This window comes from Cebus imitator, unplaced genomic scaffold (genome assembly GCF_001604975.1).
Source record: "Cebus imitator isolate Cc_AM_T3 unplaced genomic scaffold, Cebus_imitator-1.0 Scaffold124, whole genome shotgun sequence".
NCBI lineage: Eukaryota > Metazoa > Chordata > Mammalia > Primates > Cebidae > Cebus > Cebus imitator.
Window position 1 is genome coordinate 7,159,244 of NW_016107439.1, and position 72,089 is coordinate 7,231,332.

The window sequence follows — 72,089 nt, forward strand, 5'->3', positions numbered from 1 at the left end:
TTCTTTTCTTTTTCTTGTTATAACTTTTTGCTCATTTCTACAGAGACTTGCTTTGTGAGCTTTTCAAAGTTCATTAAAAAAGGTCTTGTCCAAGCCCACACACATAGACATAGAAATATGGTATACTAACATGAACTTATTTCTGAGAAGCTTTAAAAAATCAGAGAACTCTGTAAGAAAATGTGTATATAAGTGATTGATTATTTGTACATAGCCTAAGGAACATGGGATTTCTGACAACAGGAAGATAAATGAGCTCAATTTCCGTCTTTTATAGGAGTACCTCTTTGCTAACGAAGATACAGCTGATAGAGGACAACCCTCTAATCAGTGACAGACAGACAGGCTGGATAAAGAAGTTAAACCTTGCAGGGCACTTTTTCCTTCCATTTCTGGGCAAGCAAGCATTATGTGGCAAGAAAAAAACATTCACAAATGAAGGAATTTAAAAGGAAATTGATCTGGGATCAAAACATGGCATTTGTGTTTAATTATATGGCTTTGCACAATTCAGCTAAACACTTGGATCAAATAGCCTCAATTTATTTAACTGTAACATTTAGATAATATTCTCTTACAGGATTTATTTAAGGATTAGAGATTGCCAACAATGTGGTTATCATGTAGTGTTTACTCAAAACATGACAGTTATTAAATTAACTATTATAATTACTATGAAGATCAGAAACAGACTAATTTTACAAAATCATAACTTCCAAAACCCTTACACCCAAAGGAAATCATCCTTTTTCATGGTGTACATAATTAGTGGCAATTGTGAAAATGCATGGGAAACAGGTAAGTTCCACTTGTGACAAAGGCATGGTACATTAATTAGGCTTTTGTGATTATTTTCTCAACAGTGAAAAGAGTAATAGAAGTCAGGCAGAATCAATATGTTCAGAGCTCTCTGAGAGGAATAACTTTTTTTTCTAGACACTTTTGACAGAGGGATTTTAAATCTTAGAAAAATAGCACGTTTTAGAATTGCTCTTAGATTTTTCTAAGGTGGACTGTATATATAGAAAGACCTAGAAAATCTTTCCAAGAAAAAAAATAGTAACCATAAACCTGAAGAGATGTTTGGCCTTATGTGCTTTTTACTTCAAGTCAGTCTTAAAGGAAAAACTGGTGATGGAGAGACAGAAATGCTTGACTGAATCTCATCTTTCTCTGATTTCAGTTTATTTAAGTGAAGCTGATAAATCATGCAATGAGAAAATGGCACCATTCTATCAATTTAAAACCAGAATTCCTTATGTATAGAAAGGATAAAATTTCTCTTAGAGGAAACACAGATGGTGAATCCTAAATTCTTCTTACCAATCTTTGTGAACCTGCGCATAGAGATTCATGTTTCCTCATATTTTTATGTTCTGAAGATCTAACATGTGCTAGATTTGTCTCAAGTCCCTGTTACCCTTAAGGATCCATTATGATTTTCTCAATTTTAGACATACAAATCTGAGGCAAAATTTTCCTCAAATTTCAGAGTTACAGACAATAAAGCACAACTTATTTCATGCCTCAGTGATTTTGATTAGATGAACTTCTTAGTGTCCAGCCTTCTATGAATTTCTATTTCTCTCTGCCTGCTGTATCTGATAAGGACACATGCATGAGTTCATGTCCTTTGTAGGGACATGAAAGAAGCTAGAAACCATCATTCTCAGCAAACAAACACAGTAACAGAACCAAACACCACATGCCCTCACTCATAAGTGAGAGTTGAACAGTGAGAACACCAAGAGAGGACTGAGCATCAGATCAGTACAAATAAAACCCTGAAAACTAAAGGCAACATTGAGAAAAAAAAAATGCATCCATTTTCTTCAGTGAGGAACCATTGTGATATAGGTTTGTCCTGAGCTAAACCTAAAAGGTAGCAAATTTCTTATTTGTAATTAGCACAAATTACAGTCTGTAGGAGTTTGGGTACATTTCTAGAAAGAACCCTGCCTAGGCATTTTAGATATGAAGTCAGCTATCCTAGGTTGTAGGTATACCTTTAAATCTTCTGGGGCCCATCCCTGTGTAAGAGGAATCATGCAATCTTACCTTCATGGAAACAAGCTAAGCACTATCGTACCTTGATATCTCTTTCAAGCCCGAGATTAAGATGAGACATGTTTATGAAGAATTATGACAGTTACAATTTTATATCACACTGCAAAGTAAATATGAAAATGAGGAAACCACAAATCCTCTTAAATCTCAGACATAACAGTAGACAAATAACACACATACACACACACACACACACACACACACATCTCTACATACAATTAAGTTTGCTTTAACAACTGATGAGTTCTATTTATATAAATACAGCATTTTCAGAATTTTCTAATCTGGATTTTTAAAAATACTAGTTATGGTTGCTATAGAGATGTACAACATTGATCATCTCTCATGGAAAACTCACGTGCTGTGGCAAAAATTACACTTAGCTGATAGCATAGAGTTCCTATCACTTAGGATCACCTCAGGTTTTAAGCTGTGGTCACATTCTTCTTGGGAAGCACCCAACTAATTAATGAGCATAGTGGGGTCACTAGGATGAGGCAATTTTTCTCAATATTCTCAAGAACTTTTCTAACAGGGAATTTTTATTCCAGAACTTCCCATGCTTTGGTGAAGACTCATGTTTCATTGCAGTCTGACACTGTCTCAGCTCTATCTTGTTATTTCCCTGCTTACACGTATTATATCCCAAATAAAACTCTTGTATGGCTAACTGTACCTCAGCATGTACTGCCCACATTACCTGATTGATGTTGGATAAGACATTAATACAATTGTTGAATAAATAGGTATATGGACAAATTAATTGATTTCACACGATATTCACAAATGCACATTATCACTGTAGAAGTTTGGCTGCAGTTGAATTTGTTTAACATTGTTTTAATCTGCATTCCTAGACTTATTTAAGAGTATGATACTTTCCCCAAAGTTCCCCTTTAAGTATCTTTACTGATTTTGGTGTTCTGAAGATTTTGATGTATTTGATTTAATACCGTTTACAAAAAAGGTTTTATGTTGGAAAAACTAAAAGCTCTCTTCAGTCCTTCTTCAAGCCATGTCTCACACTCCAAAACTTTGTTTCTTCGAAAAGAGTTAATCAATTGGCAATATTTAATAACAACTAGTTGGCTCTCTTACTAGAAACTAAGGTCACTACAAAATTGAAAGACAGGGTAATGAATCATCTTTTCTCTTTCATCTTCTAAGCATGCTCTAGCTGGAACTTACTCTTCTGTTCAACTATGTGGCTTCCTAGGGTCAAAAAAATAATTGGGATTGAGGTTTATATTTTCAGGAGGTTTAATTGTCCTTCTTTCTAGGACTTAAGGTGAAGCTCCCCATATTAGAGTTTTTTCTACTGGAAATGGCAGTGGAGGTGGTATTAGGACATACTCATTTACCAATAATGCTAATTTGCTTTGGTTCGATTTTGCCACTTGTGGTCTATTTCAGAAAATTTTGTGCTAAGAAGAATATCAGATACTGGCCATCTGATCATCATAGAATTACACTTTTGCATTCCAGTACTTGGCCTGGTATGTCTTAATGGTTAGCAGTACTCTGGATATTATTTTAGAGACACGCTTGTTTTTCAACTAAATTTTTAGATCACTCATATTTATTCATAAGGGGCATATTGACCCAGAACAGTAATAAGGGATGTACTGTGACAAACTCAGCATATTTTACTAAGGGAAATTTGAAACTCCGTGATATTTTCCAAGGTATGTACCATGGATTTGGTAAATAGGTCCTGAAAATGAATACTAAAACCAGATGTCTCATTAAAAATTCTCTTAGTGCATCAGTATCTGGATTGGTATCTCAAATATCTCACATTAGGGAAATCCTTATATTAGCTTCAGAGATAAAAGAAAATACTTCAGTGATCCCACGAATTCCCTATCATGAGAATACATCAGTTAAAAATGTTTTTGGTTCTCTGTGTATTTGTGCATATCTAACCCAATTTGCCTACTGGAGGCACCACATGAATACGTACTGAGTTTTCTTTACAGGGAATTGGGAGGTCCTAACATAACACTTATAGGTGTTCTAAGGTACGTTTTAAGGCAATATTTACATATTCATTAAGTTTCTGAAATGTGGTAGCAAGTATAGAACATAAGTTAGAACATCTGAATTATTTCCTAACTCTATCTCTTATTTCCTATGAGAACTTGACCTAGTGCTTAGTTAGCAGAACCAAGGCCCTTGGCTTTTAGAAGGTCCCTGAAGTCTTTTCATGTGACACTGTCCATAGGAAGTTTATATAATGGCAGCTTCTCTAAAGCTGAAGTTCGAAAGCTCAGTACCTCCACTTGTAAAAATGGAAATAACAATGACATTTTTTTCAGCATAGGATTGATAAGAACAGCCAGATTGGAAAAGGTATGTAATTACTTTGGGTATTAAAAAATATTATAAAAATGAAAATAAAAAACCTCAGGATAAACCTTAGACAAAGTTTACAAAGAAAATAAATTTTTCAAGAATGAGTGTATGTCTTTTGCAGGGACATGGATGAAACTGGAAACCATCATTCTCAGTATACTAACACAGGAACAGAAAAACAAACACCACATGTTCTCACGCATAAATGGTAGTAGAACAATGGAAACACATGGACACAGGGAGGGGAATATCACACACTGGGGCCTGTTGGGGGTGAGTGGTAAGGGGAGGGAAAGCAGTAGGACAAATACCTAATACATGTGGAGCTTAAAACCTAGATGATGGATTGATGGGTGCAGCAATCCACCATGGGAGATGTATATTTATGTAACAAACCTGTATGTTACAGAACTTAAAGTATAATAAATGAATGAAAAATAAATTTTTCTTTTGGTTCTCAGATTTTACTGTAAACAACCTAAATACTCCCTAGTAGAGCATAGTCTCTCTAATTGTAGACCTGGTGTAGTAAATACTATTCTAAAATGATCTTTGCCTCTTGGCACAGATCATGTGATCATTTTAGAATAGTATTTACCAGACCACGTCTACAAGTAGACCTGGTGTGATAAATCTTGCTTCTAGTCAATGGGATATAACCAAGGAAATTGGATGTACCTCCTTTGATTATGTTACATTATATGAAAAGTATGATATCATTTGCTTGGTCAGCTCATGTGATATAAAATTCCTTCTTATGAGACTGGAGTAAGAGACTATCTGAGGGATCTGAGGGGTCTTGAAGAAGCAAGCTGCCATTATGTGAACTGCGTATGGAGAGTGTCACATAAAAAGACTGCAGGGTCCCTCTAAAAGACAAGGTCCTCAGTTCTGCATCACAATTAACTCAGCCAACTCTGGAACTAGAACTCTGCCAACAAGCACATGGTCTTGAAACAGAATCCAGAGACTTTGATGAAACCACAGACTCAGTTGACATCTTAATTGCAGCCTGTGGAACCCTAAGCAGAGGATCCAGCTAAACCATGTTCAGACCACCTGACCCATGAAAATGTGAGATAAATAACGTGTGTTCTTTTAAACCATAAAGTTTGTAATAATTTGTTTTGTAGTCATAGAAAACTAACATACCACATTACTGGTCTTTTCTTTCACATCAAGCTAAACTATCTGGCCTTCCAAAACTAATCTGATTCATGAATTAACATTGTGTTGATAATTCAACATTCTATTATTTTTAGATAATATGCATGAATGCTAAAACACACACACACACACACACACACACACATATATATATATACAATAACTATAAATTTCTTAACTTGATGGTTTTCAAAAGGGTTTACTCAGTGTCTTAGAGAAGTTTCATGGAGGTGATTTAGGGTTACAGATGAGTAAACTGATGGAAGAGCATATAAAAACAGTTCCAGGTCCTGACCCCAGGTTCTCTGCTACAAACACAGCAATTCCTTTAGGTGTACAAGCTAAAACTCGGTATTAAAAAGGGATTGTCTAGTTATAAAACATTAGGGAATAATTTTCTTAAACCAAAGCATTAAGGATAATGTGGAGTTTAAGAGAGTACAAAGGTTCATCATCATAATCCCTATCCCAAGAATATGCAGACAGTCAGCAAAGAAAGAAGGGAAAAGAAGAAAGATGGAAGCAAGAAAGGGAGGGAGAAAAGAGAGTGTGAGGCAGAGAGAAAGAGGGGGAAGGTAGGAAAGAGAAAAGGAGAAAATGAAGGAAAGATGGAGAAAATACAATTAAATAATCTATAGAAAAAGGATCTAACAGATACTTAAAAAATGTTAACTTTTAAAATATTTTATTTTGCACATTTTTTCAATTTCATTTAAAGAATAATCTAGAGAAACAATAATATCTACCATTTCATCAGGCAAATCACAACATTATTTACACTGTTTCACTTTAAAGTTATTAATATCTAACCAAAATGATAATGATCAGTGACTAAAATATGAGATAAAATATTTTTCCCTTCATATATAAAGAAACCAATGATACGTGAGTGAGTTACATAACTCGTGATTCTTTAATGACGACTCTCTGTCTGACTTATTTATGTATGCTAGGACCATATGCCTTCACCACTGAACACAGAACTCACTAAAAGATATATTCAAAGGGTTGCCTATTTTCTTCCTAAGTTTTGGACTGAAATGGAAATGCATTAGAAAGCGAAAGCAATTCAAGAGCTTCACTTGTGCTCACTGAACTGAAACACTTAGACAGCAAGTAGATTTCAAGTGGCAAAATGAAATTCAAGTTCCCATGAACACAGCACTAACTTCTACCATAACAGTAGTGTACCTGTGTAAGGCAGCTCAAGAAATGGGTTATAAAGTTCCTACTCCAATCACAATGAAGTTTTTATAACATTTTATATTAGTTATAAGGCTTGAAATAGCAAAACACTGAAATTTGTCAATGCCTTTTATCTCCAGCATGTCTATTTTGGATAGAATACAAACATACACACCAACTTTTATTTAATATACTTGCCAGCATCTTCAAACTTTCCCTTTGACATTCTTGCTGTTAGAAAGCCAGGAACTTCAGTAAGTTCTGAACTTACAGAAATCTATTTTTTGGTTTTCAGTCAAATATGAGAATATTTAAAACTGTACATGAGACTTTAGGCTCCTGAAAATTTATAGTGAGTTTTTTTTTTCCTTACAGGTTGTCAATTTCCAGATTTCAATGCCCACCTTTCATGCTTTTTCCTAACTAAAGTTTTAAACTAAGTCATGGGGTGATGATTTCTGCCAGTGCTCACCACTACCCATTTAAGGTATCATTCAATTGGATCGTGTACATCAGTTGATGAGCACAAATGATGTTATAGGAAATGTGGTAGTTAGGGAGAATGACAATGGACTAAATACTAGTCCGGTTTAACTAGGGAAATAAACTATCTAGGTCACTGATAATGTTCATGATTCATTTTGAACATAGAAAAATATTACATGCTCAATTATTTTTGTTCTAGAAAATCTGCAAGTTAAGAGAATTTCTATGTAATATAACAGTAAAGGGAAATCAGTAACTAACTAAAATAATAGGTTGATATGCAAAATCAGATATAATTGTGGTCATCATTAGAACATACTACTCAATCTGGTCTTCAAGAGAAGCTTCTAGAAAGAATGTACCAGCGGACAGTCTGTAGCTGCTACACATAGAGATTTACTTTGGAGCCTGTGCTGCATCCCTTTGATTCTTTGGGGTGTTTCAGCCAATAATTGAGCATGGTTAGTGTACTAGTGTGTGGCTATTTCTGCCATATGCTGAATCTTTCTACAAGGCAATCTTTGCTAGAGGACTCCCTGTTGCCCTGAATAATTTCTCATGGCTGCTGATCTCTTTTAGTTATTTTGTCAGCAGAAACTGTGTCTAGATGACATATATGATTATAATATTGAATTTAAGGTACAGATGCAAAGCAGGGTTCTTCTATGATTTCATGAAATAAAACACAAATAGCAGCAGAGTTGGTGTTTTGGGCAGAGAATCGGTGGTTATTTTTATTTTTATCTGTTTTGCTTTTAAATTAAATTAAATTTTTGTTTTTATTATTTTTTCCCCATTTACCAGAAGTCCCAGTATCTCCTTAGTTTCAGGTATTAATCATCTCAGCAAAGCTGGAGAGGAGTTAAGGAGGCATTAGAAATTAGAGTGGCAAATGCCCAATGGTACAATTAGAAAGCGATATGGAATGTTCTTTTAAACACTGCCAGTTCCTTGTGTATGCTTATGGAAGACTCTGAAATTAACAGTCCTTTACGACACAACAATGATAGCTTGCCCTTCTTGAAAGCTTATATGGATGAATGAGTGTTTTCAACTTTTGTGGTTTTAAATACATAGGACTTTCTTCAGAACTGATATAATTGTCACTTCTTTTGTGTTTAAGGTTGCTTTTCAGTTAAAATCAAAAGTAACATTTATATTTGAACAGTCATTACTTTCTATAGTTCTGTTAAACATCATCTCAAAGAATATTGTACAGATGGCATCTGTTGCATGAATACTAAGCAAAATTGTATTGATTTCGCTTGCACTTTGCCTACTAGAATTTGCATCATAAATATCATAAATGTAGAGCTTAGATATCACACAATGCAAAGAGATTTGTGAACACACTGATGCTCTCACTCCACCAAATGACAGACTCAACAGCTTAATTTACATTGCTTCAGGTCTAGAGAACTGGCTTTTGTTGTTCTGAGAATATGAATCATTTTCTCTCCCATATTTATAGAATTGAAATTGGTATCTTAGATTTGAGTGTGAAATTATGGTAATATGAGGTTAAATGATTATTTGTTAACATGCTAGGATTTTAAGAACATCTGTTTGTCTATTGCATGTAAGCACAGGTGTCTAGTTAAAAATTACAGATTTTCAAGTCACAGGGCACAGCTTAACCCACTATTGTGACCATATGACTCACCCCAGAACTGTGTCAACATGGAGACAGCTTACCCACAAAGATGAGCTCAGTGATATGATAAATTCTCGATAGTTTTATTTCAGATTATTGGTTGGATAATAGTCAAAACTTCACATTACATCGTATTTATATCAATATATATTTTGTATTGAAAAATAGTAGTAATACTTGAGAATAGATATTCCTGCATCTATACAGCTTAAATATCAGGATTAAGAATGGAGACCATTTTCATCAACACGACTATATTATTTGTTTGAGAAAACTCTTTCTGGGGGACAAGACTATAGACCAGTAAATAACTTTACTGAATGCTTTAGGAATTTAGTGAATATTAATTTATATGAATAATAGACTACATCAGCCTCCTTTTCAGGACAATGGATCGCTCAACTGGGCAAGCCACCTGCTTATCAAACTGTTTTCTTGTCAACGTTCAAATTTTGCCTCCTTGTATCCACCAATCCTATGCGGTCACCAATCTGACAAATCTCAGCTAAAGCTCCACAAGGAAGAACCCACCATAAATCACTGGACCTCAGACACCAACACCTTCTAGCTATCTGCCCCAAATATCCCTTTCTGAGCTATTACTAAGACTCTGTCAAGCTGGTACCCTTCTCTATGCAGTAGGAAAAAAGTTCAACTTTGCCTGATCAATAGGTAACTCTGGTGCACTTAGGGATGTTGTCCAACGTATCACTTTTATGTTTTGATAATTCTAAAGCATTTACAAAATGCTTACATTTTTGCATTCTTTTTAAATCCTACATTTGTTAATCCTGTGAACCATACATTCATATTTACATTTTAGAGGCAAGAAAACTGAGGCATACAGGAGCATAGGGCTTGTCCAAGGTCACATAGTAAGTGGTAAAGATGTACCTTGGCTTATCCAAGTTCACATAGTAAAGATGCACCTTGATCCTAGATTTTCTAAGCAAGTCTGTTTCTTACATTTATGTGTTTTGTGTGTGGCCATCTGCATAGACTGCAGGTCCTACAGCAATATAAAAATGCAGATCTCCGTTCAAAAAGCAAAAAATATGTTCTTAAAGCTATAAAAATATAAAATTTTTAGTTTAAAAATATTATATTACTCATAAATGTAATAGAGTAAAAGTGGCACATGTAGAGCAAATAAATTATAAATTAAAGATATTATTTTTGATGTCATAATTTTATACAATACCATGAAGAACAATACTTACTAATATGCTATCTTGAATGATCTTAAGATTTGTATGGATTACTTTTCTGAAAATTTGTTTGTCCATCAAAATTTATATTTTTGGCAACTTATTTTTAACAGATAAATTGAAAACAACATTGATTACTCTTGGTAAATTATTAATGTAAGTCATAAACATGTTTTATAATCTTTTAATTCTGAAGTGATCTTTCTGTGGATGCAAATACTACTGGAATTGGTGAGTTTTTTTTAGGTTGTGACAATATTAAGATAAATTTCTGATACTTTTTTTGAAATATGTTTTTCTGCATCTAGAACTTGTTATTCTTACACAATAATTTTTCTTAAAAGATTTAACTCTTCAAACAAATGTTTTGTGTAAAGCTAAATTTAATTTTAAATGTAAATTTATATAATGAATTCTAACATTTCCTTTTACATTTTCTGTAAGTCACAGAAGTCATACAAGAAATTGAAAGTGGCTTTATAATTTGAATAAAATTTGAAATACCTATTTATGTATTTATTGATACATCTTTTATTACAAGGGAAACAATGATTTTAAGATTGTCTTTCTTGTCAGTAATTGCTTTATCCAAAGCTTCATTTGAAAGTAGTATTCTTTTCTATCAAACATGACATCTTACATTGAATTCGTATTTCAAAGCCTGTGAATATACTTATTTTGCAATGTTGTAAACCTGAGATTTTAAGTTATTTGAAAGATTCTAATAACTGCCCAGTATGCTTTATTGCAACCTACATGTTTATGCTTTTATTTTAAAATAATTTATTGACAAAATTTACTGCATGAGCACCAGAAATTCCTGTCCAGCACTCAGGCACAGAATAGATATTTGTGCAGATGCTGTAGAGATATGAGTGGGGTATAGATAAAGCTTGTCTTAGACTGCAGAGTCTGTGGGTGCCAGTGCCACCTCCATGCAGAGCCCCTCCTCCCTTTCCTGTGACCATACAGCTGCTGCTCCTGTTCCTGTGGGTGTTGCTGCCACTGCCAGCATCTTAGGTCGTTTGTTGAATATGGACACCCTTCTTTTTGGCTTTATGCTATGCCAGGCTTAATTCTTTCTGAGGCCACAGAGGCTCCTGACTGAATAAAGGAAAGGTCATGTACTAGGAAATATAAAAAGCAAATGTACATTAAAACTTCTCAGCATAGTTTTTTACTACCAATGGTTGGCTATGATTTCATGATGGCAAGAGACTATAAACCCTGCGGACCCAGAGAAACAGAAGTATAATAGGGCCTTTTCTCCTACCTCATTCCTAGCTGAGAATGACTTGCTTGATATCTTTTTAACTTTCAATGTGGAAAAAATTAAAACAGCTACCAGAGACTATTTTTCTATTTATAACATGTCTAGAGAATTTCTAGACTTTGTTTTATTTTGTATTTTTATCCCAAGTACCTAGCACAATATCTGGAACATACAGGCACACAATACATAACGTTGAATGAATAAAGAGTTCATGACAATTCGATTGTGCTAATCATTATACATTGTCTACATATATCCAATAATCACGTTGTATACCTTAAGTATATGCAATCTTTATTTGCTAATGAATTAAAAAAAATTAAAAGTGTGTGAGTAAGCAGCTACTTAAATTAAACTGTTAAGAAACATGGTCACAGGAACATGTTGCAAACTCTAGAGCACACCATTTAAATTATATTCTGAGGGATGATACTTCCTGTATCAAAGCTCAGGGGAGAGCAATTTGTTTAAAATAAAATGTTCTTGGTAGTCCCTGAAATTGTGCAATGTGCCCTGTGTGAAGTCTACTCTCTGTTCTAAAACTCTTCCACTGTCCCAATGCCTAAGAGTCTAACATTCTTTCATTTGAATTTGGTTTTATTTTGTTTGGTTCTAAAATTATAGCTCCCTTAACAGAATGAAGATATATCTATATACATCTGGGCTACATAAAAGTTTTAGGTTCTTACAAATTTACCCCTGCTGAGAATAGTACTCTGGAAGTGGGACCTAGAAAACACATGAAACAAGTGACTTTGGAACATGGAAAAGTCCGTGAAAAAACAAACAGCAATGGGTCGCCCAAATATAAAGACTACTCAATTTGATTTCTCTTCTTTCTGATAAAATTCCTTTAAGAAATATATTTTCCTCCAAGGTTCTAAACTATAAAGTGCTTTAAACTCACAGAAAGTCTTTTATGTGAGTAGAACAGAGAACTGCATGTTCTGTTTACACAGATGGGTAGGAGAAAAGGTGCACTGGCTGCTCCAAGGAACAGTTAAATATGATCAGAAATCCTTGCTCCCATCTGCTGTTGTCAGTAGTGCTGTCAGAAGAAGTAGGCTCAAATTCCAAGCAGCCAAGGCACATCAGTCGGATTTAGTCAACTGAGACAGCCATTTTCCTTCTGTCTGGGGAGTTGCTCATTTGGCTTACTTCTCAGTCCCCTTCATGCTTATTGATCCCATAACAATACTTCTTAAATACCTTCTAAGAATTCCACCTTCTCTTCAAATTTATACCTATAACTAAAGGGACTTTCCTGGTCCTCAATGGTACTACCAATGATAATAGAATTGCAAAGAGATACCAGGGACACTTCCAGAAATCTCTTAGAATCAGAGTACGGAAGCCCTAAGCATTCTGCAAATGTAATCTGAAGCAAACATTAGGAGCGCTCTCACCAGTACCCCAGCAGAATACACAATAAAGTGATGACATCAGGATCTTTAATTTGCTAAACAGCCTTAGCACATTAAAAGGGATATGTCAATCTCAGCAGGAGACTGTATATAACATAAGTAATTACTATCCACAAAAAAGACCCTTGCATTAAAATATGCTACTAATACGTAGCCAGTACCTATTGAGCACTTACTATAAAAATGTACTGTTGCTTAAGCACTTTACATTCTTTGTCTTATTGAATACAGAAACTGGCAGGGTGGTACACTTAGCTCCATTTTACGGTGGAATGAATTAAGGCCTCCAGAAATAAAATAACTTTTGCAAGATCAAAAAATAGGTAAGTAGTGACCTAGAATTAGAGGTCCATTCATCTGACCCTAGAGCTTGACTTCTAGGTAATAAAGTATTATACTGATGTGATTAGCACTTCTTCAGATGTCTTTTTTCTCTGACTAGTGATTTTAGGCTTATACTAATAAAGGCAATTTCAGTCAATGCTCCAGGTAGTAAACTGCATTTTTTTTTCTTTTTGCCTCCATGCTATTTGCTCAATGAAAAATTCTTCTGGTCCAGAAATACTGCCCAACAGAATTATATTGAATTAGATGGTTTCTGGTCCCTAGCCATGTATTTTGACATCTTTCCTGAATCTTGAGTCCCCATTTCTGGACTAATTATATATTATCTCTATTTTTTAATCCAATGGTTTATTCCAGTAGATTCTAAATTCTCACTAGACACTATTAGAATTCCTCCCTATAAATGGTCATTTTTCTGTTTCCTACTCAGAATGGTGTTTGAGAAACAATTTTCCTTTTGCTGGACATGAATGAGGAAATATATACTTTTAATCATAGTGGATTATCATTATTCATCTACAAGATGAGACAGTTTTAAGATAAAGCTGATATTATGGTTGTCAGAGCAAAAGAGAATAAAAACTAGATCTCTGATGCCATTGTTGATATTCTGGAGCCACAAACTCTGTAGTGCACCCTACCTTTTATTTCCAGTTACATGAGTAAATACATTCCCTTGCTGTTTGTAACAATTTGAGAGATGTGAATGCAATATGCAAATGTAAAGGTCCTAATTCATATAAAGTTTGGCATCGAACTGTGATGGGTTAAATGAACAGGAAACACAGGATGGAGAAATTTCAGAATTTATGTTCAGGCTGGGAAGTTGATGATCCTTATTAGGTGTTCCACAAAGGCTTGCATTTTTACCTTTGTGTATGAGGACATAAATGCCTTGGAAGGGTACAGCATTGGGAAGTCGTGAGAAACATTCATTCTGTTGTGCTGTACTGATTAATTATTCTGGCCTTTAGTGGGGTCTGACAAGCAGAGTAAGTTCAGGCCAAAAATGAGCTGAATGCCCACAGAGAAGAAAACAGGACAGCTTTGCTAAGCAAGGCCCTTCCTCTTAGTCTTTATTCTTAGTTAAAAGATAATGCAATAATGTTGATCAGGTTTTAATTTAAAAAGCAAAATTTCCTCTTATATTCAGTGTTAAACAAAGAGCATTGAGAAGTAAGAAACTTAACAGAAGATACAGTCAGAACTAGATCAAGAAAGAATACTCTGCTTTAGTATTCTAAATAAGACTCCTAACATTTACAGTTTGAACTCTCTTGCTTACTCTACCACTGGTCAATTATCACTGTGACCAGAGAAATGAAATGTGAAGAATTACTTAAATTAACCAGATCTTAATCCCTGGGCATATGAGCTGACCAATGGATACTTGTTGAATTTCCAGATAGTCTTAGATAAAGGAATGACAGGATGAATTCTGGGTCTATAATCAACACAGTTCTGCCTTATATCACCATGGTAACTATCCAGCATCTATAAGCAACATTATTGTCATATAAATATTTTCAAAAATTCTCTACTTCTTTCCACATAGAGACCGTAAAAAGTCTCATACCTGACCTGCATCCAGCTATCCACATGAGTTATGGATGCCCAAATTGAAAAATGCAGTAGTTGTTCTTTTGAATTTCAGCAAAACTACTTACCTGGAAGGGCAGCAGAAAAGTCTGGCCCAAAAGTTTTTGTGTAGTCAAGTGTAAGGTCTGTTTAGGGTGAGAAAATGCTATGGCAAGGGATATTAATTTAAAGCAAAGAGGAGCAAAAAGAACCAGAGAGATAAACCAAACTCAATCTTTTAAGGGAAAGTCTAAACACTGAACACACACACACACACACACACAATTATACATAGAGGGTATACTTAGTCAAAATTGCAGAATTGGAAAGTAAGACATTCAGAATGAAAGACTGATAGACACATGCCAATGGTTCCTTGAGACATGCCCAGAATGTTGTTAAACTCATTGAGCAGTGGGTGGTTTCCATCTCACCTAGAGCTATACATAATCCACAAAGCCCTCCACTTCTATCTTTCACCAGTCGAGCTCCTACTACTCTCCCCACTACATACTTTACTCAAACCACTGACTTCCTTGTTTTTCTTGCCCTGGCTTGATTTCAACTCAAGGACTTTGCATTTTCTGCTTCCTATGTCTACATAATTCTGTTTACTTAGATGTCGACATGGCTTGATCCTGGATTGCCTTTAGATCTTTAATCAAAAGTCAACTTATCAAAGAAGACTACCCCTAACTATTCTCTCAAAATTTTTAATCATCTACCTCTCCATATTTCATGTCTTCTTTCAATCATTCATATTTTCCCACCTTAGTTCTTATCATATATATTTTGCCTAATTTTAGTCTTTATTGCCAGTCTTCACTTCTAGAATGTGGGATCCCTGAGGGATTTTTGTCTGTTTTGCTCACTTTTTGTTTTTAAAACCTAAATTATGTTTATGCACAGTTAAGCCATACTCAACAAAAATGCACTGAATGGCTGTGAGTGGTGGCTCACACTTGTAATCCCAACACTTTGGGAGATGAAGGAGGCAGATTGCCTGAGCTCAGGAGTTGGAGACCAGCCTAGGCAACAAGGTGAAACACCGTCTCTACTGAAATACAAAAAATTGTCCCAGTGTGGTTGCATGTGCCTGTAGTCCCAGCTACTTGGATGGCTGAAGTAGGAGAATTGCTTGAACCCTGGAGGCAGAGATTGCAGTGAGCTGAGATAGGCCACTGTGCTCCAGCCTGGGCAACAGAGCGGGACTCGATTCCAAACAAACAAACAAACAAACATGCATTGAAAGAATGGATGAGTGAACCAAGAGGGCAAAAGAAGCCAGAGGCGGTAAAAATATTCTTTCAGAGGCCAAGTCTGCGATGACAGTGGATGCTTTCCAAAGAGAAGTAGGGACCAAAAGCGCCACCTCCTCAGAGGTATTCCATGTTACCAATTGTGATATGCATGTTGTAGCTCATTCAGTGACTAAAAGAACATACAGTAAACACTAAAACTTTACCACATACAATAATTGTGGAGGAATAATTATGAATTATGACCTAATTGTGAGAGAATAGTTGTGACACGGAAGAAGTAGTGAGTAGTAGCAATACCATCCAGAGAAGTGCGCTGTGTGAGGAAGACCAGCGTCTGTCTGTTTCTCATACCTGCATTTGTAATGTAGGCTCACTACTTTAAAGAATTCTCCACCCACCCATTAACACAAAAGAAGAGAACTTATTAAAAGAAATTCAGTCACTTTACTTAACTTTGCAGCCCAGAAATATCAACTCTACAACAGACAGAAGGAGACAGAGCCCTGTCTTACGTCCTACCAACTTGAAAGTACATTCATGTCTTTTTTTCGTCTAGTCTCTATGTCAGAGGACGTGCCAGGCACTGTCTACCCTCCCTTTCATTGATGGAGACAAAATTCCTTATTTGATCTCAAGTCTGCTGGACATTTGCTTTTCCACTCTATAATTTCAGTTGTAAGTAGCCCCTTTCCTTCAAAAGCTCTCCCGAGCCTCAAACTTTCCTTACTCCCTCCTTTCCACATATAATGAATCTGGACTTAAATTTAATTTATAACAGTATAAACAAGACTTGACTTAATTGTTACAGTGTCTTGAGGAGCCTCCAACAATGATGGTGTCTGCAAGAAAACAAAAGATTCAAAGCTACTATATATTCTCTTTGTTCCAGGCCTGATTCACTTTGAGTATGCTCTGTGGTATATTTTGGTAGGGCATACAAGTTGTTTCTGTTTTCAAGGAAGACCCCAAAGAGAAAATGAGAAAATATAGAAAACCAATGAGCATATTATTGACTAACTGTATTCAAAGCTCCTCTCAAAGGAGACGTGAAATGTAGGAAGGTAACATTGTTCTTTTGCATGTAATTAATTTTGTTTCTATATCTTTAAAAAAGGCTTAAAGGGGTTTAAAACTGGCCTTCATCTTATAAATTAATTTTGTCATTGCAGTCTCTTGAAGTACACAAGCTGCCTACATTTGTCTCTGAGTCCTGGGCATAGAAAACATTCACATAAGGAGGACGCCTCTGCTCTCTTCCAACTTGTCATTCTTTACTGCCCCAATGAAATTCTGCTGTTCATGTTTTGAGGTTCACAGTAAAGCTATTTTTGTGGAAAGTATAAAATTCTGATTATTTTTCTCTTTGTATGAGAGGAGCTTTGCGTCAAGTAGGAAGCTGAGGTTTTTTACCTAATGCAAACTTAATACTCTTATAGACTTTAAAATTTAGAGAATTATTTCACTAATTTCTTTGATCCTTAGAATTCCAAGGATGCAGATTCTCAGGTTTTACTTATAGAAATTCTGGTTCTGTAGGTCAGATATGGGGTCCAGGGATCTGAATATTTACCAGAGATCCAGGTTACAAGTTAGAAGACTTTGACCTCTACAGCATGTCAGAATGGAGCATATCATATAAATGTGAAATAATAAGGCATTTTATTATATTTGTGTAACTCTTTTGATTTAGGATTTTATTTTGGCCTTAACACAAACTTTTTTCTTACAATTCTGAAGGTCAAAAGTCCAAAATGGATTTCAGCATGACCTTCTGAAGGCTCTTGGGAAAAACCTTTTTCTGGCCTTTTTTACTTCTAGAGGATGCCCTTAGTTTTTGGCTTGAGCTCCCCGTCCACCTTCAAAACTAGCAACGGCTGGTCTTTCTTATGCTGCATCACTCTGATACTGTTTTAAAGGATAAATCGTTCTATTTTAAAGACACATGCACATATGTGTTCATTGCGGCCCTGTGTACAAAGGGACCTGGAATGATCCCAAATGCCTGTCCATGGTGGACTAGACAAATAAAATGTGGAACACATATACCATGGAATACTATACAGCCATAAAAATGATGAGTTTGTATCCTTTGTAGGGACATGGATGAATCTGGAAACCATAATTCTCAGCAAACTGACACAAGAACAGAAAATCAAACACCGCATGTTCTCACTGATAGGGTGTCAAACAATGAGAACACATGAACACAGGGAAAGGAGCAGCACACACCGGGGGCAGCTATAGGAGGGCTAGGGAAGGGACAGTAGGAGGGTAGGGAGTGTGGGGAGGGATAACATGGGGAGAAATGACAGATATAGATGAAGGGGGAATAGAGGCAGCAAACCACCTGGTTATGTATGCACCTATGCAACAACCCTGCATGACCTGCACATATACCCCTGAACCTAAAGTAAAATAATAATCTTAATAAAAGATATAAGTGGACATATATTACCATTAAAAAATAAAAAAATTAGGAAATTAGAACACACACACACACAAATAATACTGTGTGTGCAAGAATGTGGAGAAACCAAAATAGTTATTATAGTTAAGAGAGTAATTGGTATAGCCTCGATGGAAAGAAATCTGGTATGATCAAAGAAGTGAGCTAATAACCTAAAGAAAGCTATGAAGAATAAATACATAAGTAAAAGAAAATGAATTTTTGTTGATAACATTTTGTATTTAACTGATCTTGAAACAGAATAATAGTATATCTCTTTTATGTGAGATAATAAATTGATTCACTATGATTATAAATCATTTTCATTGATAGTTGAAAGCATACTAACTGATACAAGTTAAAAGATATGATGAAATATTTATATATATGTGTCTGTGCATATGTAAATATGGCGCTTCAAAAAATATATCCATTGTTATCATAATCATAAGATGAACTATGTCAAAAATGTAGGATGTTTCAGTTTTCTTTTATGAACTAAAATTCATTTGGACTTAGATTCAAGAGCCATGTTTTTACTTATTTTTTCTACATGCCAAAAATGCAATGACAATGTGTAATAATTCTGATGTCTTTAGTGATAAAGAACAGTGTCACCTAAATACCTCTGAACCATCTTTTTGACAGATAATACTTGGAGAACTAGAAGCTCAAAATGTAACATTATAAAAAATGTTCCAGAATGAATGTTTTATATAGATATAGAGCATGCTGGATATTGTCTCCTGATACCTTTGACATGGTTTAAAAAGCTAGGGTACTATGAAGAAGGTACCATCTGTTTTCTTTTTTTGGGTTCTAAACCTAGTTGGAAAAGTATTTAAAGACAAAATGTATTCTCTGAAAAAAGAAAAAGAAGAATGCGTAATACTTCCAAAGTATAAGAGAAAAATTTTCTCTCAAAGTAGTGCGAAGAGCAAAAGATTTAAGATCAGGGTATTGTGGCTTGAATTGGCACTCTTCCACTCAGTAGGTGAGAGACAACAGTTAAGATGGTTAAAATGTGTGGCTGACTCGCTATACAGCAAAATGCGTAAAACATTTTTAAACAGTAATGTCTCAAACCAATTGCTAAGCCTTAATGTAAGCAGAATTTCAAATGCTGTTTTGCATTATATTGCATATACCTTGATTCAAAATATTGTGACTTTTTGATATAAACAAAAATGATTAAATGAGTTAAGTAACTAGAAAGCAGATGGTGCTGTGAGACAAATTGGCCCATTATTGTTCCAAAATGCATAAAGCGTGCTTGTGTTTTCTATGAATATTGACATCCCTTATGACTTTACCAGTGGATAATTTTAGGATAGGAATCTGCAACAAAATCTAATAAGAATGTGCTCATGTCCATAGTTATGGGCAAAATTTAAGGAGTTGATTTTACCTTGCATAACTCCATACCTGCTGCTTATGCTAGGAATGGTCCTTCTTTATGGACTTTGCATTAAATATTCCTGCTTATCACCAACGAAAATAACACCACACTTTCCAACAAGAACTATCACCTTTCATATCCTTTTCACCTTCTAACATGTCACATGCTTTACGAATTTTTATTTTCATTATTTTGCATGTATTACCCCTATTAGAATTCAAGCTCTGTAAAGACAAAGAGCTTTGTCTGTGTCCCTCATTGAAATTTCTAAAGCACCTAGAATAGTACCTGACATATATTGTTCCTCAGTAAATACTTGCTGAATGTTGAATATATAAACAACTCTCTTGATAAGCAGATATGTAAATAAAATATATGCCTATGTTTTTGCATATGGGTAGAAATGATAAAATATATCCAGGGAGAAATATAGTCATGGTGAGTTTATATTAATGTAGACAAAAGTAGTAAAAAATTGTATACAAAATTAGGATATCATAACTTGAAAATCCTCACCCTCTTGTTTGTATGTTTAAATATAAATGCATAGGTATATCTTTTAGGAAACAGAGGTGTTCATATGTTGTGGGTCAGATTGACATTAGTTGATGACTATCCCCATGACTTAACATACCCCTTCACCAATTTATGCCTACTCACACTTAGTAGAATGCCCAAAATAAAACATGTTCTTTAAGTGAATTATTTAATACATGAATGTTTTATCTTCCAAATATGAAGACAGTAAGTATAGATGATACCCCTATCCTTCCCAGCTTATAAAATAATGTTTTCTCCAAAAACTTTTTTCTGTTATGAAAGCATGTTTTCAAATTAATGCATTGAGTTTGGAGGTTATTAGGTTGTACAATCATGTTTCTGCATTAAACAAGTTCCATGGTGGGCTCAAAATCTGCCCCTTTTGAAAGTCAAGGTCCTGTGGTGACTAGAATAAGGCTTTGGAACCAGATAGAACTGGGTTAAAAACTCACTTTTGCCATTAACAGTGTAAGTGACCATCCTGATTCTCAATTTTCTCAATTATAAATGACCTAATTAAGAGCTATGACAAAGGGTTATTGTGAAAATTAAATGAGATAGTGCATGCAAAGTACTTAATCCAAAAGTTGGCACACAGTAAGTGTTAGATAAATGTTAGACTCTCTCTTTCCTTTTTCATATCCCTAATTCATTTCACAAAGCTATTTCTGTTTCTAGACAATTGATGCTGATTGATTCTTATTGAAAATGAGATATCTCTATTGAAAATTTGAAACATGTCCCTAAATCACTAGAAGCATATTATGCTAATTGTAATAAAACAAGGCTTAATCAGTTCTAATAATTACATCCTGGGCTATTTGAAACAGGGAATTGTTATATTTCTCCTGGATGTCTTTTTAACATAATTGTCCTATTTGTTTCAACTAACACATTCAGACAAAACGACTTGTCTGCTCATGTATTGATGCAATATAATTTATTTCTTATGTACAACAAATTGGACTTAATGACAGTCATTTTTCTTAAGTGTTAACAGTATGGTACCTAACTCATGGACAATGACTTTCGATTTTGTCTCTATATTTGGACTAAAGAAATTTCTAATAATATTTTACACAGGGATCCACTGGCATATTTATTGACAGCTTTCTAAATTACAGTATAATTCTATTTGCCTAGGCTTACTTGTTTTTCTTTTCCTGTTTGCCTCATATATTGAATGGTGCTATGGCCTAAGTGTTTATGTACCCACAAAATTCATATGTTGACACCTAATCTCTAATGTGGTGGTATTAGAAGGTGGGGCATATGGGAATTAATTAGGTCATAAGGGCAGAGCACTATTCGTGGACGGTTTTAGTGATCTTATGAAAGAGGCCCCAGAGAGCTGCTTTGTCTCCCTCCACTTTGTGAGGACATATGGAGAAGGCCCAGTCTGAATTTGGAAGCAGGTCTTCACCATACATTGAATCTGCCAGCACCTTGATCTTAGAATTCTCAGCTTCCAGAAATATGAGGAATACATTTCTGTTGTCTGTAAACCACCCAATTTATGGTAGTTTGTTATAGCAGCTCAAATGGACTAAGACAAATTATCTTTTATCTATTGTCCTAATTTGACGCTCTATATGTCTTCAGGATTCTATGTTTAAATAGACCAGACTACAATTTATGTCTGAGTACATGAAAATGCCTCTGAAAGGAATGAGATGACACAACAAATATTATTTTGTAAGAACACTTCAAGAGCAAATGAGTTAAAACTGATAATTTTATATGTTCTTATACCCTTCAGTATTGACAAGAGTGAGCACATGGATAAGGATGTGTAGTTTACCTAAGACTTGCTTATATTGCTTATATATTACCTTATATGATTTGCACCTCATTCATCCCTGATCAATAGCATCATTATCCCATTGTACATGTAAAGAAAACTGACTCTCAAATAAAAAAAAAAATGATGACTTAGCTTATTTGTCTTGTAAGTGATAAAGTTGGGACTAGAGCTCATTTATTTAATGCCATATATTATCATTTTAGCTCTTTAACTGTTCTCTCTACTCTGTCCATCTCAGGAGAGTCTAAATAAGTACACTACATTAACTTGTATCAGTAGTCTTCTTCTATTAAAAAAAATAAAGGATACTGTAAAAGCTATTGAATTGTTATCATTATTTGTTAAAGACAAGAAAAATTTTAAAATTATAATAATTATGTCCCAAATGAGGAGTACAACTACGTAATAGAAAACACTATTTAATAATACAGCAAAATTTAGAATTGTTTAAAATTGATTTTGGAAGGGAATTTTTCGACATCACTTTTCATCAGTGATGATTTTTTCAACATCACTGTCCAATATTTCAACATCAATTTTCTACTGCTCACTATACTCTTGTACCTACATGCTTTAACTACCGCTGGTCAACCCTTAGGAATATACAGCTAATCCTTAAGAATGTGTAGCCCTCTGTATACCTTGATTAACAGGAATAGAAGGTAGAGGTTTAGTATGCCTTCTTCAGATAGATATACTTGTGTTCCTGGCTCTAGTATTTACTAGTGGTTTTGTTTAGGGGGTCGAAGGTGGATCTCAGATGTTTCTAGTTGAGCAGCCTCTCCAGAGGTTACCTCTCCCCTTCCATTAAATTTGTGTCAAAGTTGAGCCTCTGACGCTGTCTTATTTTCAGGAATTTTATTCTAGCAATTCTCCTAAAGGGTGGATAGCAGGGGCAGGCCCTTGGCATAGGCTAGATACTGTGAGGAGGTCAGATTACCTGTGGAGGGCCCCTATCTGGAGCTCGTTCTCAGAATTTGAGAGATTATTTTTTTATTTCTATACCTGCTATTCAGACACGGTCTGTTGCCAAGTGTTTCTTTCATGAAGAAAGTTTAAGCTATTCTTGAAAGTTTTGTTTTAAGGTTTATAAGCATTATGGCCCCAGGCCAGCATAGTGTTGCTAAGTGACATGTGGTGCAGGCCCTGCAAGATGATTGAGTAGATCCTATGGTCATCGTTAATCTTACAGCCATGCTATACCTCTTATAGTGAGCTACTCTAGTAAAATATTCGTAGGCAATTGAGCTCTGCATGCCTCATTTTCATCTTCTGCAAAAAAGCAATAATGTATCTGTAAGTCGTCTGTCAAAAACACACACAAAAAGCCTAGTTTAAGGAGAAAGATTTAAGATACTTGTAAAATCTATTAAACAAAAATATAACCAGGTTTAGGCTGAACTTTGAGAAACCAGTCAAGTCCCAGAATTTTACTGTTTATCCCATTATGTTGAAAACGGATATGGTGGTATAGTAAACCATGACATTAGGAAACTTTTGCTCACTGAACCATGTGATGATGTGTACCACAAAAATATAAGCCTTGTGCCTTGCCTTTCTCCCATGTATTTTAGTTCTGAGTTCTAATTATATGCAAATGCATCCAACTGACAAAATCTCAAAAAAAACAAAAGTGGTAAGCACTACTGGGCACTTGTTCATAAGTACTCCCCATAGATTATGTCATTCAATTCTCAAAAATACCCCATGAAGGAGCACTACTTTTATCCCATGAAAAAAGTTGCCAAAATCATAGAATAAATAAGTGGTGGGTGTGGGGATGTGATCTGAAACTAGGTTTGAACACCATAGACCAATAGAGACCAGTAAACTACAGGAAAAAAAAATCACTTCAAGGAAACTTCAGAAAACTAACATTTAAGCTTCCCTAAGAAAGCACAATGAAGAGGAATCAGAATAGCTGTCGAAGTGCCCACTCCATGGCTTCTACCACAAAATAGTGCATACTTTGGAGTCCTGTTTGGCTTCTCACATGAGATAATGCATATGACATTCTTGAGCCAAGGCTTATGTATAGTAAATTCCTAAAAATTTCTAGCTCTTATCATTATTATTAATAATATTATTGTTTTTGGCCAACTAGCCATATATGTCCACTTACTGCTTTCTTTTTGTGAAGCCTAAATAGACTTTTTAAAAATCACTGTACTAAAGCATAAGTTAATAATACAGAAATGATGGTTATAGAAACTATCAGATACACAAACCAGAAAAGCTTATTTTTTTTAAAAGGCACAAGTAAACACAACTTGTAACATCTTCTCCTTGGCTCCATAAGCTTCATGAACATCATGGGTCATTTCTGTTTTTTCCCAACAACTAGTTTTCCTCCACTGTGGAATCTAAAAAGTCCAACTCCCAGAAGCAGAAAGTTGAATGATGGTTACCATGGCCTAATAGGAAGGTCAGATTGAAGAGATGTTGGTGAAAGGATGCAACATTTCATTTAGAAGGAATGAGTTCTAGAGATTTATTATACAAGATGATGACTATAATTAATAACGATGTATACTTGAAAATGCTAAGGGGGTAGATTTAAGTGTTTTTGACACAAAAATTGACAAATATTTGAGGTAATCCATACATTAATTAGCTTGATTTACCCATTCCACAGTGGATACATACTTTAAAATATTTTATACATACTAAATGTATATAATTTTTATTTGTTAATTAAAAAATAAATAATAGTTTACAATTTTATAAAACAAACAGATGAACTCGGGAAAAAAAGCCAGATTAGTTGTAGCTCAAATATTGTCTCTGCTGCACTCAAAGTAAACTCGGACAAGTTATATGAATTGTTTCAAATAGAGATACCAACACCAATACCAGTTCTTTACTATTAGAATAATTGAAAATGAAAAAAACATATGTTAAATATTAGTTTTCATGGTCAATATTAGTTTTTGTTTTTTCCTTCTATGTCACAGAAACCAAGATATCTAACCAAACATTTAATATTTTATTTACCAAAGACAAGAAAATTTTATTTACCAAAGACAAGAAAATTTTATTTCAACTTGGAAGCTTACCTGGAATTTGTCTTTTACCTTCCATCTGCCTTTTGAAAGATATGACATTTTCATGACTGCCTGGCTGTGCAAAAGTCTCACTGTTTAGGTAAGACCCCAACCTGTAAAAACAGAACTATGGCTTTACTTTCATATATCTAATAAGATAGCATAGTAACTCTAGTGCCATACTTCATGTATTAATGTTCTAGTGATTATAACAATAATAGACTATTACTATTATGCACTGCTTACCGCTACTGGGCACTTATTCGTAAGTACTCTGCATAGATTATGTCACTCAATTCTCAAAAATATTACCTGAAAGAGTACTACTTTTATCCCATAAAAAGATTGCAAAAATCATAGAATAAATAAGTGGTGGGTGTGAGGATGTGATATGAAACTAGGTTTGAACACCATAGACCAATAGAGACCAGTATACTACATAAGCCACATAACCATCACCTCGAAAAGTCCTCATCCCTTCTTCCCATCAAATCCTGTCCCAAAGACAAGAAGTGTCATTATTTCTATCAGTATGACCCATTTTTACTTGTTCTTAAACATTACACTCATGAAATCATATAACATAGAAAAAGAGAGAGAGAGAGAGAGAGAGAGAGGGAGACAGAGAGAAGCTGGCCTCTTTGTCCATCAACATAATATTTTTTAGCTTAATCAATATTATGTATATATCATTAGTATATTCCTTTTTATTACTGACTAGCATTGCATTCTATGAATATACAATATTCTATTATTTATTTACCTTTTGATTTTCATCGAGGTGTTTCCAACCCAAATTATGAGCAACTATTTTAAAGAGAGATGCTATAAATGTTCTTGTATACTCATTTTTGTAAATGTGTTTCACAGACTTCTTTTATGTAAATGTTGAGAAGTTGAATTACTGGATAATAAAATTAGAACAAATTTATAGGAAAAGGAAGACAAATTAATTTCTAATGTAATTTTGCCATGAAGTACTTCCACCAGCAATATATGATGATTTTTGACTGCTCAACATTTTTACCAACTTTTGTTGTTGCTATTACTTTTAATGATTGCTGATCTAGTGGCTTTGGAATTATAGCTCATTGTGATTTTCAGTTTGCCATACTAAGATGATTAATAATACTGATGACTATTTTATGAACTTAGCCATTAAGTATATATTCTCTGTGAAGTTCTGCCTACTATAGAATTATTGAGTTGTTTGTCTTATTTAAAGAGTTTTTAAGGAATGTATTCTCCAGAAATATGTAAATATGAGTTATTTGTCAGATACTTGCATTATAAATCATTTCTCCTAGTCTGTGTCTTCAATTTTCATTTCCTTAAACATGTCTCTTGACGAGCATAAGTTCTTAATTTTATGAAATTCAATTTATCATTTTCTTATCTTTCATTTCACTGCTGTTTTTTTTTGCCTAAGAAATCTTGCCAACCGCAAGGCAACAAACATATTCTTTTATATATTTTTCTAGTAGTGTTATATATGACCTTTTAAATTAAGGTCTATAGTACACAATTAATTAATATTTTTATGTGTAGGGTGATGTGGAAGTCAAAGTTTAATTTTTCAGTTTGTCTCCCACCATTTATTGAATGTCCTTTTGCCTTAATTTTCATGAAACTTTTGTTGAAGTTAATTGATCATATATATGTGGTTACTTTTCTGGACATTTTCTTCTGTTTCAATGATTTATTTGCCAATAAATCAATTATGTCAACACCATGTATTAAAAGCAAGCATAGAAATGAAACAGGTCAAGTATTTTGAATATATTCTTATTTTTAAAGTTATTTTGAATATTGTAAGTCATTTGTATTTTCTTATTTAAAAAATAAAATTTTCAATTTCACTAAAAAGACGAACTGGAAATTTTATTATGATTGCATGACATCCATAGATCAATTATAAGATAGCACTCAATGATCCATGCCCTTGTATAATTACCACATCTTGAGTATGGGTAAGAACAGCATGTTAGAAGGAATATTAATGCCATGAATATGCAATATGGCAAAAGTAAAAAAAAAAAATTTTGAAGAAATTCAGATTCCCTCGTCGGTTGACTCTGAGTTCATAAAAAAAGATATTATACTAGATGGGCTACCTAATCAGACCAGCATTTTTATAAAGACTGTGGCCTTCATTTAGGTCAAAGAGATTTGCCTGCTTCTCTGGAAATAAGCAAGTAAACATCAACTCTGTAACTTCAAGGAAGTTAATTCTGCCAATAGTCACATGTATTTAGGTGATGACTCCTAAGCTCAGATAAGACCACAGCCCTGGCTGAGACCTGTTTTCTTTTTCTTTTTTCATTTTTTGAGAAAATATTGTGCTCTACCACCCAGTTTGAAGTGCAGTAGGGGTGATCATGGCTCACCGCAGCCTCAAATTCCTAGGCTCAAAAGATTCTCCCACTTCAGCCTCCTGAGTAGTTGGACTGTAGGCATGCACAACCTTGCCCAGCTTCTGTATTGCAGCTTTACAAGACCTGTATAAACTATCTAGTTAGGGTATGTCGAGACACTGACTCTTGGAAGCAGCATATTACAGGTACATTGTTTTAAGCTGCTAAAGTTCTGGTAACTTGTTACACACCCGTTGAAAATTAATAGAAGTAATTGTCTTAACAGAATTATAGAAATTTTTAAATGGTAATAACTAGGCAAGAAGGCAGAATCATGGCAACTCCACTCAATATCAAGAATTGTAGTTGAGAAATTAAATTGGCAAACCTATTCCTAAAGGACAATAATAAGAACATAAACTTGGAGTTAAAAGTTAGGTGAAAAATCATAGAGTGAATTGAAAGCCAAAAACAAGAAAAACTGATGGGATCTTAGTGAGCAATTAAGTAAATTGGTAAATTGTGTAAAAAAATCAGAAAATGTCAGCATGCTTTGGCCTCCTTGTCATTAGCTTGTAATACGCTCATGAACAAGGAGATGGAGGTAGCCATCCTAGAGTGCAATTACTCCCGGTTCTACGATGAAAAGAACTAAGTCAGTTTTAGAATATTATTCACAGATTAACACGGCAGCAGAGGAAGTCAGAGCTATAGGAAACACCATACGTGACAAATACCAGGGATGAACAATCTAAGAAAGATGCTAGAAAAGAGAAAAAAGTGTTTTTACCAGTTCTGTGAAGAAGGTCAATGGTAGCTTGATGGGGATAGCCTTGAATCTGTAAATTACATTGGGGAGTGTGGCCATTTTCACCATATTGATTTGTCCTAACCATGAGCGTGGAATGTTTTTCCATCTGCTTATGTCCTCTTTTATATCCTTGAGCAGTGGTTTATAGTTCTCCTGGAAGAGGTCATTTACATCTGTTGTTAGTTGTATTCCTAGATATTTTATTCTTGTTGTAGCAATTGTGAATGGGAGTTCACGCATGATTTGGCTCTCTGTTTGTCTGTTATTGGTGTATAGGAATGCTTGTGATTTCTGTACATTGATTTTGTATACTGAGACTTTGCTGAAGTTGCTTATCAGCTTAAGGAGATTTTGGGCTGAGACAAAGGGGTCTTCTAAATATATGATCATGTCATCTGCAAATAGAGACAGTTTGACTTCCTCTTTTCCTAATAGAATACCCTTTATTTCTTTTTCTTGCCTAATTGCTCTGACTAAAACTTCCAATACTATATTGAATAGGAGTGGTGGGAGAGGGCATCCTTGTCTGGTGACAGTTTTCAAAGGAAATGCTTCCAGGTTTTGCCTGTTCAATACGATATTTGCTGTGGGTTTGTGATAAATAGCTTTTATTTGAGATATGTTCCATTGATACCTAGTTTATTGAGGGTTTTTAGCATAAAGGGCTGTTGAATTTTAGATGCCTTCTCTGCATCTATTGGGATAATCATGTAGTTTTCTTTTTGTTTCTGTTTATGTGATGGATTACGTTTACAGATTTGCATGTGTTGAACCAGACTTGCATCCCTGGGATCAAGTACTTATCCATACTTGATTATGATGGATAAGCTTTTTGATGTGCTGTTGCATTCAGTGTGCCAGTATTTTGTTGACGATTTTGCTACCAGACTTCAAATTATACTACAAGGCTACAGTAATCAAAAGAGCATGGTACTGATACCAAAACAGAGATATAGACCAATGGAACAGAACAGAGGTCTCGGAAGCAATACCACACATCTACTACTATCTGATCTTTGACAGAATTGAAAAAAACAAGCAATGGGGAAATGATTCCCTGTTCCCCGATGTTGGGAAAACTGGATAGCCATGTACAGAAAGCTAAAACTGGACCCCTTCCTTACACCTTACACTAAAGTTAACTCCAAATGGATTAAAGATTTAAACATAATTCCTAACACCATAAAATCCCTAGAAGAAAAACTAGGCAATACCATTCAGGAAATAGGCATAGGCAAGGACTTCATCACTAAAACACCAAAAGCAATGGAAACTAAAGCCAAAATAGACAAGTGGGATCTAATTAAGCATAAGAGTTTCTGCACAGCACAGAAAACAGTCATTAGAGTGAACTGGCAACCAACAGAATGGGAAAACATTTTTGCAATCTACCCATCTGACAAAGGGCTACCATGCAGAATCTACAAAAATCTAAAGCAGATGTACAAGAGAAAAAAACACAAAACCCCATCAAAAAGTGGATGAAGGATATGAACAGACACTTTTCAAAAGAAGACATTTATGCAGCTGACAAACATATGAAAACATGCTCATCATCACTGGTCATTAGGGAAATGCAAATTAAATCTCATGCCAGTTAGAATGGCATTCATTAAAAAATCTGGAGACCACAGATGCTGTAGAGGATGTGGAAAAAAAGGAAAACTTTTACACTGTTGATGGGAGTGTCAATTAGCTCAACAATTGTGGAAGACAATGTGACAATTCCTCAAGGATTTAGAAATAGAAATTCCATTTGACCCAGCAATACCATTACTGGATATATATTCAAAGGATTAGAAATCGTTCTACTATAAAGACACATGCACAAGTATGTTCATTGTGGCGCTGTTTATGATAGCAAAGACCTGAAACCAACACAAATGCTCATCGATGATAGACTGGACAAGGAAATTGTGGCACATATACATCATGGAATACTGTGCAGCCATAAAAATCAATGAGTTTGTGTCCTCTGTAGGGACATGGATAAATCTGGAAACCATCATTCCCAGAAAACTGACACAAGAACAGAAAATCAAACACCGCATGTTCTCACTCATAGGTGGGTGTTGAACAATGAGAACATGTTGGCACAGGGAGGGGAACATCACACACTGGGGTAGGCTGGGGGCTGGGGGACTAGGGGAGGGACAGCAGGGGGAGGAAAAACACTGGGAGAAATGTATGATGTAGGCAATGGGGTGGGAGAAAGAGACTGCAAACCACCATGGCATGTGTGTACCTAAGCAAGGACCCTTCGGGATGTGCACATGGACCCCAGAGCTTAAAGTACAATTTACAAAAAAAAAAAAAAGAGAGAGAGAAAAAAATGGCAAAGAGGTAGAAAACAATGAAGGGTTGGAAAAACAGACAATAAACTTCATACATCTTGGAAATATGATTTTCCTGAGAAAACATCATACAGAGGTATACCGTAAGTGTGAAAGAATAATATTTATCAAAGGTGATTAAAGAGATGAGTTTGAAGCTAGAAGAGCCCATTCAAATTCCAAGATTATACCCAAGATTGAGTATAAGAAATTATTTAGTATAGTGTTCTAACTGAAAGAAAAAAAACAAGAATCCAACAGACCTTTAGGCAGAAAACCTTACATTCACTACCAAAGAAAAGTATGTAGTCTTCTAAAGCATCCCCTCAGTAAAATAAAATGTTATTGATTGGGAGAGATGAAAAATATTATTTCTGTCTCTATACCTAGTTAGATTTGGTCAGTAAGAATAACATTTTTTTTGTCCTCTCTCCTATTTTGATGAATATTGAAAAGGACACTTTTCTCTCTCTAACCCTATTATTTTACTTACACTTACATGCAAAGGGAATTGTCAATGTTTGTTCTCAGAATGTGACATACATTCATCCTTGTTAGTTGAGAAACTGTGTATTCAAATTTAGTGCTTATAAAAAACCAGAACTTCTAACCCTCTTCTACATGGATGCTGAATGAGAGCTGCGCCCTTCTAAATAATCTGACTCTTGTTAGTACCTGAAGCTGCACAAGACACTCAAGCTCATCTAATTAGCATGAGTTTCCTGCCTCATCTAAGATTAAAAGAATGAAGGTCTCCCTCATGTCCCACGGCCACCATCCCTCACCATGGCCTAATCACATACACAGAAAGAGGCTCAGAATCCTCTTCCTTGCTGTCATTGTCTAACTACATAGACTTAAGCAGCACAAACCAACATATGGCTAGTCAGTCTTTAACAGCTCAGATGGTATGTGGGCAAACAAGCTCTCTTGTAGTCTATATAAAACTTTTCATTTAATGTTTTTTAAAACAAATACTTTATTTATTTTTTTTGAATGGATAATATGCTCACTTGGTTCAAAATTCAATTGAATTTGAATAAATTCAAATTTAATAGCAATGAAATACAAGGTACTCACACTTTCTCCCCCATTATTCAGTTCCCCTTCATAGAAGAAAATCATACCATTATGCCATTAGTGTCTCTTTTACACTATCATAGATATTTTATGTAAATTCAGGCAAACACATACTCATAAATGTATCTATATATAATTTTCTACCTTTGTTTCTAAAAATTAGGACACCCTGACACTCTTCTGCATTATGATTTTTTTCCTTCTTTTCTACTTGTAAATGTATATAAACATGCACACACAAGTTGGCTCTTTGTCAACTAATAATTTCCTTTTTAATTAGCACAAAGTTGGATTGTATATGTTTTAAGTAGCCCCGTGGATTATTATTTAGATTATTTCTGAACTTAATTATAACTAGAAAACATAGTTATTAATACAAAATTTTTTACAAATGTAAGTATATTTATAGCATAAATATCTAGAAATTGAATTTCAAGGAGAAATAAATTTGCGTTTTTAAGTTTGATAGATTCTACCAGATTTCTTTCCCCAGAAACTATTCCAGTTTATTGTCTTAACCGCAATAGCTATCCTTTTTTATCTTTCAACTTGCAAACATAGTATTATCTTTCTATAAAAATTAGCATTTTAATAAAATAATTTATCTTAATATAATTTAATTTGTTCTTTTCTTATAGAATTGAGGCTTTGAAAATATGTTTTGAGTCATTTATACTTTGTATTTGAACTCTCATTTGCCAGTTCTCTCTTGGGTATTTTTGTTATTAATTTGTAAGAACATTTTTTATATTAAAGGTATTTTTTTCTTTTGCATAATTTGCAAATATTTTCTTAATTTATCATTTGTCTTTTTACTTTTTATGTTGTGGTTTTGAGCAAAGTTATGTTATTAATTGGTCAAATTTAGCAATCTTATCTTCTATAATTCCTGACTTTCATGTCATACTTTGTGCCACAATTTCTTTCCATTTATCTTCCCCAAATTTTATCTCTCATGATTTCTTCAAGTTTTGTTGTGATGTCATATTTTACAACTGAAATGGATCCATTGGAATTTACTATTGTGTAGGGTGTAGGGAAAGGGCGAAGATTTAATCTTTTCACTGAAACAGCTACTTTGTTTATCTAATAAAATGTTTTATATAATCCATTCTTACTCTCTTTGAAGGAAACTATATATTTTTTTTGTTAGGAGAACTGTAACAAAATACCATGACTGGGTGGTTCATAAACAACAGAAGTTTATTTCTTACCTAAACACCTACAAATGGCCCTAACTTTTAACACTGTACATTTATATAATATTAGATATGTTTCAACATATGAATTTTGAGAGAGGTAAACATTCAGATCATGGCATGGACCTTCTATAGGTTAAGTATAAATTGCATTTGCATCTAGACATTCTATTCTGTTCTTTTTATCTCTATGTCCATGCATACACCAGAACCAAACACCAAATGTGACATTAGATTTTTTATTTCAAATTTTTATGAATTTCAAAATTTTATGAATAATAGTTGTAAATATTTATGGTGAATGTGATATTTTGATACAATGTGAAATTATCAAATCAGGATAATTGGAGTATGTGTTACTTTAAACAGTTATCATTTCTATGTGTTTAGGAACATTCCAATTCCACTCATCTGTTTATTTTGAAATATACAATAAATTATTAACTATAGTTGTCTTATTATGCCCAATTACTAGATCTTATTCCTTCTGTTTAATTGTATTTTTGTACCTTTCATATTTTCCAGTCTTTCTTTATTTCTCCATCCACATTTCCCTTCCCAGTCTCGGGTAACCATAATTTTACTCTCTAGCTACATGAGATCAATTTTTTTAGCTCCCATATATAAGTGAAAACATGAGGCATTTGTTTTTTGGTGTCTGACTGGTTTTACTTAACATAATGTCCTCCAGTTCCATCCATACTGTTGCAAATGACAGAATTTCATTATTTTTTAATGCCTGACTTACACTTCACTGTGTCTAATGTACCATATTTTCTTCATTTATTGTTGAAGGTCATGTAGGTTGATTTTGTGTCTTGGCTCTTTTGAATAGTGCTGAATAAACATGGATATATAGATATGTATTCACTATACTGATATTCTTTCTTTTGGATATATATCCATTTGAGGGATTGGTAGATCATATGGTAGTGCTACTTGCAGTTTTTGAGAAATGTTCATAGTATATTCTATAGTGGCTATACTAGTTTACACTCCCAGCAACAGTGTATGAGCGTTCCCCTTTCTCTGCATCCTTGCCAGAATTTGTTGTTCTTTTTTTTTCTTGTATTTATGGTAATAGCTCTTTTAAACAGGGTGAGATGACAACTTATTGTGTTTTAGATTTGGATTTTTCTAATTATTAGTGATGTTGAGCATGTTTCATATCCATTTTGGCCATTTGTATATCTTCTTTGAAAAAGAATTTGAAAAAAAGTCCATTCTTATGTTTTTCCCAATTTTTAATCAGATTTTTTTTTTTCTATTGAGTTGTTTGAATTCTTTACATATCCTGGTTACAAATTCTTTGTCAGTTGAATACCTTGCAAATATTTTCTGCTCTTCTCTGACTTGTCTCTTTGCTTTGCTAATTGTTTCCTTTGCTGGGCAAAAACATTTTACTTGATGTAATTTCATTTGACCGCTTTTGCTTTGGTTGCCTATGCTTTTCAGATCTTACTCAATAAATCTTTTCCCAACACAATGTCCTGGAACCTTTCCCTAAATGTTTTCTTCTAATAGTTCCAAATATAAGATCTTACATTTAGGCCTTTAATCCAATCTGATTTGACTTTTTTAATGTGGCAAATGATAGTTGTCTAGTTTCATTCTTCTGTATATGAATATGTAGTTTTCCCAGCACCACTTACTGAGGAGACTGTCCTTTCTCCAATAAATAATATTGGTAACTTTGTTGAAAATAAGTTGGCTGCATGTGTCTTATTAAAATATCAGGGGTTTAGTCTAGGTCCCATTGTTTGCCTCACAGAATGCCAGTTACTTAGACAACAAATATTGCCAGGGAAGAATAACTGATTGAGTGCTGCAGCTATGGAGAATGGGGATTCAGTCTCAAATCTGTCTCTGTGAATGCCTAAAATTGGGAAATATAGGTAGCAGGGAAAAAGGGAAACAGGAATTTGGGAGAGGTAAGGAAGGAATCATGAGGGAAGGATCTGGGATCTCATTGCCTGGATGTGGTATTCTAATTCCTTGCCTGAGGGTTGGTTTTCTGAAGAGGAAACACAGATGAGAAAAATGTAAGTTTTAAGACTCAAAGGACCAATCATGTTTGTTTAAAAACCCATAAATACTGCTTTTATGAGACACTTGAACCAGTTTCATATCTGTGGATTATTTAATAGGTTTTCTATTCTCTTCTACTGATCTATATATCTGTTTTTAGGCCAGTACCTTGGTATTTTAATTACTATAGCTCTGTAGTATAAGTTGAAGTCAAGTAATGTAATGCCTACAGCTTTGCTCTTTTTTCTCATAATTGCATTCACTATACTGGTTCTTTGGTTGATCTATATAATTGTGACATATAGACTTTATTATGTTCTTTGATCTATATCATTTTAGGACTTTTTTTATTTCTGTAAATAATAACATTGGAAATTGGGTAGGGATTGCATTGGATCTATAGATTGCTTGGGGTAGCATGGACATTTTAACAATATTGTTTTTTTCTAAACCATGGACATGGACAACCTTTTCATTTGTGTTCTCTTTACTTTCTTTCATCAATGTTATACAGTTTTCAATATAGAAATTTCTGACTGTTTTGGTTAAGTTTATTTCTAGTTTTTGTAGTTATTGTAAATATTATTAATTTATTGGTTTCTTTTTAAGATTCTTTGCTGCTGGTGTATAGAAATGCTACTGATGTTTCTTTGTTGATTTTGTATCCTGTAAATTTAGTGAATTTTTTTTATATTAGTTTGGATAGATTTTTAGTTTTTAAAATATAAGATATCATTTGCAAACAAGGATAATTTGAGTTCTTTCATTCTAATTTGGATGTCCATTTTCTGTCTCTTGTCTAATTATTTTGGATAGAACTTCCAGCATTAGGTTAAATAATACCAGTGAAAATGGGTATCTTTGCCTTGTTCAAGATCTTAGAGAAAAGGCTTTTAGTTTTCTCCTATTCAGTATGATACTAAATGTGGGTTTGTAAAACGTAGCCTTTATTATCTTGGGGCATGTTCTGTTTTTACCCAGTTTTTTGAGAGTTTTTTTCATGAAGGGAAAACTTTTACTGAATGCTTTTCTGCTATCAATAAAGTGATCATATGTTACTTTTATTTGTTGATGTGATGTATTCAATTTATTGACTGGAATATGTTGAAACATATTTGCACTGCTAAATTTAATCCCAATTGATCATCACAAATTACCTTTTTAATGCATCATTCAATTTTCTAGTATTTTGTAGGGGGTTTTTGCATCTGTGTTCATTAGAGATACTGGTCTCTAATGTTTTTTTGTTGTATTTTTATCTACTTTTTGTTTCAGAGTGATACTGGCCTCATAGAACGAGTTTAAAAGTATTTACTTTTTGACTTTTTTGAAATAGTTTGAGAAGGATTGATCTTAGTGTATCTTTAAACGTCTGATAAAATTCAGCAGTGAAGTTATCAGGTCTTAGTTTTCTTTGATGGGAGAATTTTTATTATTGTTTCGTTACTTCTTATTGTGTTCAGATTTTATATTTCTTCAAACTTGCTACATTGTATGTGTCTAGAAACATATACATTTCTTCTAAGTTTTCCAATTTATTGGCATATGATTGCTTATAATTTTCTCTAATGACACTTTTAATGTTTGTGGCATCAGTTGTAAGGTCTCCCTTTTGCTTCTGACTTTACTGATTTGAGTTTTTATTATTTTTATTTTTATGTTTTTAGTTGGTCTGGCTAAAAATTTGTCAATTGATATGGATTGGCTTATGTCCCAACCAAATCGCATGTTGAACTGTGATCCTGAGTGTTGGAGTTGGGGCCTGGTGGGAGATGATTACATCATAGGGGAGGTTTCTAATGATTCAGCATCATCCCCTTAGTGCTGTCCCTTGACACCGTTCTCATGAGATCTAGTTGTTTAAAAGTGTGTAACAACTCCACCATTGCTCTCTTCCTGCTGTTCCAGCCATGTACGATGTACCAGCTTCCCTTTGGCCTGTTGCTATGATTCTAAATTTCCTGAGGCCTCCCCAGCCATGCTTCCTGTACAGCCTGTAGAACCATAAGCCAAATAAACCTATTTTCTTTATAAATTATCCAGTGTCAGGCAGTTCCTAATAGCAGTGTGAGAGTGAACAAATACAGAAAACTTGTACCAGAGAAATAAGGCATTGCAATAAAGACACCTCAAAATGTGGAAGTCGAAGTTGAAACAGTATGGAGGGCTCCGAAAAATACAGGAAGATGAGGGAAATTTTCGAACTTTCTAGAAATTTGTTGAACAGTTTTGACAAAAATTCTGATAGTGATATAGACAATCAATTCTAGGCTAAAGAAGTCTCAGATTGAGATGAGAAATTTATTGGGAACTGGAGTAAAGGTAATTCTTGCTGTGCTTTAGCAAAGAAACTGGTAGCATTGTGTACCTGCTCTAAAGATCTGAGGAAATTTGAACCTGGAAGAGATGATGAAGGGCATTTGTTGGAAGACATTTCCTAGCAGCAAAGTGTTAGAGATGTGATCTGGCTGCTTCTAAGAGTGTGTTCTTGTGTATTCAGAAAGGGATGGTCTGAAATTGGAACTTACATTTAAAAGGGAAGCAGTACATACAAATACAAAATGTTTGCAGCCTGACCACGTGGTATAAAAGAAAAATCCATTTTCTGGGGAGAAATTCAAGCCAGCTGCAGAAATTTGCATGACTAAAAAGGAGTCGAATGTTAATAGTCAAGACAGTGGGAAAAATAGTCAAGAGTAAAAAGGAGTCTAATGTAATAGGCAATACAGTGGCCCCCAGACAATTTTAGAGACCTTTGTGGCAGCCCCTCCCATCACAGACCTGGAGGCCTGGGAGGGAAAAATAATTTTGTGAGTGGGGCCATGGCCCACTGCTTTGTGCAGCCTTAGGACATGGCATCCCACGTCGCATCTTCTCCATTTCCACTCATGGCTAAAATGGCCCCACATATGACTCAGGAATCTGATCCAGAGGGTGCAAGCCATAAGTAACATTGGTGACTTCCATGTGATGTGGTGTTGGGCCTGTGGGTGCACAGAGGGCAAACGTTAAGGCTTGGGAGCATCTGCCTAGATTTCAGAGGATATATGGAAACATCTTAATGTCTATGCAGAAGTTTTCTGCAGGAATGGAGCTGTCACGAAAACCTCTCGTAGGGCAGTGTAGGTGAAAAATGTGGGGTTGGAGCCCCCTCACAGAGACCCTGTGGGGCACTGCATAGTGGAGTGTGAGAAGGTCACCATTCTCCAGACCCCAGAAGAGTATATTCACCAACAGTTTGCACAGTACGCCTGGAAAACCTGCAGGTTCTCAATGTCAGCTTGTGAAAGCAGCTGTAGGGGCTGTGTGCTGCAGATTCTCAGAGACATAGCTGCCCAATCCCTTGGGAGCCCACAGCTTGCATCAGTATGTCTTGGATGTGAGACATGAAATCAAAGGAGGTTGTTTTAGAGTTTTAAGATTTAATGACTTCCCTGATGACTTTTGGACTTACCTGGGGCCTGTAACCCCTTTTGGCCAATTTGTCTCTTTTGGAACAGGAACATTTACCCGATGACTGTACCACCATTAAATCTTGGAAGTAACTAACTTGTGTTTTATTGTATAGGTAATAAGTTGAAGGAACTTGCTTTGTCTTAGATAAGACTTTGGACTTGGACTTTTGAGTTAATGGTGACATGAGTTAACACTGAAATGAGTTAACACTTGGAGGACTATCGAGAAGGGAGCCAATTAAACTTTTTTTCTCTTTAAATGAATTACTCAGTCTCTGGTAGTTCTTTATAGGAGTGTGAGAATGGACTAATGTGGAAAATTTGTTGACTTTGTTTGTCTTTTCTAATATCTAATGTTTTGTTCCTTTAATATTTTGATTTATTTTTTGGTTCTCAATTTATTTTTGCTCTGATCTTTATTTTGTGTTTTCTTCTACTAATTTGGAGTTTGGTTTGCTCTTTTTACTCTAATTCTTTAAGATGCATCATTAGGATATTTATTTAAAGCCTTTCTATTTTTTTTTTTTAATCTAGGTATTTACTGGCATAAACCTCCCTGTTTGTACTATCGCATAAGTTTGGATATAATGTGTTTCCATTTTAATTTGTCTTAATAAATTATTAAATTTCTTTCTTAAATTCCAATTTAATGCAATTGGTTATTCAGGAGCATATTCTTTAATTTCCATGTATTTCTATAGTTTCAAAGTTCCTGTTGATATTAGTTTCTAACTTTATTCCATTGTGGTCAGAAGGAATACTTGGTATAATTCTATTTTTTTATTTGAATTTGCGGAGACTTGGTTTGTGGCCTAATATATGGTCTTTAAGAATGTTTCATGTGTTTATGAGAAGAATTTGTATTCTGCAGCTGTTCGATACTATGTTCTACAAATATTTATTTGTTCAATTTGGCGAATAGTGTAGATTAAATTTGACGTTTTATTGTTGATTTTCTTTCTCAGTGATCTAACCAATGCTGAAAGTGTGGTGTTAACGTACTTAATTTTTATTGTTTTGAAGTATACTTGTCTCTTTTGAGACATTTTCACTCTTTTTGCCCAGGCTGGAGTGCAATGGTGCAATCTTGGCTCACTGCAACCTCTGCCTTCTGGGTTCAAATGATTCTGCTGTTTCAGCCTCCTGAGTAACTAGGATTACAGGTGCCCACTACCATGCCCAGCTAATTTTTTTGTAGATATGGGATTTCACTATGTTGGCCATGTTGGTCTCTAATTCCTGACCTCAGTTGATCTACATGCCTTGGCCTCCCAAAGGGCTGAGATTACAAGCATAAGCCACTGTCCCTGGCCCTACCTTTCTCTTTAGCTATAATAATATTTATTTTATATATTTAGGTACTCTGATGTTGGGTGCATATATATTTCGTATTGTATCTTCTTAATGAAGTGACTCATTTATCAGTGTATATGACCTCCTACTTTTTCATTTTATTTTTGTTTTGAAAACATTTTATTTCATAAATGAATAGCTACTCCCAATCTTTTTGATCTTAATTTGCATGTTATATCTTTTAATCTCTTTTTTAAAAATTCTGTATGTGTCTTTATAGGTGAAGTGAATTTCTTACAGTCAGCATAGAGTTGGGTCTTGTTTTTTCTTGCTGTTTTTTTAATCCACTGAGCCATATTATGTCTTTTGATCAGAGAATTTAATCAATTGCCATTCAACATTATTGATAGATAATACTACTGCCATTTTGTTACTTGTAGTGATAGAGTTCTTAACGAGATTTACTTGTTATGTTTGTTTCTGGTTGTTTTATTAGTCTTCTTTTTCCTTCTTACTTTTTGTGTAAGTGATTTTCTTAGGTAGTATGTTTTAGTTTCTGGCTTTTTATTTCTTGTGTATCTGCTCTATGCTTTTGTATTGCATTTATTATAAGACCTACCAATATCATGGAGCCAATTACTTTAAACTGATGTCAGCTAAACTCTGATAACAAAGAAAAGTAAAGAACAAACAAAGAAAACACTAAAAAGCTACACTTTAACTTCATCCTCAACTGCTTTTTGACTTTTTGGTGTCTCCAATTATATCTTTTTATATTGTTTATCTTTTATCAATTTGTCACAGTTATTGTTTTTGATAAGTTTGTCTTTTAGTTCTCATTTTAAAGATAGGACTGGTTTATACAATGCAATTAAAATTTCAGAGTATTCTGTATTCTTCTCTGTATTTACTTTTACCAGTGAGTTTTATAGCTTCAGGTGGGTTTTTGTTGCTCATTATCATCGTTTTCTTTTAGCTTAAGAACTCACCTTAGCATTTCTTGTAAGATAGGTCTAGTGTTTACAAAATCCCTCATATTTTATTTATAAAAGTCTTCATTCCTCTTTTATGTTTCTTTTTTTAACTTTTAAGTTCAGTGGTACATGTGCAAGTTTTTTATATAGGTAAACTTGTGTCATGGGGTTTTATCTTACAGATTATTTCTAGTATGCATTACTTGTTCTTTCTGATCCTCTCCCTCTTCCCACCCTTCACTCTTTGATAGGCCAAGTGTGTGTTATTTCCCTCTATGTGTCCATGTGTTCTCATCATTTAGCTTCCTATTAATGAGAACAGGCCTTAGTAGATTTTCTGTTTCTGCCTTAGTTTATTAAGAATAATGGCCTCCAGCTCCTTCCACGTCCCTGCTAAGGACTTGATCTTGTTTCGTTTTCATGGCTGAATGGTATTCCATAGTTTATATGTAACACATTTTTGTTATCCAGCATATCATTTTGAGGCATTAAGGTTGATTCCACGTCTTTGCTATTGTTAATAGTGCCACAATAAACAGATGTGTGGATGTGATTTTTATGAATGAATGATTTACATAGTTTTGGGTATATACCCGGTAATGGGATTGCTGGGTTAAATGGTAATTCTGTCTTTAGCTGTTGGAGGAACTTGCTATACTTTCTTTCACAATGGTTGAACTTTTACACTTCCACTAACAGTATATGAGACTTCTTTTTCTCTACAACCTCATCAAGATGTATTATTTTTGACATTTTTACAATAGCCATTCTGAATCATGTGAGATTTTTTGACATTTTAACAATAGCCATTTTGACTCATGTGAGATGATATCTCATTGTGGTTTTGATCTGCACTGATCTGTATTGATCAGTAATGTTGAGCTTTTTAAAAATATGCTTCTTGGCCACACGTATGTATTCTTTTAAAAAGTGTCTGTTCATGTCCTTTCCCCATTTTTTAAATTTCTTTTCCTTGTAACTTGTTTAAGTTCCTTACAGATCTAGATATTAGACATTTGTTGAATGTATAATTTGCAAAAAAAAATTATCCCATTCTGTAATTTGTATGTTTACTCAGTTGATAGTTTATTTTGCTGGGAAAATGCTCTCTAGTTTAATGAAATTCCATCTGTCAACTAAAGACTTAAACGTAAAACCCCAAACTATAAAAAGATCTGGAAGAAAATGTAGTCAATAACTTTTAGGACATAGACACAGCCAAAGATTTCATGACAAAGATGTCTCCTTCATGTTTCAAGGTTAAGTTTGCTGGAAGTAATAGCTAGGTTGAAAATGTCTGTTACTTCATCAGTTTCGATATATCATTCTATTTCCTCATGGCATATAAGGTTTATACTGAGAATTTTGCTGCCAGATGTGTTGGAACTCAATTAAATGTTATTTGCTTATCTTTTTTTCTTGCCTTAAGAACTTTTCTTTGTCTTCACCTTTGAGAGTTTGATTATGACATGCCTTGAAATGGCTTTATTTGGGTTGAATCTGCTTGGTGTTGTTTAACATTCTTATATATGGATATTCATATTTCTCTCTAGGTTTGAAAAATTCTCTTTTATTATTCATTTGAATGAATCTCTGACCCTCAGTTCTTTTTGTATGTTATCTTGAGGGCCAATAACTTCTAAATTTGCCATTTTGAGGCTATTTTCTACATCCAATAGGCATGTTTGTTTTTATTATTTTTTCATTCTTTTCCTCTGACTAAATTTTCACGTAGCTTGTCTTTGAGATCACTAATAGTTTCTTCTGCTTGTTCAATTCTGATTTTGAGACACTGTGACACATTTTGTAATTTGTGACTTAAATTTTTTAGCTCCAGAAATTTTGCTTGTTTTTTTTAATATTACTTCCATCTTTGTTAAATTTATTTGATAGAATTCTGAATTCCTTTTTCATGTTACCTTAAAGTTTGTTGTACTTTCTCAAAACAGCTATTTTGAATTCCCTGCCTGAAAAGTCACATAGCTTTATCATGCCAGGATTGGTTACTGATGCCCTTAGTACATTTGCTGAGGTCACGTTTTCTTTGATGTTCTTAATATTTGTAGATGATTGTTGAGGTCTAGCATTGTAAAGTTAGGTATTTATTCCAATCTTCACAATTTGGGCTTGTTTGTAGCCATCCTTCTTGAGAATGCTTTCACAGAATTCATAAAGAACTGAGTGTTGTTACCTAAGACCACGGTCACTGTAGCTGTTTCATCATGGGAGGAGGTGGGAGGAGGAGAGGTGCACTACTAATCCAGGAATACTGTGACTCTTGCCAATTCATAGATACACAGCTTTCATGAACTTGGTGAAGATAAGATAGAATTTCCTGAGTTACAAAGCAAACTCTCTCTCTCTCTCTCTCTCCCCTCTCTTTTCCACAAGCAGAAGAAGTCTCTCTCTGTGCTTGGCTGCCTGGAGTTGGGGGACAGATGATGAAAGAACTCCAGTGGCCACCACAAATGGCATCATGCTGGATCACACCTGAAGGTCACGGCCTTCCAGACCAGAACGGTACTGGGGCTCACCAAAGGCCCATGGCTGTGATTGCCTGGCTGTGGCTGATACTTATTCAAGGCAGAAGGGCACATTAGTCAGAAAGTGGTGAATTCTGCTGGGCTTTAGTCCATTCCTCCAGGAATGCAGATTACTTTCTGACCAAGAATGGATCTAGAAACTTCATCTATGAACAAATTCCTGGAATCTGGGGCTTTAGAAATCTCCTAGTACTTTTACTGTAGCTGATAACAGGAAAGCTACAGTAAAAGTTGCAAGACAAAGACCTCTACACTTTTTCCTCTCCTTTCCTCAAGTGGTAGGAGTCCCTCCTTCAGCTGCACTACCTGGAGTGAAACCATCTTTGCAAAAATTATGACAATGAAAGAAATACAGCATGGTTGACTCCATCTTGCTTCTAGACTCGTAGACTGGCTGTCCTCACTTATTCCTGGACATAAGCCAAGCTAACCATGAGAGGAATTTAGTTTATGGTTTATCTTAGAAACAAGGATGATAATAGTTCCTCTCTAAAACTAACCTCCTCTTTGCTTAGGGACTAAAACTAATGAAAGACCATGAGATTAGGACTATGGAAGAAGCTTGAATTCTGCTGCTATGTAGGCATGGTTTTATAATCCCTTACTTCTCAGGAGTCATATGGCCAGAGGTCACAACATTTGACACTTCCCTGATTGCTCCTATACATAACATCACTACTATAGAACCTAAGGTTGGTATTTTGAGAAGTTTTTTGGAAATTTGCATTGTGGCAACTGACTGGCCCCACCCAAACCCATGACTCATGACTGAACTGGTTCTGTGGCCCCCATCCAGAGACAGACTCAGTGCACAAGGTCCATTTTCCATATATCTTAGATTTCATCCCCACTTAGTGGCACCCATTCTCTAGTCCCCCTTCTACCAAACTGTCTGTAAAAGCTCTAGTCTCAGAGTTCTTAAGGAGACTAACTTGAGTAATAACTCCATCTTCAATATTGTTAGCGTACTGTTAATTAAAGTCTTTCTTTATGGTGATACTACAATCTCAGTGAATTTGTTTTGTCTCTGAAGCAGCAAGGAAGAACCCACTGGGTGATTACAGGAGTTGGAAGAGGGATGACATACACATTTCCATGGCCACCATGTCTGTTGTCAAACTGGATTACACCTCAAGCTTGGTGCCTCTGAGACCAGCATAGTACTAGGGCTCGCCCAAATACTACTGCAGTTGCTGAGTTCTGACTGCCACTCAAATTTATTCCGGGCCTGAGGTCCCTTTATTCAGCCAAAGATGCAGCTGACTAGAACTTTGGGTCTTCCTGCTGAAGCAGAGGGTTCCCATCTGGCCCAGTACTGGTCTAAATGCTTCTTTAAGGGCACTGGCATAATCTCGCCCTGTGTTGTGTTCCACCGTAACAGGGCAATGTTTGATTCCAATGCAAATTCCCACCATCAATTTTTTCTTCCTCCCCCAGACAAACATTTTCTCCACTCTATGTTGCCTGGGATTGGGGAAAGGTGATAAAGGCAATACAAGGCTATCTTTTCTCCCCTATTCAATGCCTCTTTATTTTTTATTATGTTAAAACTAAGTGCTTAATAAGGCACCTGATAATTTGGTTCTTATGAATGTTTCGTTGAGTGGATGGTTGTTTGATTTGGTGTTCTGGCAGAGGGATGATAGCTTGAGTTTTCTGTTTACACATCTTTCTCCATCTCATCTCCCATACTTCTTTGTAAGATTATTTATCCATATGTATATTGCTTCTTAAAATCCCAAGTAGGTTGATGGAAGGTTTCCATCATAAGCCTATCATTACAAAAGAAGATTTCAAACTTTTTAAATCTCAAGATATACAAATTGTTTTCTAGAAATATACTTTGAAGATGACTTTATCTGAAATCTGCATAATGCCCTATCCGTATCTCCTTTTTCACTCTGGTTGATGTCCTCGCTTTTGAAAGGAGTAGTAGCTCTTTCAATTATTTTACTGTTTAGGCTTTTATCTATCACATAGTTTCATTAAAATTGTTCCTGCATAATCATTTATTTTATATATTGACTCTGCGATTTCATGAAAGAAATAAGGCAAGTAAATGATGGCTCCACACTAACATCTCTATACCAGTACTGCTCTCAATTGGTCTTTCTTTTCGTGACAGTTACATGTCCCCAGTTTTAGGTATTAGATGATGAAATACGCACAAACCAAAAGTCCTATCATTGAAACAAAAGTTCTAATATTTTGAGATAATAATACCATCTACAACAATAGATACTGAGTTTTTACCTAATGTTCAGGAATGGACATTGTTTTAATTTCAGATAAATTTCCTCTCAAAGCACACAGTGCTCCTGTACATAGGCTTTTTAGGTTTACTAAATTGGAAAAATTTTACTACTAGTTAGTTTCTTCCTCAACTTTACCCAATTTCTTATTCAGTTATATAGGGTAGTATTAAACTAAAAATAAAAGGGATTACCAGCTAAAATTGAAAAGTTTGAGAACTTTCAGACAAATCATACTTTTATGAGTAGATAGTTACACTGGCCACTTTCAGTGTTCTTCTTCAAGTTTGATACATATTCAGGGGGATACAGAAAGCAACTATAACTATAAATTTGGCTATATAGTAGTCCTATCTTATCTGCAGTTTCACTTTCCACAGTTATGGTTACTCATAGTGAACTTCAGTTCAAAAATATTATATAATATTTTTCAGAAATAAACAAGGAATACGTTTTAAATTGGCTGCTGTTCTGAGTATATATGCTACCTACCTGTTAGTCCCTTAGTATTGTCTCAGTTATGAGATTGATTGTCAAAGTTTCTCAGTGTGGCTCAAAGTTCCACACAGTGGCTGTGTTCAAGTAATCTTTACTTAATAATAATGCTACTCTCAAAATACAAGAGTAGTAGTGCTGGCAATTTGGATATGACAAAGTGAAGCTGTAAAGTGCTTCCTTTAAGTAAAAAGAAAAAAAAAAGGTTTTTAATTTAATAAGAAAAAATTGTATACTAGTCTGCTAATACTCATGGTAAGAACAAATCTTCTATCCATGGAATTATGAGGAAGGAAAGAGAATTTTATGCCAGTTTTTCTTTCACACCTCGAACTGCAAAAGTTACAGCCACAGTGGGTGATTTGTGCTTTGTCAATATGAAAATGGGATTAAATTTGTGGGTTTTAGACATGAACAGAAATGTGTTCTGATTGACAGCAATAAAGTTTGGTTTTATCTATAGTTTCAGGCATCCACTGAGGGTCTTGGAATATATTCCCTGAGGATAAGATGGGACTACTGTGCTTCATTTTTCCCAAAATATAAATAAAATCAATTGGTTTGGACTACCCTTTATATAGACCTGCTTATGTCTTCAGACTTCAATGGCCTAGAATGTGAACCGATAGTAGAAAGAAGATTATTCTATCAATGAGTATATGAAGAGGAAAGAAGATCTTTTTATGAGAGGAACATTTCATCTTTGTCTTTGAAGCAAAGACAAGACAATAAAATACTAAAAACTTTTACAAATTCAAAAGATAAGAAATGAAAAGCCAATATTGGAAAATACTGTCTTTAAATACCAGACATACTCAATGAGACAGATTCAGGATGGCACTTGTAACCAGGTGCCTGGGGCAGGGCTGTGGGGTGTCCCAAAGATGCTCACTGTTCCCTGATTGGATGTGTTTTCCCAGGTCCTTAGGCCTCACTCACCCAAGAATGGAGAGAGGGCCCTGGTGGCATGGTGAGTTCGTTAAAGTAAGTATCAGATCCAGAGAGTTTTGCAGAAAGTGATTTATTAGGCAGAGAGAGAGAGAGAAAGAAAAATAGAGAGAAAGAGAGAGCAAGCTCCCACGTTGTCCTCAGAGGGGATTCAGAGATGGAGTCTGTATAGGTAAGGGAATGGGGGGATTTAGATGGAGTCCCTATAAGTAAGTGAGTAGTGGGGATTTTAACCCCAGAGTTACTCCTACCCCATTCAAGTTCTTGTCCAGTGAGAGGAATTCTTCCAAACTTCCCCTGGAGTGATTGATTTTCTACTCTGATGCTGGATTGGCCATCAGGCCCACAGCAGAGTGCCTCCTTCCAGGGCTTTTGGTGATCTTTTTAAACAAAGGAGCACACCTGAAGTTTTACCTAGCCTACCCAGGGGAAAGTTAAACAAAGAACCCTAGGTTTCCAGATGGGGAGGTGGATGGAGACATGGTGCTGGGACGTTCTTGCCTTTGAAACCACACCTCTTGTGGACACTGGAAGAGAAGTTAACTAGTCCCTCAGCACTTGCTTCCCACCATTTCATACCCCACTGGGGATCTGTAGTGCAAGAGTTTGGGAGAGTCCCTTGGCCAGTGGGGACCCCAACCAGACATTGTACCATAAATCTTGCTCAAGGCATCACACTGACTGATTTCAGGGCCCTGAGGAAACTAAAATAAGCAGCTCCTACCATAAATCTTACTCAAGAGAAGAAGCCCTATCTCCCACATGTGTGCAAGACCATGAGAATGATCAGTCTTTAACCTTATCTCAATTATAATTCTAAAAATTATACCCACTATGAAGATTTAACATGCTAATAAGACGTGATCCATGTGCTTAAAAGTTCCCTGCTTTACATGCCTGAAAATCATTTATTTTCCATCTTAGACCCTTATAAACAAGTGCCTTCCCAATTCCTTTGCAGGGGACAGGCCAGAGAAATCTCTTTTTTGTTGCTTCCCTTATGCCCAGACATAAGCTCCAATAATGACTAAACTCTTTGAGCCCTGTTTCAATTTCTCTTGTATTCAGAGCCAAAGAACCCGTGGTTGATAACATAGAGACTCTAGAAATTAGGCTAGTTTAAGCATCGATGATAGACTGGACAGGGAAAATGAGGCACATATACACCATGGAATATTATGCAGCCATCAAAAAACGATGAGTTCGTGTCCTTTGTAGGGACATGGATGAACCTGGAAAGCATCATTCTCAGCAAACTGACACAAGAGCAGAAAATCAAATATCGCATGTTCTCACTCACAGGCGGGTGTTGAACAGTGAGAACACATGGACACAGGGAGGGGAACACTACACACTGGGGTCTGTTGTGGGGAAAGAGGGGAGGACAGTGGGGGGTGGGGAGTTGGGGAGAAATAGCATGGGGAGAAATGCCAGATATAGGTGAAGGGGAGGAAGGCAGCAAATCACACTGCCACGTGTGTACCTATGCAACAATCTTGCATGTTCTTCACATGTACTCCAAAACCTAAAATGCAATAAAAAAATAAAAATAATAATAGCAAAAAAGAAATCAGCGTTTCAAAATGGTGTCTGTTGAGGCTAAAGCAACCCCATTTGGAACATAAACTGCCATGTTGACTTCTGATCAACCCTAGTTCCTGGAATGCCTCTGAGATTTTGAGTTTATTGTTCCTTGTGTAAGAGCATATACTTACAATAAATCCTTCCCTTAGGGTAAATTTCTACCTATTTCCTCTGAAACAAGTGTGCCCCTGACCTATGGCATACAATCTCTGAGTCTGGGGGTAATGGTGCAGAGATCCATCATCTTGTTGTGCCACCACCTGAGACACACATATAGCTTCTGTTCATAAGTCTCTAGTAAAAGTTTCTTCACAAGAAACTGAGTTTGACAGCCTCTTTCTTTGGCCTCTCAGTTTGCTGGGAATTTGGGGTAGGCTGGCATAGACCTGCCACTGTGAAACAACATCTGATTAAAAAGAGTGGTGACGTGAGAGGAATACAACAGAAAGAAGGTGCTATGGTCTGAATGTTGGTGTCTCCAAAAAATTTATATGTTGAAAATCCATAATGTGATGACATTAACAAGTGAGGGCTTTAGGAGTTGATTAGGTCATAGGAAGGTGAAGACTAAACTTTACTGCCTTTTGTTCTAATGTTCTTCCTGAAAGACTCAGAGAAAGTTACTCCCCTGTTATCAGTTAACATTTTTCTACTGACTCCAAATTTTTAAACAAAGCTTCTCTTTATTCAACAATTGCAAATCAGAAAATCTTTAAATATACCTGTGACCTGTAAGCCCCTGCTTTAAAATATCACAAACTTTTAGCCCAAAACCAATGTGTAAACTTAATGTATTGATTTAAAATTTTGCCTGTAGCTTCAACTTTCCTGAGTTCCTGCAAGTAACTCAATGAAATATGTGGAGAGAGCTACATAACAAGAAACACATTTGTCCTGATTAGCAGGAGACACTCGTCCTTATTAGTCACATGAGGGCAAGGAAATAAAAAATGCTGTCAGCGTATTTATTTCAAAAATATCTCACAGATTACTCCTCATGTTTCACGCTATGGCCTCCAAAATTAAAATTTAATTCTAAGAGTTTTCATAGTAATTGAGTAGCATTCCTAATAAGACCTAAAATTTTATGTTGGGTATTTTATTTGTAATTATATTACAATATTGATTATTTTTTAGAAAATTTGCATTACTTCAACATTGATTATTTTATGCATATTCATAATATATTAATGTTTACATTTGTAACAGAAAATTTAAAAAATCATAGGACCATCCAAATGTATAAAAAAGGGAAGATAATTATAATTTCCTCTTCCTAATGAATAGCTATAACTAACAGTATGCATCAGCCAGATCCCCATGGAGAAGTAAAAGGCATCAGACATCAAGGAAGGAAAGCAACCACAGATATTTCATAAATTATTTGCTGGTTTCCCATAAACAAGATCATGCAAATTGTGTCTTTAGGTCTACAATCTAAGCCTAGCTCTGAGAACTTCACACTGACAATGTTCATTGCAAGCTTATCTTCCCAGAGACAGAATAAAGTCAAGACTCCTATCACCTACCCAAAGACATCTGCATAATTGATTCCTTATTTATTATTTTTTTTATCTCCAGATGTACATCTTCTGTAAAATGTAGTATTCACCTAACCATCTCCCTGTCTCTTGTTCCATATGCATCCCCACCCTCCTTTCAAGAAATGTAAAAATACCTAATCTCCTGAAAACATCTGTGGAAAAACAAAGATGTGTCTGTGGTTCATGTTTTTCCTGGACACACCCTATAAAGCTTAATAAATTTTGATGATTGCAACTTATCCCTCAGTTACTCATTTCAGTTGTCAGATTTATAATTAATATGTTGCCCAGGATTTGTTTTTTATATTTTATATCCTTTACTGTTGGTATTTTTCAAAGCATGCATCTTTTATATTCATTGTGTTATCAAGTATTTTACTGAAATCTTCAGTAATTTTAAGTAAAAAATATAATATATGCAAATAGTATTAATTTTATATTGATTATCATGCATATTTGTACATTTTTTCTGTTTTATATCACACTCTAAATATGTTAATGCAGTGGTAATTTTTGATGAAATTCCTGGGGATACTAACCTTGCTGTTTTTCTTTTCCCCCCGAGAAAAGGAAAATAGCAAAGCCTTATGTATGTGCTTGCTAAATACTGGCCAGAAAGTGATTGAGCTTGAGTATCAATTTTAAATAAATTAGAAAATCTGGAGCTGAGAAGTTTTGAAAATGTAGATGTTGACCTTGTCAATGAACTGACTCCTCAAATAAATCCTATACAAGGGAGGCTGACAAAATAAACCCTGTGCTGGAATCTTCTTTTTAAGGGCACCTTTGAAATAACCAATTGATTGAAATAAAACTTATTTCTATAGAATTTGTCTATTTAAAGTAAAAAATACATGGTTATTATAGTCACATAGTTTTATAAGTTTCAAAAATATCTAATGTCAAAACATTTTCAACACCCCAAGAAGAAATCCCATAGCCATCACTAGTCAATCTCTATTTCCTTCTGTCCTAAATTTCTCAAAATGATTAATTTATTTTTTGTATCACTAATTTACTTTTTATGTCTTTGGATTTGCCTATTCTGGACATTATATATGAATAGGATTATGCAATATGTGGTGTTTTATAACTGGCTTCTTTCACTTAGCATAATGATTACAAAATTCATCCAGGTTATAGTATGTATCATAATTTTATTTATTTTTATTGCTGAAAAGTATTCCATTATATGAAAAACCATATTTTGATTTTTCATCTATCAGCTGGTGGAAATTTGAGTTGTCTTAATTTTTTGGCCATGCTAATGCAGCCAACCCCACCATGCTACCACAGCTGTGATGGCACATGCAAGTGAATATGGATCCTGCTTCCATTGCCATTATGAAACACATTGGCCCACAACACCCATCATAGTGTTGAGGCCAAAGCTAAGTGAAATTTTCACCACCAGACCTGTCTTATAGGAGGTCCTGAAGGCAGTGCTAAATATGGAAAACAAACACCATTATCAGCCACCATAAGAAAATCTCACTTGAGTACATAGACCATTTATACTATAAAGCAATTGCACAACCAAATCTGTATGATAACCAGCTAGCAACATGATGATAGGATCAAACCTGAATATATCGATATTAGCTTTGAATGTAATCAGGATACATGCCCCAATTAAAAGGCACAGAATAGCAAGTTGAATAAATAATTGGGATACAACTAACTGTATGCTGTCTTCAAAAAACCCATCCCACGTGGAATGATACCCATCGAATCAAAGTAAAAGGATTGAGGAAAATCTACCAAAGAAAATAGAAAACAAAAAGCAGGGGTTGTTATTTTAATTCTAAACAAAGCTGAATTTAAACCAACAACAATAAAAAAAAAAGACAAAGAGGGTATTACATAATGGAAAAGAGTACAATTCAACAAGACCTAACTATCCTAAATATATGTGCGCCCAACACAAGAGCATCGAGAATAACAAAACCGCTTCTTAGAGACCTATGAAGAGACTTACATAACAACACAATAATAGTGATAGACTTTAACACCCCAATAGCATTAGACAGATTGTCTAGGTAGAAAACTAACAAAAATATTTGGGACCTGAAATTGGCATTTGATCAAATGGGCCTAACAGGTATCTGCAGAACTCTTCACTCAAAATCAACAAAATATATATTTTCACATCTGAACATGGCATGTATTTTAAAATCAATCATACAATCACACATAAAACAATCTTCAACAAATCTATAAAAACAATTATATCAACCACATTCAAATACCACAGAGCAATAAAGATAGAAATCAATAATAACAATAATAATTCAAAAACATATGATTACATGGAAATTAAACAACCTATTCCAGAATGACTTTTGGGTAAATAATGAAAGTAAAGCGGAAATCAAGAATTTTTTTGAAACTAATAAGAACAAAGATATATCACGTCAGAATCTCTGGACACAGTGGAAGCAGTGTTAAGAGGGAAGTTTATGGCACTAAACATCCACAACAAAATGTTAGAAGGATCTCAAACTAACAACCTAAGATCACAACTAGAGAAACTAGAGAAACAGTAGCAAGCCAATAGCAAAGCTACCAGAAAATAAGAAACAGCCAAAATCAGGGCTGACTTGATGGAAACTGAGACATTAAAAACAGTACAAAGCAAATCCACCAGTTTTTTTATTTGAAAAAATAAATAAAATTGATAGACTGCTAGCTAGACTAATAAAGAAAAAAAGGGAGAATGTACAAATAAACACAACCAGAAATGGCAAAGGGAATATTATTGCCGATGCCTCAGAAATAGAAAAAAGCCTCAGAAACTACTATGAACACCTCAATGCACACAAACTAGAAAATCTAGAAAAAGTAGATAAATTTCTGGAAACTTACAACATCCCAAGATTAAACCAGGAAGAAATCGAAACCCTGAACAAAATGGTACATAGATCATTGATACTAACTAATAATAATTAGTTCCAAAATTGAATCAGTAATAAGAAGTCCACCAATAAGATAAAGCTCAAACAACTTCACAGCTGAATTCTAACAGACTTATAATGAAGAATTGGTATAATTTCTATTGAAATGATTTGAAAGCATTGAGAGAGAGACTTCCCCCTAACTTATTGTATGACGGGAGCATTATTCTGATACCAAAACTTGGCAGAGACACAATAAGCAAAGGAAACTTTCGGCCAATATCCTTGATGAACATAGAGGCAAAAATCCTCAACAAAATACTAGCAAACCAAATCCAGCAGCACATCAAATGGCTAATCCAGCCTGGTCAATTATGCTTTATACCTGGGATTCAAAGCTAATTCAGCACAAATAAATCAAGAAATGTGATTCACCACACAAAGAGAAATAAACACAAAATTCCATGAACATCTTAATCTATGCAAAATGGCTTTCCGTCGAATTCAAAATCCCTTTGTGTTAAAAATCTTCAACAAAATAGACGTTGAAGGAAATCACCACAAATTGTCAGAACCATCTATGACAAACCCACAGCTAACATCATACTGAATAAGCAAAAACTGAAAGCATTCCCCTTGAGAACTGGAATAAGTCAAGGATGCCCACTCTCAACCCTCCTATTCAACATTGTATTGGAAGTGCTAACCAGAGGAAACATGGAAGGGAAAAAAATAAGGCATCCAAAGAAAAAGAGAGAATTCAAACTATCCCTGTTTGCAGATGATGTGATTCGCTAACTAGAAAACCCCATAATCTCTGTTCAAAAACTCCTTCAGCTGATAAACAACTTTAGCAAACTTTACAAAATCAATGTATGAAAATCAGTAGCATTTCAATACACAAATAACATTTAATATGAGAGCCAAATAAAAAATTCAATGACATTCACAATAACCACAAAAAGAACAAAATACATAGAAATACAACTACCAGAGAAGTGAAAGATCTCTACAAAGAAAATTACAAAATACCACTGGAAGAAATCAGAGGAGACACAAACAAATAGAAAAAGTCCCATGCTAATGGGTAGGAAGAACAAATATCATCAAAATGGCCATACTGCCCAAAGCAATTTTGGCAGTTTCTACTCTTATCAAACTACCAAGATATTTTTCACAGAACTAGAAAAACACAGTTTTAAAATTCATATGGAACCAAAAATAGAGCCCAAATAACCACAATTATAAGCAAAAGAACAAAGCTAGAGGCATCATGGTACCTGACTTCAAAGTATGTTACAAGGCCACAGTAATCAAAACAATATGATATTGGAACTGAAACAGACACATAGATCAATGGAACAGAATGGAGAACACAAAAACAAACCTGCACACCTGCAGTCACCTGATCTCCAATAAAGCTGACAATAATAAGCGATGGGAAAACTACTGCTGAATTAGTCTGTTCTCATGCTGCTAATCAAAGCATATCTGAGACTGGGTAATTTATAAAGAATATGGGTTTAATTGACCCACAGTTCCATGTGGCTGTGGAGGCCTCACAATCATACGGAAGGAAAAGGAGGAGCTAAGTCACATTTTACATGATGGCAGGCAAAATAGAGAGCATGTACAGGGGGAATTTCCCTTTATAAAATCATCAGATGTTGTGAGACTCATTCACTACCACAAGAACAGAATGGGAAAGACCAGCCATCATGATTCAATGGGAGAGTCTTTTTACTTTTAAATTCTGTACCAATCTAACATTGTTTTTTTCTGGTTCTGTGAAGAATATCATTGGTAGTTTGATAGGAGAAGCCACTACCAAAATTGCTTTGGGTAGTATGGCCATTTAATGATAGGAACTCACCAGGTCCCTCTCATAACACATGGTAATCATGGGAGCTACAACTTGAGATTTGGGAGGGGACACAGCCAAAGCATGTCAACTCCCTATTCAATAAATGGTGCTGAGATAGATAGCTGGCTAGCCATAGGAAGAAGACTGAAACTGTACCCTTACCTTTCACTACAAAAACCAACTTAAGACAGATTAAATACTTAAATGTAAAACCTGAAACTATTAAAACTCCATAGGTAACTTAGGAAATGCTATTGTGGACATAGGCCTTAGCAAAGATTTTATGATGAAGATGCCGAAAGCAAATGCAATAATAACAAAAATGGTAAGTGGGACCTTATTAAACTAAAGAGCTTCTGTATAGCAAAAACAACTATCAATAGAAAAACAGAAAACCTACAGTATAGAAAAAAATATTTTCAAACTAGCCTCCAACAGAGGTCTAATATTCAGAATTTATAAGGAACTTAAAATTATGAGCTAAAAACAGCTCCATTAAAAAGTGGGCAAAAGACATGACAAACGCTTTTCAAAAGAAGACATATGAAAAACATTATCAACATCACTAATCATTGGAGAAATGCAAATGAAAACCAAAATGAGATACCATCTTACACTAGGCAGAGTGGCTACTACAAAAAAGTAAAAACAAACAAACAAACAAAAACAAAACAAAAGAAAACAAACAGAAACACATGTTGGTGAAAGTTATCGTGGTTTTTACCATTAAAATGATGGCAAAACCACAATTACTTTTGCACCAATGCACTGTACATATACCACGAAATACTATGTAACCATAAAAAAAAACGAGACCATGTTCTTTGCAACAACTTGTTTGGTTAGGCCATTATCATAAACAAGCTAACACAAGAACAGACAACTAAATACTGCATGTTCTCATTTATGAGTTGGAGCTAAATATTGAGTTCACATGGACACCAATAAAGCAAAAACAGACACAAGGACCTACTTGATGGTGGAGGGTGGGAGAAGGGTAAGGATGGAAAATCTACCTGTCCAGTACCATGTTAATTACATGGGTGATGAAATAATCTGTACATAAACCTCCATCGCCCACAATTTACCTGTATAATAAACCTGCACATGTATCTTGAACCTAAAATGTAAGTTAAGAAAAATAATGCTGCTATGAGCATTTATATAAAAGTTTTTGTGTGTATAGATGTTTTCATTTTTGAGGGTGTATAACTAGGAATAGAATTTCTAATTTTGTATTTAAGATTTGGAGGCACTGCCAATTTTTTGCAAAGTGGCTTCACAATGTTCTTTTTCCCGATATTAATAAAATTTTAAAGTAGGGAGAGGATCCAAGATAGCGGATTAGACACAACTCCTGCACACAACACCCAGTTAGACAGATGCAGAAACCCAGATATCTCCCAGTTCCAACTGAGGTACCAGGTGCATTTCAACGGGTCTGGTCCGAGGGTGAGCAAAGCCCACTCAGGGCAGACCGAGGTGGGGAGGAGTGCTGCTTCACCCAGAAAGTGCATCTGACCAGCCGGTCGGAGGCTCCACCTCTGACGCTCTGGTCCAGATACAGCGCTTCCCCTAAAACCTCAGCAATACACAGAACAGGGAACCTTTAACAGTCAAGCGCTGGGAATTACAAGTGTGGAGTTAAGTAAGAGACTGCAGACTGAGCTATTGCCCTCTCCCCATGCCGGGAGAGAGAGGGAGCTGTAAGCGGTAGCAGCTGGGCGGCCTCTACTCCATAACCGGAGAGAGAGAAAGCTGAAAGGGGGAGACTGCCGGTGCGGCTGCGCGGGTCCCTAACCTCCCCCACAAATCCCAGAGGGCTGAGCTCTAACTCTAGTGGGTTGCCTAGCCAGTGCCACAGTATGAGATGAACGCTGAATGATCCAGCCCAGTGGAGGAAGGGCACAACCCACCACTAGAGGGGTGGGACTGGGCTACAAATTTTAGCAAAAAACACAGGAAGCCTATGTAGTAACGGGATGGCGTTCTTGACAACCCAGCAGTGCCTACAGGTCAGCAGAAGAGGCGGGCTTAGCTTCCTGGCATAAACAAAAAAGACACAGGAAGCTTCTCTAGTAACCTGAAGGAGTCCCTAGAAACCCAGTAGCGCCCCCACAGGCAGACAAGTGACCTCATCAAGCAGCTCTCTGACACCACAACCAGGTAAATCCACAAAGATGGAAAAAACCAGTGCAAAAAAGGTAAAACCACCAAAAACCAGAACACCTCTTCTCCTTCAAGGGATCACAACTCCTCAATAAGACAAGATCACAACTTTACCAAGAAGGAGTGTGAAGAATTGATAGAAACAAGATTCAGAAGGTGGATAATAACTTTTCAGAGCTAAAGGAACATGTTCTAACTCAATGCAAAGAAACAAAAAATCTTGAAAAAAAGTTAGATGAAATGCTAACTAGAATAACCAGCCTAGAGAAGAACATAAATGACTTGTTGGAGTTGAAGAATACAGCACGAGAACTATGTGAAGTAAACACAAGTTTTAATAGCTGAATCAATATCAGAGATTGAAGATCAACTCAATGAAATAAAAAGAGAAGGCAATACAAGAGAAAAAAGAGCTAAAAGAAATGAACAAATCCTCCAAGAAATATGGGATTATGTGAAAAAAACTAATCTATGTTTGATCAGTATACCTGAATATTATGAGGAGAATGAATCCAAGCTGGAAAACACACTCCAGGATATTATCCAGGAGAACTTTCCAAGCCTAGCAAAGCAGCCCAAATTTCAAATTCATGAAATACAGAGAACTCCACAAAGATATTCCTCAAGAAGCGCCACCCCAAGGCACATAATTGTCAGATTCACCAGGGTTGAAATGAAGGAAAAAATGCTAGGCGCAACCAAGGAGAAAGGTCAGGTCACCCACAGAGGTAAGCCAATCAGGCTCACAGCAGATCTCTCGGCAGAAACTCTACAAGCCAAAAAAGAGTGGAGGCCAATATTCAACATCTTTAAAGAAAAGAACTTTCAACCCAGAATCTCATATCCAGCCAGACTAAGTTTCATAAGTGAAGGAGAAATAAAATCCTTTACAGATACACAATTATTGAGAGATTTTGTCACCACCAGACCTATCCTACAAGAGCTCCTAAAAGAAACACTAAGCATGGAAAGGAACAATACCAGTCACTGCAAAGGCAAACCAGTTGGCAAAGACCAAAAATGCAATGAATAAAATGAGTCAACTAATGAGAAAGAAAACCAGCCAGTAACAGAATGGCAGGATCAAATTCACACATAACAATATTAACAGTGAATGTAAATGGCCTAAAAGCCCCAATCAAAAGACACAGACTGGCAAACTGGATAAAATGTCAGAACCCATTGGTGTGCTGTATTCAAGAAACCTATCTCACATACAAAGATACACATAGACTCAAAACAAAGGGATGGAAGAAGATTTACCAAGCAAATGGAGAACAAAAAANAAAAAAAAAAAAAAGCAGGGGTTGCAATCCTAGTCTCTGATAAAATGGACTTCAAATCAACAAAGATCAAAAGAGAAAAAGAAGAACATTACATAATGGTAAAAAGATCAATCCAACAGGAAGAGCTAACTATCCTAAATATATACACCCCCAACACAGAAGCACCCAGATACATAAAGCAAGTTCGTAATGACCTAAAACAAGATTTAGACTCCCACAAAATAATAATGGGAGACTTCAATACTCCACTGTCAATACTAGACAGATCAACGAGACAGAAAATTAACAAGGATATCCAGGACTTGAACGCAGAGCTGGACAAAGCAGATCTAATAGACATATACAGAATGCTCCACCCCAAATCCATAGAATATACATTTTTCTCAGCACCACATTGCACTTACTCTAAAATTGACTACGTCATTGGAAGCAAATCACTCCTCAGCAAATGCAAAAGAGCAGAAATCATAACAAATAGCCTATCAGACCACAGCGAAATCAGACTAGAACTCAGGATCAAGAAACACACTCAAACCCACACAACCATTTGGAAACTGAACAACTTGCTTCTGAATGTTGACTGGATAAACAATGAAATGAAGACAGAAATAAAGATGTTCATTGAAACCAACGAGAATGAAGACACAATTTACAAGAATCTCTGGGACACCTTTAAAGCAGTATCTAGAGGAAAATTTATAACAATGAATGCCCACCAGAGAAGAGAGGGAAGATCTAAAATCTACACCCTATCATCAAAATTGAAACAACTAGAGGGGCAAGATCAAAAAAACTCAAAAGCTAGCAGAAGACAAGCGATAACTAAGATCAGAGCAGAACTGAAGGAGATAGAGACACAAAAAAAACCTTCAAATAATCAATAAATCCAGAAGCTGGATTTTGAGAAGATCAACAAAATAGACAGACAGATAGCCAGATTAATAAAAAGGAAAAGGGAGAATAATCAAATAGAGGCAATAAAAAATGATAAAGGGGATATCACCACTGATCCCACAGAAAGACAAACTACCATCAGAGATTACTACAAACAGCTCTACTCACATAAACCAGTAAACCAGGAAGAAATGGGTAAATTCCTAGACACTTGTACTCTACCAAAACTAAACCTGGAGGAAGCTGAAACCCTTAATAGAACAATAACAAGAGCTGAAGTAGAGGCAGCAATCAATAGCCTACCAACCAAAAAAAGTCCAGGTCCAGACGGGTTCACAGTTGAATTCTACCAGATGTACAAAGAGGAGCTGCTTCCATTCCTTCTGAAACTGCATCAAACAATACAAAAGGAGTGAATCCTCCTGAACTCATTTTATGTGGCCCACATCATCCTGATACCAAAACCAGGCAGAGACTCAACTAAAAAAGAAAACTTCAGGCCAATATCCATGATGAACATTGATGCAAAAGTCCTCAATAAAATACTGGCAAACAGATTGCAACAGCACATCAAGAAGCTTATCCATCATGAGCAAGTAGGCTTCCTCCTGGGGATGCAAGGCTGGTTCAACATATGCAAATGCATAAATGTAATCAATCACATAAACGGAACCAAAGACAAAAATCACATGATTATCTCAATAGATGCAGAGAAGGCCTTTGATAAAATTCAACAGCACTTCATGTTAAAAGCTCTCAATAAACTAGATATTGATGGAATGCATCATAAAATGATAAAAGCTGTCTATGACAAACCCACAGCCAATATCATACTGAACGGGCAAAAGCTGGAAGAATTCCCTTTGAAATCAGGCACTAGACAAGGATGCCCTCTCTCACCACCTCTATTCAACATAGTATTGGAAGTTCTAACCAGAACAATCAGGCAAGAAAAAGAAGTAAAGTGTATTCAATTAGGAAAGGAGGAAGTCAAACTGTCTCTGTTTGCAGATGACATGACTGTATATCTAGAAGGCCCTATCATCTCAGCCCAAAATCTTCTCAAACAGATAAGCAACGTCAGCAAAGTCTCAGGATAAAAAATCAATGTGCAAAAATCACAAGCATTCCTATATACCAATAAAAGACAAACACAGAGCCAAATCAAGATCGAACACCCATTCACAATTGCTACAAAAAGAATAAAAGACCTAGGAATACAACTAACAAAGGATGTAAAGGACCTATTCAAGGAGAACTACAAACCACTGCTCAATGAAGTAAGAGAGAACACAAACAGATGGAGAAACATTCCATACTTATGGTCAGGAAGAATCAATATTGTGAAAATGGCCATACTGCCCAAAGTAATCTATAGATTCAATGCTAACCCCATCAAGCTACCAATGACCTTCTTCACAGAACTGGAAAAAATCACTTTAAACTTCATATGGAATCACAAGAGACCCCACATAGCAAAGACAATCCTAAGCAAAAAGAACAAAGCCATAGGCATCACACTGCCAGACTTCAAAGTATACTACAAGGCTACAGTAATCAAAACAGCATGGTACTGGTACCAAAACAGAGACACAGACAAATGGAACAGAACAGAGACCCCAGAAGGAACACTACACATCTACAACCATCTGATCTTTGACAAAACCAGCAAAAACAAGCAATGGGGAAAGGACTTCATGTTTAATAAATGGTGCTGTGAAAACTGGCTAGCAATGTGCAGAAAGCAGAAACTGGACCTCTACCTGTCACCTTACACTAAAATTAACTCCATATGGATCACAGATTTAAACATAAAACCTAACACCATAAAAACACTAGAAGAAAACCTAGGCAAAACCATCCAGGACATAGGCATAGGCAAGGACTTCATGACTAAAACGCCAAAAGCAATGGCAATAAAAGCCAGGATAGACAAATGGGATCTACTTAAACCCCAGAGCTTCTGTACAGTAAAAGAAACTGTCATTAGAGTGAATTGGCAACCAACAGAATGGGAAAAATTTTTTACAATCTACCCGTCTGACAAAGGGCTAATATCCAGAATCTACAAAGAACTAAAATAGATATACAAGAAAAAAAAAAAAAACCATCAAAAGTGGGCAAAGGATATGAACAGACATTTTTCAAAAGAGGACATATATGAGGCCAACAAACAAATCAAAAAATGCTTATCATCACTGGTCATTAGGGAAATGCAAATCAAAACCACATTGAGATATCATCTCACGCAAGTTAGAATGGTGATCATTAAAAAAATCAGAAGAGAACAGATGCTGGAGAGGATGCGGAGAAATAGGAACACTCTTACACAGTTGGTGGGAATGTAAATTAGTTCAACCATTGTGGAAGACAGTGTGGCGATTTCTCAAGGATCTAGAAATAGAAATTCCATTTGAACCAGCAATCCCACTATTGAGTATATACCCATAGAACTATAAATTGTTCTACTGTAAAGACACATGCACACGTATGTTCATTGCAGCCCTGTGTACAATAGCAAAGACCTGTAACCAACCCAAATGCCCATCAATGATAGACTGGACAAAGAAAATGTGCTACATATACACCATGGAATACTACGCAGCCATAAAAAACGATGAGTTTGTGTCCTTTGTAGGGACTTGGATAAATCTGGAAATCCTCATTCTCAGCAAACTGACCCAAGAACAGAATGCCAAGCACCTCATGTTCTCACCCATAGGTGGGTGTTGAGCAATGAGAACATGTGGACTCAGGGAGGGGAGCATCACACACAGGGGACACTTGGGGGGTAGGGGAGAGACAATGGGGGGTGAGGAGGGAGGGGTGTGTGGGGAGGGATAACATGGGGAGAAATGCCACATATAGTATGCGCCTAAAGTAAAATAAATAAATCAAAATTTTTAACATATTCATTATAAATTAATAATTCATAATTATTTCCATTTATTGGGTACAAAGTGATGTTATGATTTATGAGTACATGTGGAATAATTAAATCAAGCTAATTCACATATTAATTAACTCAAATGTTTACCTTTTTAGTGGTGAGAACATTTTAAATTTGCCCTCGTAGCAATTTTGAAATGTGCAACACAATATTATTAATTATATTTAGCATTCTGGGCAATAGTTCTCAAAAAATCTTCATTCTTTCTGTTTGAGACTAAACTTGGCCCATAATCTCTCCATTCTTCTCAGCCCCCAGCCTCTATAACCAACACTCTACTCTGTATTTCTATGAAGTTGTTTTAAATTCCACATATGGGTGAGAGCATGTGTTGTCATTGTGTACCTGGCTTATTTTACATAGCATTATGTTCTCCAATTACATTGTAAACCAAAAAGTATCTGAGGCAGGTCTTAATCAATTTATAAGTTTATTTTGCCAAGATAAAGGACAATGTCTAGAATAAATAAAGACAGAATCACAGAAATAGTCTGTTGTCTGTGCCTTTCTCCAAAGATTATTTTGAGGGCTTCAATATTTAAAGGGGACTGTGGGCTGGAGAGTGAAGACGGAGGATATGGTAACACACATGTTGTAAGAGAAAAGGAGCAGGCAGGGGACTAGTGAATTATGCATTTGTCTTCCACTCATTAAATCGGCACTTTACATAAGATAAAGTGAACACAGAGGAGCTATGTGTGGAGATATTTAACCCTTTATCTATAGCTACCTGCTTAGGAACAAAAGGAAAGGAAGTTACTTGCATGACTTAGCTTTCAGCTTAATTTTTTTTCTTTTGGCATAGTGAATTGGGGTACCATGTTTTTTATTTTTCTTTCACACTATACATGTTGTCCCACATGACAGAATTATCTTCTTTTTAAAGGCTGAATAGTATTTCATTGTGTTTAATATCACATTTTCTTTTCTCATTTATCTGTTCTTCGACATATGGCTACAATGAATAGTGCTGCAATGAACATAGGACTGTAACTATCTCTTCAACAAACTGATTTCAACTCTTTTGGGTAAATGCCCAGACGTGTGATTACTGGAGCATATGATAATCCTATTTTTGGTTTTTTGAGGAACCTCTTATAGGGTGTTCTGTAATGATTGCACTAATTTACATCGTAACCAACAGTGTATAAGGGTTTCTTTTTCTTCACATTCTTGCCAACACTTGTCTTGTATCTTTTTTATAATAGCCATTCTGATAAGTGTAAAATGATATCTCATCGTGGTTTTAATTTGCATTTCTCTAATGATGAGAGTTGAGCATATTTTCATATATCTATCAGCCATTTGTATGTTTTCTTTTTGGGAAACATTTATTCAGATTCCTTTGCCATATTTTTCTTATTTTGTTGTTGTTGTTATTGTTGTTTTCCTGCTATTGAGTTGTTTGAGTTCCTTATAAATTTAGAATATTAATTTCCTACTGGATATATGGCTTGCAAATATTTTTTTTCTCTGTCCATAGGCTATCTCGTCATACTTTTAATTATTTCCTTTGCTATAAAGAAGGTTTTCAGTTTTATATAATCTCATTTGTTTATTTTTGCTTTTGTTTCCTGAGCTTTTGGAGTTAAATATAATAAATTATTGTCCAGGTTAAGGTCATGTATTTTCCCCTTATGTTTTCTTTTATTTGTTTTACAGTTCCTCATCTTATATTTAATCTTTAATTTATTTTGACTTGTTGTTTGCATATGGTATGAGATAGGGGTCTAATTCCATTCTTTAGCACGTGTATTTCCAGTTTCTCCAAAATCATTTATTGATGAGGTTATCCTTTTATCATTGTGTATTCTTGGCACCTTTGTCAAAATCAATTGTCAATACATGCATGAGTTCATTTCTGGGCTATTTTTGTTTCATTGTTTAGTCTGGCTATTTTTTTTTTCCAGTACTCTGCTGTTTTAATTACTATGGTTTTGTAGCATAGTTTTATGTGAAATAATCTAATGTATCAAGCATTATTATTTTTGCTCATTGTTGCCTTGGCTATTCTATCTTTTATGTGTGTGTGTGTGGTTCCATATAAATTTTAAAATTTGTTTCTAGTCTATAAAAATGACATTGAAATTTTATTAGGGATTACATTGAATCTGTAGAACACTTTGTATAGTATGAATATTTTAACAACATTAATTATCTTCATTTACAAACATAGGATAGGTTTTCATTTATTGGGGCTTCAGCATTTTATAATCCCACAGAAATGTATAACAATTGTAGTTTCTCCATATCCTCATCAGCACATGCTACTGACTGTGTTATCTTTTCACCATACCATGAATGCAAAGTTACAAAATACAATGTTTTTAACTTAGAGTTCTCTAGTGATTATGTTTAACATCTTATTTATGTGTTTAATTGTCATTTTTGTACCTTCTTTGGAGAAATATCAGTTGAAATCCCTTGTATATTTTAAAATGAATTGTTTTATCTCTTTATCTTTGAGTTAAATAAGTTCTTTGTATATCTATATAAATCTCTGTTCTCATATAGGTGATTTAAAATCCTTTTCCCCAGTATCGTTGCTTTTTGTTTACTTTCTTGAATTGTCCTTTGAAGAAAAACCTTTAGTTTATAAAAAGTCCAATTTATTTATTTATTTTAAATCAGTTGTGATTTTGGTATCAGAGCTAAGAAAACACTGTCTAACCAAAGTTCACAATATTTTAGTTCTATTTTTCTATTAGTTGTATAGGTTTAGCTTTTATATATGTTTATGATTAATAGTGAACTAATTTTGTATATAGTGTGAGGTAGAGATTCACATCCGTTTTTTGCATATCCAGCTATCTCAGCATCATTTGTTGAATAGATTATTCTTTCCCCCCTTTAATTGCCTTTGAAACCTCATTAAGATCAACTAGCCAAAAATGTAAGGGTTTATTTCAAAACTGTATTTTATTATATTGGTCTTTATGCCTGTCCTTATACCATTACTAAACTTGCTTGATTACTATTACTTTGTAGTATGTTTTGAAAATGGAAGATAATAGTCATGATATTTTGTTCTTCCTTTTCCATATTTTTGAGGTGTTCTAGATCCTTCACATTTCCATAAGAATTTCAGGGTTAGCTTGTCAGTTTATGATGGTAAGATAGTTATGAGTCTGTTAGAAACTGTATTGGACCTGTAAATCAATTTGGGGAGTATTGCCATCTTAGCTATTTTAAGTCTTCACATTTATGAACATGTTTCAATTTCTTTAGATCTTTAATTTTTACAATTTACAATTGCAAAAATATGCTACCAGCCCAAATGCCCAGTGGATAAAGAAAATGTGGTATGTACATGTATGATAAACAACTACTAAGTCATTAAAAGAAACAAAACAATGACATTTGCAGTAACCTGGATGGAATTGGAGACTACAATTTTAAGTGAAGTAATTCAGGAATGGAAAACCAAATATCATATGTTCTCACTCATTTATGGGAGCTAAGCTATGAGGAGGCAAAGACATAACAATGATACATTGAACTTTGGGGACTTGTGGGAAAGGATGTGGGGTAACAGGGAATTAAAGACACATTGGTTACAGTGTACACTGCTTGGGTGATGGGAGCACCAAAATCTCAGAAATCACTGCTAAAGAACTTATTCAAGTAACCAAACGCCACCTGTTTCCGGAAAAACCTACTGAAATTAAAAAAAAAATTAAAGAGAAAACTTCTTTAATTTTTTAAATAATGGTTTATTTTCTCAGGACCTGTTACTAAGTGAAATTTGATGACAAGAAATAAATATTTAAATGTAAACAGTACCTAACAGAGAACTTATCCTTTATTTTAAAAAATCTTAATCCTTTCTTCATGGCCCTTTTGATTCCATTTCATGTTTTCAGCTTGGTTCTCCTTCTTACCTGGAAATGTCTTTCCACCAATGACATGGCACTTCAAAATAAGGTTCATTTTTCTATTTTGTTGCTCTCCCGTTTGCTTCCTTATTTTTTATTTTGTTTTCCTTTTTTCTTTGTCTGCAAGTAACTATAGCATTCATATGTGCCCTCCTATCCATTTATAATCTCTTCCATGAGATCCAATCCTACGTTTCAAATTTTCTGGTGGACTCTTTTATCTTTTATTATTGTGTTAAGTCCTCTAAAACAGTATATGCCTCTTTACTTTTCAATATACTCTATCAGCAAACTTATAGACTCTTAACCTTCAAATCTTAGAACAATTTTCTATTAATGCTTCATATATAACTTACCGAATCATATTGATTGCGTGTCTTACCTTTGTACTTCCTATGCCATAAGCTTAACTTAGACATTAATAATAGCTATCTTTCAGATTACTCTTTTTTCTTTTTGAGATTCTTGTTCACCTCATTCTATACCTTGGTACATTAATTTTATTCTTATGATATCCTCAAAAATATAAAAGTTCAGAAATAAAATAGATGAATAATGTCTGGCCTCTACCAAGGTCCCAGCACATCCTAATATTTTACAACATTTGTTTTAGTTTTGTTTTTTATTTTAAAATAAATACGTTTAAAATAAATTTGGAGCCTTCTATGTCCTTTTGTAACCACATTTCTCTCCCTCATCTCAGATGTAAAACCTGTTCCGAAGCTGGTGTTTATATTTCACCGTCATGTTTTCTCCTATTACTTTGTGTGTGTATCTATCTCTAAAGAATACATCTATATGGTGATTTTTTTGAATATTCCCAACCTATAATTAAATAATATGACCCCATTTTAAAATTAGTTTTCATGACTCCTTAGTTTCGAATTTGTGGCAATTCCTCACTCTTTACTTCTTTTCATGATGTTGAAACATTTTTAGACTTGTGGCCAGTTATTTATTAGAATGTCCTGCAATTCGGATTTTTCTGATGTTTACCCAGGATTAGACTGAGACACAACATTTTTGGTGAGAATCCCACTGAAGAATTCTGCTTTTTTCAGTGAGCAGGAGGTTTATGATTTCAATTTGTCTCATTAATGGTGATGTTAGCTTGATTGCTTGATTAAGGGAGTGTCTGTAAAATTTCTTAACTATAAAACTACAATATTCACTTAGTAACTAAAAAGATCTTGGAGACAGTATTAGACTATGTAAATATCCTATTTCTCCTTAAACTCTTACTCACTATGTTTAATATTCATCAGTTAATCTTGCTTGCAACAATTATTTTAGTGGTTTTCAAATAGTGACTTTTTCTTGACTTTTTCTGGGAATTTGAGCAATTTGGAAACAAAAGCCATAAACTCTTCTTTTAAAGTAGAATTCATAGTAATATCTTAAAACTTATTCTTATATTTTGTTTATGAGAACTTAATTAAATAGTTACCATTAGTTGCAACGGAGCCTGGGAAACAGCTTTTACTTTGAGTGGTAATGTACCCACTAAAAATCAGAGGTTTTACATCATAGTGTAAACTATAGATACTGGGCTATACAACTAACAGTCTCTTCCACAATTAGTTGTATACTCGGTCAATTACCTAACTTATCCATAAGAAACTACCTGAAAGCTTAGCATGCTTAGTGTCCCAATAATAAAACACTAATCATAAATGGGGTTACCAATAATGGAACACCAAGCATAAATGGGTTTAACAATTTATGCCTGGTGTTCCATTATTGGAAAGCTAAGCATGTGAAAGTAATTTATATCCTACTGCTCAAGGTCACCACCAAGGTCTGATTGCAAAAATTCAAAAAAATTGCAACCTCGTTAATATAGCAACCATATGTTTAACTCATGGTTATTTTGGTTGGCAATTTCGATTGTGATCAGTTAAGAAGTTCTCATTTGGCTGGGGTTCCTCAAGCATTGTGCTGAAAATCAGCTAGATAGCTGTTTCTTGGGGTTTTCTGATGGTTAGGAAGATCTTTAGGTCTCTTTCTTGTGGTCTCTTTTCTCTACTATAATGGCTGGGTTCTTCCACATGTCAATGACAGGTTTCCTAGAGAGAAAGAAGAGTTCAAGGCCCATTGGAGGCTTAGACTCAGACTGGCGCAGCACCACTTTCAACTCACTTAATTGGACACTGCATGCCACAGGTCAAAACATATTCAAGGGTAGATAAAATAAATTCCAACTCTTCATGTGCAGAGATGCAAAGTCTCCTTGGTAGAGAGTGAAACTGGATAATTACAACAATTTTAACAATCAACCTACAAGAGCAAATGTACCAATTGCTCAAAACTATGTATGTATAGTCTCCCAAATTTACTTTAGATTGATATTTTGTTGCCCTTATTGAATTTAAAAAATTAACCTAATGTCTCCTAGAAAAGTAATTAAGAGTTGAATCAAATATATGTGCATGTATATAAATATATATATATGTATATATATATACACATACAGCAGAATTGCATGTTTGCAAATTATCAGAGAATATGAAGTAAAACATTTCTATTATATTATTTATGCTATGTCTTTTAGAAATTATTATAATCATCCCCTTAAAAAAAGAACAAAACCGAAAAGCATTAGGTATAGAATCACTCCTTTATGGGTCAAGTACAGCTTATATTGAAACTTGTAAAAGAAATATGGCTAGGATTATGTGAAATATATAATTTGAAGTTAGTCAAGTGACTTTAGTGACATTTCAAAATGTCATTTTGAACAGGCTCAAGAAAAGTGATTATTAACTGCTGGAGTAGGTATCAGTGAATTGGTTCTTATGCTAGTATATTTATCCTTTAAAGTGTAAGTCTTTAAGGGCTGGCACAACAACAACAACAACAACAACAAAAATACAGTTTTTTTCTTGTTTTGCTTCAACTGGCTTGGTAGGTTGTGCATTTCAGAAGTGAAAGCTTTTAGGAAGAATCAGAGAGGCATTTAGCTGGTAGACTCACATCTTCAAATACCCCTAATTTTGGATGATATTTTTCCAAGATGACATATTTTTACTCTACATGTATATTTCCTTTCCATATGCTTTATTTTCTTCCCTTAACTGTCTACTATTTAGTGACCTTAATGTTAAAAATCAACTGTATGTATCTCAGATATGACATATTTCACAGAATTGACAAGACTGGGAATGAACTTGTGATGAGTCTGATAGAAAGTTATGACATCCATTGTCACCCCCACCATTAAAAGCAAAATAATAACAAAAAAATGAACATATACAAAGGGAGCACATGATAGAAATAATAATTTATTTCATTACAGTAGTTATTAAAAAACTTCCAAAAAATAGTTTTGAACTTATTTTAGAATCACTTTCAGAGTGCAGGTACTTAGTAACTCAACAAATTGAGTGAAATCTACACCTCGTCTCTTGCAATGCTTACTTCACATACCTGTACAACACAGATGACAATCTGTATTGGAAACTGCTGATGAAAACTTTGCTGAATATGCTATTTGCACTTTCCAATGAAAACGCTTACTACCCATCTCATTGTCCAGTAAAAACTTTACTTTTTAATATGTTTGCTGGATTTTATCTTTCCTCCTTTCTTTTCTTTTCTTTTCTTTTCTTTTCTTTTCTTTTCTTTTCTTTTCTTTTCTTTTCTTTCTTTCTTCTTTCTTTCCTTCTTCTTTCTTTCTTTCTTTCTTTCTTTCTTTCTTTCTTTCTTTCTTTCTTTCTTTCTCTTTATTTCCTTCTTTCTTTTCTTTTTCCCTCCCTTCCTTTCTTTCTTTCTCTTTCTTTCTTTCTTTCTCTTTCTTTCTTTCTTTCTTTCTTTCTTTCTTTCTTTCTTTCTTTCTTTCTTTCTTCTTTCTTTCTTTCTTTCTCTTTTCTTTCCTACTCTCCTTCTCCCTTCCTCCCTCCTTCCCTCCCTCCCTCCCTTCCTGCCTTCCTTCCTTCCCTCTCCCTCCCTCTCTCTCTCTTTTTTATGGAGTCACACTCTGTCGCCTAGCCTGGAGTGCAGTGGCACAATCTCAGCTCACTGCAACCTCTGCCTCTAGGCTTCAAGCTATTCTCCTGTCTCAGCCTCCTGAGTAGCTGGGATTACAGACATGCACCACCATGCCCAGCTAATTTTTTGTATTTTTAGTAGAGATTGGGTTTCACCATGTTAGCCATGACGGTCTCCATCTCCTGACCTTGTGATCTGGCTGCCTCGAACTCTCCAAGTGCTGGGATTACAGGCGTGAGCCACTGTGCCTGGCCTATTTTTCTTCTAAAAAGATTACCAGTAGTAACCAAAAATATTGTACAAGGACAAATATGATGCATAATTTCTTGAAAAAAGTTTTTCCATTTGTTTCAGACATGATTGGTCAAATTCAAATTTTCAGTCAACTTTGAAAACCTTTATGCTATGCATTACTGTTCAATTACTATAATACATATTTACTACATGATTTATAAACTTTAATGTCAAGGGCTTCAGTCACATAATACATGATGAGTCTAAAGCACTCAAAAAATGAATCTTGTTAAAACTGAAGAAATATGGCACTGTAAAAATTAGTAAAGTCATTTTACAATTTTACAGTGGGGAACTGATTTAAAGTTTTTATAAATCCTAGTGAAGGAAAACATTTTGAGATAATCAAATTAGCTGTTTAAGTTGCTGAAGCAACTTAATTGCAACTAAATCAATTAATTTGCATAAATCACACTGTAAAATGTTTCTCTTGAAATCTATTTAGTTGTCATCTGTATAAAGAATAAGCACTTGACAATATTAACAAAGACCAGGCCTCAGAAAGTCATAACAATATTATGGAACATTTGTAAATGTGTCATTACTTAATTAGATTTAATATTTTAATGGTTTGTACAATTTAACATTATTTATTTAGGGAAAACATGCCTTCAGTCATTTCTGAGGAGATATAGGTTTATGAAGCATTTTATTTACTAAATAGCTAAGTGGATTGACTTTACTGTATTAAACCCATGCTAGGTGGCTTTTTAGACTGCTATCGATGTATTTGTTCATGAGATAAATCTTTTCCTTGCTTCATTATACATGACTTACTCTTCAAAAATGTTTGACTTTTTCCTAGGAAGATATGTATGGGTACCTATAAATATACATAAAAATAATAACATATGTATGCATTTTTTGTGAGGCTACATTAGTGGAAAAATCTATGTGTGTATATATATATTTTTTTTTCCTTTTTAATCTGGATGGTTTTACTTCCTTTTCTTCCTTTTTTATTTTTTCAGAATACAATGAACATCTTTTTTTTATTATAAGTTCTGTGATAGGTGTGCAGATTGCTCAGGTTTGTTACAGAAGTATACATGTGCCATAGTGGTGGTTTGCTGCATCCATTGCCCCATCATCTACATTAGGTATTTCTCCTAATGCTATCCCTCCCCAATTCCCCCACCCCCTGCTATTCCTCCCCTAGTCCCCCACCCCCAGGCTGCAGTGTATGATGTTACCCTCCCTGTGTCCATGTGTTCTCATTGTTCAATACCCACTTATGAGTGAGAACATGCAGTGCTTGCTTTTCTGTTCTTGTGTCAGTTTGCTGAGAATGATGGCTTCCAGTTTCATCCATGTCCCTGCAAAGAATATGAACTCATCCTTTTTTAATGGCTGCATAATATTCCACGGTGTATATGTGCCACATTTTCTTTATTCAGTCTATCCTTGATGAGCATTTGAGTTGGTTCCAAGTTTTTGCTATTGTGAACAGTGAGCAATAAATATTATTTATATAAATCTAAATATTATTTCATTGTTTAAGCCACATGAATTTATTTTGTCTTTTAGTCTATTTTTACCCAGATATCACCCAGAAATGACTTGTATATTACCCCATGCACATGAAAAAGAGGAGCTGAAATCATTAAAATAATCTTTTATTGGATATCCTTTCCTTAATTCTATCCCATCCTTTTTATTATTTTTATTGTCAAAATAAAACTACTTACATAAGGCACATATATAATAAAAAATGATAATAATAATAAACGCCATGCCATTGCCCCT